This window comes from Uloborus diversus, chromosome 8 (assembly GCF_026930045.1).
Source record: "Uloborus diversus isolate 005 chromosome 8, Udiv.v.3.1, whole genome shotgun sequence".
Lineage (NCBI taxonomy): Eukaryota > Metazoa > Arthropoda > Arachnida > Araneae > Uloboridae > Uloborus > Uloborus diversus.
The window spans coordinates 129450376-129522464 of record NC_072738.1 but is presented as its reverse complement, the minus strand read 5'-3'; the positions used below and the strand labels follow the sequence as shown (position 1 = coordinate 129522464).

At 32.4% G+C, this 72089-nt stretch overlaps 3 protein-coding genes across 3 annotated transcripts in view; 1 reads left to right on the top strand and 2 right to left on the bottom strand.

The window, feature by feature from the left end:
• LOC129227303 (peptidyl-prolyl cis-trans isomerase-like 4) overlaps window positions 1–13280 on the bottom strand; it is a 19542-nt gene extending 6262 nt beyond the window's left edge. The window contains exon 1 of the mRNA XM_054861843.1: window positions 13229–13280. The gene's annotated coding sequence lies outside the window, so the exon portion shown is untranslated. The remainder of the gene's footprint in view (window positions 1–13228) is intronic.
• Window positions 13281–13512: 232 nt separating this feature from the next.
• LOC129227792 (leucine-rich repeat-containing protein 69-like) lies at window positions 13513–24682 on the top strand. Its single transcript, XM_054862401.1, is given in 6 exon segments — window positions 13513–13729; window positions 16002–16119; window positions 17442–17530; window positions 17532–17540; window positions 21451–21967; window positions 24295–24682. Coding segments are annotated over 6 exon segments (1086 nt in total). The 5' UTR covers window positions 13513–13612; the 3' UTR covers window positions 24531–24682.
• Window positions 24683–27955: 3273 nt separating this feature from the next.
• Window positions 27956–61275, bottom strand: LOC129227332 (thyroid receptor-interacting protein 11-like). Its single transcript, XM_054861876.1, has 12 exons — window positions 61058–61275; window positions 58131–58270; window positions 52845–55358; window positions 48712–48783; window positions 47178–47299; window positions 45238–45401; window positions 43593–43696; window positions 41078–41177; window positions 39683–39764; window positions 37907–38021; window positions 37016–37135; window positions 27956–31964 (listed from the first exon to the last, which is right to left on the bottom strand). The coding sequence occupies exons 1-12, from the start codon at window positions 61155–61157 to the stop codon at window positions 31695–31697; spliced, it is 3903 nt and encodes a 1300-aa protein (XP_054717851.1). The 5' UTR covers window positions 61158–61275; the 3' UTR covers window positions 27956–31694.
• Window positions 61276–72089: the final 10814 nt, after the last annotated feature.

The following is a 72089-nucleotide window of genomic DNA, read 5'->3' as shown; positions in this document are numbered from 1 at the left end:
TCATATTTCTGTAACAAATTATTTGAGATAAATTTTTGAGACTCACATGTTTCATATCTTGCTATTTAATTAATCCCCGAATGCTTTGGAAATTCTTTTGTAGTGCTTGCTTTTTGTCTTACATCTAAGATCTAAAAAAAAAACAAAACAAAAAAAAAAAAAAAAAAAAAAAAAAAAAAACACAGTACCTCTATTTCTTTTCGTTTTTGCGCAACTTGTAAGTTGTAACAGAAAAAAAATATTGTATTGAGAAATCTATAGTTTATTTTTCTTTTGAACTCAAAATAGCTGTTTCCTGCAAAGTTAGAACAATACTGTAAAACTATACAATCAAGCACTAAAAAGTCAGAGCCTGGAAAGTGCAAAAGACTAAATTTAACTGTTTTAGAGTCCTTCGGAAATAATTTGATAACGTCTTTTTGAAACTCCTATAACAATTTTATTTCTTATCAAGTATTATGAATTGTTCAAATGGGCAGTATCTTACTCTCCTGGTACCTATTTTCTAAATCTGTACACAGTTCTTTTAAAGTATTTTTTAGTATTGAACATTTTGTGTTTAATTTATTGTTGTATTTGAGGGTGGGTTGAAGTGGTGATCGAAAACTAATTGCGCTAAAAGCCGATGTGAGCAAGTAACAATGCATTATCTTTTCTCCTTCCTCGCTTTTTCTCTCTGTCGACTGCTATCATCGATTTGTCGACCCAAAAAGTCTTTACTGTGTATCATCTTAATTTGCAAAAGAGTATATAACTTTAAGAAAAGTTTTGTTTGCCTACTTTTCCCCCAATATTTTTGTAATTCCAATTATCCCCTTATAAAGGCTTCAAAATGCAGAATTTTAGATAGATTTTCGAAAATTTCTCCCCCGGCCCCCCCCCTAAAATTGGGGATATTTTGTATCCCACTTAAAAGGTAGCCCGGCATCATTCTCCTGAGGCCATTTCCCCTTTTTAAGTCAATCCAAAAAGGGCAGCAGCAAACACATTATAAAAACGTAAAGCATGACTTTACGTATCACAGAAAAAAGGGAAAAACACACATGGGGGGGGGGGGGCTTAAAAATTGGCCTCTTCCTCCACTGACAGAAAAGTTGATCGCGGGCCAGACCATGTATAAAGTTTCAAAACATTTAAAAAATTTCCAAATATCAAGGGAAAATAGAGAAAAGGAAAGAAAATTAAAAGTCAACGAGTGTTGTTATTATTACCGTGCTTCTTTTGTTAAATGCATCTGTTTTACAGAATCTAATTTTTGAATATTTGGCTCTAAATTTAACATTGTCATAAATCGTGGCTTTTGATTTGTAACATTAAACAAAATAACGGGCCACATGAACTAGCTTCGCGGGCCGTAGGTTGGGCGCCATTGCTTTGAGTGAAGTGTACTATCAGATTTGGTTAAAGATAAAACGCCGATGATTTAAATATAAACTACCGTAATAAATAGGGGAAAAAAGGGCAGAGTCAAATTATATTGAAAAATAAAGAACGAAATTAAAAAATAACTTAAAATTTCGTTGTATATCTTAATTTAAGGATAAAAAGAAAAAGGAAGAGAAAAAACATCTGAGAAGAAGTACATAAATCTTGAAAAATGGAACAAGATGTAGTGCTCAAGACAAAATGAAGCACCAAGAAGCAAAGAGTATCTCAACAGTTTCGCCGACACAAAATCCCCCCCCCCCCCTCTTCCCTGTTTTTCAATTTCAATAATACCTTATGATATAGTAGAGCGGAGGAAAACATGGGCACCCATATATGGAGGGGGGCGCAAGTGGGGGCTCAAGCCCCACCCCCCTTAGCAGTTACAATTTCCTTGCGCAAAATATTTTTTTTCTTTGAAAACATGTAAAAACATTTCTTCTCCAGCCATTAACGAATAGATTATTAAAAATGTCAAATTTTAAAAACTCTAATCTGTATTAAAATTGGTTTCCATGAGGAAAATATTCTACTAAACCATAGGGAAAATATCGCCTCCCTTAAAATTTTGCATATGGGCTCCCATGGATGAAAAGCAAAGTGGTACAAATGTAACGGCCAAAAATAAAAATTCGAAGATACAGTAGAAATGGGATGAGAAATTCATGGATATGGCACTAATAGCCATGGCAAACGCTGATTTACAGCTTCATTTAGAAAAAACTTCTCAATAGAAACTTACAGTCAGTTTGTACTTATGTTTTAGTCAAAGTTTTACTTCGTCACTTACATCCCTTTGCTTCTCCCAGCCTCAAACAAGAGAGAGAGGAGCGGGGGGGGGGGGGGGGGGGGAATAATCTCCTGCACAAAAAATGGAAAGAGAAGTTTCGAATTGTAATAACAATTAACAACCATCAATACAACATTTTGCCATAATGATAGACGAATAATATAAGAACCAGCTATTGAATTGTTTGATTTCTTTTATCCTGAGACGGATTTCTACAATCAGCAATGTCCTTTGAAGGAAATGCTGAATTATTGAGCACAGATGTAAGGTTTCGACGATTGGACTCAAACCATAAAGCAAATGGAAACAGAATAAGCAATATAAAGCTTTGATATTGATCTTTATCATAAATATAAAATGATTTCTGGAAACGAGCAATGCAAAGGATCTTAAATTGAATTTGGAAAAGTTTACTATAAGTTTTTTTAAAAATCATGTATACATGATTTTGAATTAGTATGTCTATCTTTTTAATTCTAGGAAGAGGAGTTAACCACTGTGATAAACGAAATGCTTTGAAGTAGGACATTTTCAAACTGAACTCAAGGGCACCCGATGGGAGGTCACTGCGACCTCCCAAACAATTCTGCAAATTCGGATATTTAATTGCAATATTGCAACTTTTAAATGCCCGAATGTCCCTTTTCATTAGGTGTACTTATGGGCGCATATACCTATTTTATCACTCGGAAAAATTTGGAGTTTCATTCGGAAAAATAGGAATTTCTGCCCTCTTAAAAATTTAAGTACGGGGCGCCCCTAACTGAACTTTATAGCAAAAACAAAGTATCAATTATATAGAAAAATAAGCTTTTCCTTTTCTCTCAAACACATACATACATATAAATTAGTGTTTACATGTAGTAGCAATAACTTCTACATTTCTTGGAAGAAGTTTCAAACATCGCATTTCAACAATCAACTAGCTATACCCGCACGGTGATGCCCACGCTAAAAAGAAGTCCTTAACTTAAAAGAATCCCTCCTTCACTTTCGAAAAAAAAAAGGAATGGAAGTTAAATATTCAGTACAATTAAAACAAAGCGCCCGCCTCCCTAAATCTGGAGAAAGGAAAGTAATACACAAAATTACAAATAACAAAAATTTAGATCCCCACAAGAAGAAGAGAAAAGAATTTACGATTAGGACGAAATGAAAATCTCCTCCCCCCCCCCTCCCCGTGAGGAAAAAATAACCTGAAACCATACATACTCGTGCATAATTCAACTTTTTAACTTTCAGAGAAAAAATTTGCACCCGAGTCGATCATTGACCCCTATTTTCGTCAATGCTTCACCATGTTTTTCGGAAATAAACCTTTTAAAATTAAGGAAAATAAAACACAATGAACATGATCAGACTTCATTTTTGTGAAGGGTTTTTCTTCATCATAACGATGTTAGTTCATTATTGTTTTCTTTCTGAATTAAGATTAATGAAATATTGTCTTCTTTGAGAAACTCGTATAATAATGTTTTGTGAGATTTATAAGTAGAAAAAAATATAGTTTTATTGATTTTAATATGCAATTATCAGAAAACATGTGTTTTATTTATCAAACATTCAGTTATAATTTTACCGCCATTTTTCTTTTATAATAGGAGGGTCCCCCCAAAAACTAAGGCTGCTGCCGATTTCCACTATAGTTGGGGCAAACCTTACCTCACAGCATTGTGAAAGCTAAATAGAACCTATCACAGCCTTATGAAGCTGCCAGGTCAGGTTTGCCCTAAATATAGTTCTGTGGACAAATCCCATGTTTATTACCAAAGGCAGATCCAGGTTCCCGTTTTGGAGGGTTCCATTATCAGAAAGATACGGAGGTGTCAAAGTACAATGTTTGGGAACAAATACAAGGTCTAAGGTGATTTTTTGGAAAAATGAATTGTGAAAATGCAGTTTTAGGTCTCCTTTATATAATTATAAAAACTAATTTTCAAGAAATAAAGAGAAATTTTACAAAATTGTTCTGAAGTACCCTGAAACAATGTTTATCTCCACACTGAGTTACAAAACTCTATAGTGGAACATTTTATAAATGCAGATAAATGTCAAAACATACTTCAGTACCAGAGGAGTAAAATTTTTTTGCGACATCCCAGCGCTTCATAAAAACCTACATTTAAAAAAATGGTGGTTCCAATTTAGAAAGTTTTTGACTATTCAAGGGATGAAAATATATTATAAATATTTTCTAAATATTTGTTGTCATTTGATTGAAATATTTGAAAATGTTTCACATTCAACAGATTGTTCATCTTGAAAATGTTTCATGTGCAACAAGTTGTTCATCATATTCAACAAATGTTTCATACACCTTTAAAACTCATTGAGTTTTAACATGAGACTGGAAATCGTCTGTCAAAGTATGACGGGCGAAAATTGCTTTTACATTTGAACGAAGCCATTGCCTGTTTGGTGATATTTTGATAGTTGAAATTAGAACCCTAACTCCAGTGGATTAATCCTAAACTTCAGTAGGAAGCATTCATTGTTGACCATTTTTTCATTTTATCATTCCTCTGAAATGACACAGTCACCAGTAAAACTGTTAAGTTGCCGGATCGAGTTTAGCCTTGTCACAATAAAACCTTTCCCAACATGTTAAAAATTACCAAAATATATTATCAAATTATCATGCCGTGGAGCTCTAGTTTCATTGTTGAAACACGTGCCTTACTCGATCATTGGCTATTATATATATATATATATATATATATATATATATATATATATATATATATATATATATATATATATATATATATGAGGATAATTAACAAGACCTATTTACAGACAAATTGGGGGAAAGCAGATCAACAATGAGATTTCGAGTATTTTACCACTTTGAAACAAATGAATAAAAACATAAATAACATGCAAGTTTTCCATTCTCCATGAATAGATATTTATAAAAATAATATTTAAGTCTGAATTATCTACCCGGCTTAAAAGTTACTTAATGGTTTTTGACATTGAATGACGGTTACAAAAATGAACTAAACGTATAAGTATAGTACATGCAGTTCTACGCCACGGACAGCCCTGTTATGTCATCCAGAGACAAGATTTTCGTTCTTGTCATGGACTCATCAATCTGGAACAGGCACACAGCAGGAGGCAGATGTCATCTCATTGAAACTGAAAGTGCCAACAAACTGGTATCTAAAGCAGGGGTGGATACAGAAATAGGTTTTGAAGGGGGTGCAAGAAATTGAAAATTCCCCTTCCTGCATTTCAATTTTTCATAGCGAAGGTTTTTATTTTCAAATGTGTTTTTTTCGACTTTTTTTTCAGTATTCCTTAAGACCTATTAATGTACTTTTAAATATATAAATACTATGCACTTTTCTACTTTGAATGTGGAAGCAGATGCCTTTAACATTTCGAGCCAATTAAACACTAAACACTATAATTTCACCGAGATGTTGAAAAATAAGCGATTTTAATTAGAAACATATTCACAATGATTATGACACAAGGACAGTGTTATTAAATAAACCCATACCCCATCTGAGTTTCTTAAATGAATTTATATTTTTACTAGAAAATATTTTGTAAATAAGAAAATTATAGCTGCTTTAGGTTTTATTAAATTCAGAAGCTAGTTCTTTGCAAATTTCAAAGCAGTTGCTGATTTGTTCTTAAAAATTTAAATACTACATGCAGTTTCAATTAATATTATGGTTTTTCAAAGAAACTATCATGCAATTTACTTCATTTTTCATTTTTCATAAGTTGAAAAATAAATCTATTATTTTGCGAATAGCTTCCTGGATTAAAATGACTTTTCCAGGCACATTTTCATATTTTTAAAAAAATGTCAATTACTGATTCAATCAAAGAAGAATTAAAAGACGAATGGCGGTATTACGTTCTTTTGAGTTCGAAACCAGTAAAGTTAAATTACCGCTCTGCTCTCTGACTTTTGTCACTTTTTTTACTGGTTTCCAACTCCAGTAATACTTCTTTAACAAACAAAAATGCTTTTAAATTCAAATAAGATTTGTGTCTTTAGTGTTCTTTTAAACAACTGTAAACATATTTCTTCATGTTATATAGGGTCATTCTCAGAAAAATCAGGAATTTGTTTCTGGTTTTTACTATAAGGAATAAAAATTTAGAAAATAATTCAAGTGAATAAAACACTGCAAAACAACTGATGGAATATATTGAAGTTGCTAAATGAGAAAAAAATATTTTATTTATTGTTTAAATTTTGGCCACAAAATGTGATTTACCACATCCGTGAACTATAACCACTTATCTTTTTTTGTTTCCATATTTTATAATTCATGCACCAAACAAGAAATTAGCTATTTAAGCTATATTTTCGATCAAGTACACATTTAGTACACACTTCTCAAAAATTTAAAGTTAAACTTAATTTTCATGCTTATTTAATTGCAAGTTCAATGCTTGTAACTAGAGAAATAGTCACATCTGTGGACAGAAAAGAAAGTGCCAATAGATTCTTCCAGGTTGCAGCACCAAACTGTATTGGTTGAAGGATCAACTTTCAAGAAGTCATTTTGTTTAATGGGACAGAAACAGAAGCATGCTTTGAGATTTCTGTGACTTTATTTAAAGTTTTTGTCCTTGATTTATAAAAAGTATAGATCAATTCATCACATCTGTGGCTCATACAGATTTAAAATAACCGAATAAGACAACACAATAATTTAATGAATTGATAATATTAAATGTAAAATATTTGTTTTTCAACTTTTAAGTCAAAACTTCATAAGCACATGTTCTTAAATGGAAAAAATGGTTGTTTTATCACATCCGTGGACATCACATCTGTGGTCAAAGTTTGTCTATGGATCTGGCACATAGAGATGTAAAATTTCTGGAAATTTTGAAGTGGTGGAAAAAAACCATTTTTTTACCGTTTTTTTTTCAGGAAAAATTGGAAAATTTGATTTCTTTATGAATAAAATTTATGTTTCTTAATAGCTCTGTGTTTCTTGTAACATATAAAGGGTTAAGCATTAAAAATATATGCTATCCACACATCTTCCTTTTCTGCTTGACAGAAATACATATAAAGGTAATATTAATTAGAACAAAAAACCTTTTTGTTTTATAACTGAGTAGAGGGCTTTCATGGTCAAACCCAGAAATAAGTCAAGTCATCACTCAACCAATAATATTGGGTAATGTGTGTCTAATCATAACAATTACATTTTCTATTTTAATTTCCTTTGAAACTTCTGAAATTTTCGACTTTCAAACATGATTGATTTTTTTTTTTGGAAGAAAAATAATATAATGTTACTGTCTGAAAATGAAAGCTATTGAGTTTTGATTTTTTCCAATCCAGTCCAAATCAAAACTAAACTGGTTTTTCTTAATCTGAACCAAAATTAAACTGGAGTTCAAGTTTACTCATACGGCCGTGCTAAGCACAGTAGTAAAAGTAGTCATACCAGCCCTTTTGAACAAATCTGAGTTATTATAACCAAGTTGTTCTCTGTTTCGTATTTTACTTAATAAATAAAATGTTTTAGGGTCATTTGATCATGAGCTATTGTTTTGAAAAATTATTAAAAAAAAAAAAAGACATCTGAATCAAATATATGGAAGAGCCACACTTTAAAATACAATATCTCAGCTTGAGCCCAACTGCAAAGTCACCTTTTTTGCTTAGCACGGCAGTATACAGGATGCGGTAAAAAAAATATCGGACAAAAATTGTATCATCGAATGGAAGAAGGGTAATTTCATTTTAATGAGTACCTAATTTATTTTTGTTTCTCACTTTATTAGGAAATAATTTACACTATATTATCTAGTTTATATATTGTTTTTCAGTTTTCTTACAATTTTAAGCGAAATAACTGCGATTTTAAGTTGTTTAACCAAGTAGAACGACAGTTCGTTTGCTTGTTGTGTCTCGACAAACAGTATTTGAAACGGCATGCCATTTCAAGTGGCTTCGAAATGATAGTCGATGTCCGGAAAGTGTACAAAAATGAAGAGTGAACATTTCAGTTAATCGTCAGGTCATCCAAAAGTGAGTTCAATAAAATCTTCGAGTTTCCACCAGAGCAGTCGTTTGTGGGAATTTGTGACCGATAAGTGCGACTAAGGGAAAAAACAGCTCAAACAGAAGTTTTGCAAGTTCCAAAAATTCAGGCATTCGTATGACTCTAAAGATGTCAGAAGTGTTTGAGATGGGCCCGCAAGTCCACGCTGGAAGAGACACCTTGCAACCGATACCTTTCAAGATTTACCGTTCAACCGGTTCATATCCCCCAGAACGATAGGATTTGGTCTGCAGACACCATAGGTTCCCATATAGGGGGAAAGTGGGGGCTCAAGCCCCCTTTTGTAAATGAGAACTTCCTTCCTCTTAATACTTTTTTCTTTGTAAAAATGTAAAAACATTTCTTCTCCAGCCATTAATGAATTAGTTACCAAAAATATTAACTTTTATTAGCTCTAATCTGTACTAAAGTCGGTTTCCATGGGGAAAATATCCTGCTAAACCATTAGGAAAATGTCAGAGACCCCCCCCCCTTAAAATTTTGCACATGGGCGCCCTTGGTAGACACTCCAAGCACCTTAGAAAGTGTTAGATATCGCCAAAATCCGAAGTCAAGTTTAGTCTGAGATGGAATCAGGAGAAGCGATAAAAGATCTCTAGTTTTTTGTGGATGAGGGCCGTAAAATGAATCAAAAACTGAACCAGAGGACATTTTAGAAGTTATTGTACTTCTGTGGGCCTAAGAGCACTTCAGCATTGTAGACTGGACATTTTCCTTTAACTCCACACCAATTCATATCCATTCAAAAAGACAAGAGTGGTGCAAAGCGCATTGTTTTTGACAAGATATCATCTTTTGAGTGGACGATCTACTCGCTTGACCTCAATCCCATCATAAAATTGAATTTTCTAAACCAATTGCTTTTTATAGGGAATAGGATTGAAAAAAAGGACTTGCCGCCCTTGAATGAAAATTTCAATAAGCAGTTGCATCTCTGTATTACTGCAAAAGGCTGCTAGTTCGAAACCAATTAAATTTAATGATTGCTACAGGTCTTCTCATATTATTATTTTTTAGTTTATTTATTTTTAATAAAGTTTTTTAGAAAATTGCTTGCCCGGGTTTGTTTTTTGTCGCACTCTGTACATTTGGTTCACAGTCAGCATAAACATAGTTTTGTGATTCAAGTTATGCTTGTTTGTTTTATGAAGAAGGAAAATAAATTCTTCACTAAGGTTATTGGTTTAAGCTTTTTTGTAAAAAGTATTAAACATTTTTTGATCTATATGCAAATTATATTGTCATACAACAACTTGCATTACTGTTAGATAGTATTTTAACATAAAACGGGAGGGGGGAGGAAATTGCATCAGAATTAAGTGTGAAAAATTTCTAATCACTTTTTGCTGAAAATTTCAACTAAAACCCTGAAAAGTTGAAAAAATTCTTTTTTTTTTCAATTTTTCCGAAGTGGAAATTTATTCCTTTGGAAAAAAACGTTTTTTTTTCTGTTTTTTCGGAAATTTTCAGTTTTTTTCTCCACTGTTTTCATCTTTAGGCACTAACAATGTAATTTAGAAGACTTAAAATATTTGCTCGCTTGATCTGAACCACTATAACAGCATATAATTACTTTAGGATAGATCTAACTTAATCTTAAGCATTTAACATAATAGGAGAAATTTTATTTTTTAAAAATCAGCAGCAAAATTCCTGCTTCTTATGAGAATGACCCTATAAAGAAGTGAATTAAAAAAAAAAATGAAATAGTTAAATTAATTTTTCCTTATCGGGGGTGCCTGGACCCCCCAGGCTTCCCTAAAATTTGCTACTACTCTAAAGATCTAAAGTAAATTCAGCGCACCAGCGAGAGTTCACAGCAATGATATGGCTCAATTTGACAATTGAAGACAAAGATTGGGTATTAAGCAGTAAGTTCTGCCCTTAAGGGGGTATTCTAGTCCAGAAACTCGATTTTGAAACGATTTTGCTGGTGTAGTAAAAAAAAAAAACCTACCCATTTTTCTATCAATTTTTTATCAGTTTTTTTAATTCATACTTGAGAAGTATAAAAAGGTATAATAGTAGGGGGGGGGGGAATAAAAATTGAAATCACTAGAGGCCGGCAAAGTGGGGATTGAGAAAAAAAAGTGTCTACTGCTTGACAAGATTCCAATCCTCCTGTTGATCTGAAACATGAAATTAAGGTAGAATCTTAGGACATAGCCGATTTAAAAAAAAAAAAAAAAAAGCACAAATGGCGTCTTTTTGAAAAAAAAAAAGTCATTTTTAGTAATTTTTTAAAAATAGCAAAAAAAAAAAAAAAAATACAGAAACCCCTATGTGGAGAAAATTTTGATAGTATTAAGAAAGTCTGTGCCAAATTTCAAATAAATCGGTGCATTAGAACTTGAGATATCTTGTCAACCATACATGGGAAAAGTAGTTTAGAGAGAAACACGTTTAAATTTTGCTGTCGCATTTTGGGCAATCTGAGTGCTTTGATGGTACACTATACACTTATATTTTTTTGAACAGTCATCCCTGCCCATATACATCATCTCTTCATATACTTCAAAAGCTACATTTTTGGCAGATCTTTCAGCCATAAGAGCAGTTCTGCTTTCTTTTGAAGTTTTGGAAGCTCGTAACTCAGAGCGTTTGTCATACTGGTGATCTCTGCTGTCCTTTTCTTCATCTTAACAAAGTTAACTATAACTCCAAAAATAATTCAAATTTCCGTAAATCCTCTTAGAGGTTTATTCTTAAAGGTCAAAACTTTAAAAATATGAAAAGAAAAAAAAATCTACTTTTTTTGAATTTCTAGATTAGACAGACATGTGATCCAAACAGGATAAAAAATACTGAAATTGCATGGCTGTGTGAACTAACACAACACTGTTAGTATATTGTTCTACACATGAAAGCTCTCCCATGTATTTTTGTGTCTATATAGCAGACTATTTTCATTAGATGCATGAAATTAACTGGAACAGGTTGAATTTAGCTTCCAATCCCCTTTCTTTTTTTTTGCATACAGTATTTTACTTTCTCAAAAAATACTGAAGTCAGTAAAAATACTGAAAAATCACATGTCTGATTAGAGTTCTTAGTTCCTTAAGCAACCCATCTGAGTCAAAAAATTGGTTGCAGTCTCTGGATAGCATAACAAAGCTGTTGGTATATTGCATGCCCCAAAGCAGAATACTACCAAATTTGCAATGTACCTCACAGAACTGATGCCTGAGTTGCAGAACAATTCTGTTCAAATGCAAGAAGAAACCTCAGACAAATATTCTGCAGAAATTCTACAGATTTTAGTGAAATTTCTGCAGACAATCTGCAGATTTTCTGCAGAATATCTTCCAACTCAAGATAAAATTTTGCACAAATTCTACAGATTTCTTTAAATTAGAAGAAAATCTAAAATCCTCGGAAATTATAATAATTCTGTGTAAAGATCGCAAAAAATGTTGAACTTGATAAATTACTTGCAGGAATTTTAGATTTACTTTGAACTTAAAGAAATCTGCAGAATTTGTGCAAAATTTTATCTTGGGTTGGAAGATATTTGTAGAAAATCGGCAGTTTCTGGAGAAATTTCATATTCTAAACCTGAAAAGATTCTGATTTTTCTAGCATTTTTGGTTCCCCTTTTCCTTATTTATCCCAGTCAATCTTCATCCACTGCAATTTCCTTCATAAACATATGTTTTGAAAACATGCCAATTTGCCAACATTGAAATATGTCTATTGCCTAAAATTGCATGTCTTTGAGATTTCAATCTTTTTGCACCCTGAAAATATTTTAATTATTTAGAAAGTTTTGAAGTGTCTCATTATGTGCTACCCTAACTCGACTCATTTTTTTACTATTTTAGTAATTTATTAATATTATTTTAATTGTTCCTTCATTCCATGTAAGACTAACCCAAAAAAAAATGTGGTTAGACATCTAGGTTCGTATTTTTTTTAAATAAAATTTTGTATTTTTGCTCTTTTTAGGCATTTTAGAAAGCACATAAAATATTTTTGGCGAACCTCAATCGGTTTAGATTTCACAGAAGTGCATAGCAACAGTAAAACTTTAAAAACTGAAAAAAAAAAAAAGCTTGTATGAAACAATTTCATTTAGGGCTCATATGGGATTTGTAGAAAAAGGCAAGTTGGTTGCTTAAGTATACAATGCTTGAAGTACTTGCAGAACAATTTCGGTCAAATGATTTTATGTAGCAGAACATCGTCAAGTATTCTGCTTTGGGGATGGAATGTAGTTCTTTAGTCCAGGCTTCAGGACACTAACTTATTGCTTTATGCCCAAGCTTTGCCTTCAATTGATGAGTTAAATCATACCATTGCTGCAGAAACTTGCTGGAGTGCCGAATTTATTTTAGTTACCCGCTTTTGACACTCTCAGCTTTAATGAAATCTCATCTCTGCCTCCAGCTCGGTTATTGTCTATTTGAGACTTACCAGTCCGTAAAAAGGACGAAACTGTTGTCACTGGATGGCATAGATGGGCTATGGTATATTGCACGTAGTTCTGCTTTAGCCTGGCAAAAGGGTAGTAACTTACAGCTTAAGTCAGTTGTAGTTCAATTATTTTCAGAGAATTATGATCACCACAGTTAAACTTGATGCAGAAACAATAATTTCAGTCATCATTAGTAAGCATGATTACAAGTAGATAACTACAATTCAGAATTATGATTGACAGCTTCGGAAAAAAGAAAAATAGAATACAATAGTGAACATTATTTTGCTGGTGAAAAAAAAAAACCCTTTAATATTAATAATAAAAATAAGAGACAAATTAAATTCATAGAAAATTTCAATACAATTTTCTCGAAAACAAAAAGAGCATTTATAAATTTAGTAAATAATAATTACAAAAAGAAGAGTTTTAAGAAGGGCTTAAAGGGAATCCCCAAATTCGTACGGGAACTGAAACGATTCTGCATTTTTGTTAAAGGATTGTTACGAAACCAGTTTAATGTACAGAATAATAAAGAATTTTTACCTATATAAGATCTAAACGAGCTTCTTTTCACCCAATTTTACGAAAAAACCGCAGCAGCAAAAAGCAGAAAGCCAAAACAAACAGTAGAAGTAGCAGTGTTTAGTTTGACGAAAGAATCTTTTGTTTTTTTAAAAAAACTGCTCATGTGTACGATTTTAACATTTTTCTGCATACTCGTACCAAATTATTTTTAATAACACGTGTTAATAAAGAAAAGGAAAGAGTAAACTTTCGTTCTTTCAAGTATCATAAAGTTAAAAGGTTCACAGGACGGCAAAGAAACTCTACTTTTACTTTTAATTTATTGAAGAAAGATGCCTACGGCTGTTGAAATTTGTTTTCTCTATTTTGTTGGAGGAGTGTGATGTAATATGGAATTTAATAATGGTTAACATTTTCCATTGCTACGAATTTTTGCTATTAAGGAAACTAGATAACGATCTTGATTTCTGGAATAAAATCAAAGGAAGTGTACTGAAGGAAAATGATTATTCCTTTAAGGTAAATTAAGAAAAAAATGTTTGTAATTTTATTAATCACACTGACGATATTTAAATGTGATAGTTTTTTTCTTTCTTTTGCATTTGGAATGTCGTAGTTGATGGTATACGTTTCTGGTTATGAGATGGAGCATTTTTGACAAGTGAAAAATTTTCGTCAAGTGAACTATTGTATGCAAACACACTACTTCTCTTACACCCATTCACTGATATTGTAAAGTTTGCATGATGACAATTAATGTTGTTTGAAGGATCTGATCTGATGTATTTCGGCCTTAGTGCTGGCTTTAGGGCGGTAACTTACTGAAATTTTTTAATATGAATTTGTTTGAGAAGCGCAGGACCTGAAAATTTCATTCGAACAATATTATTCAATAAGTTAAGCTATGTAATATTGCTCACTAGATAACCTACTTTCTTGAAATTAGAAAAAGAAACAACTTATTATATGTGTGTACACTAATAGGTTATTAACCTTGTTCTTGATGCAGAGCTAAATTTCTTGATATTGAAGTCAATCTTATAAGTAGGGAAAGGTGGGGCATCTTGGGATACTTTTTAGAAATTTTATTTTCAAACCAATTTTTACAAAACTTAGCTGACATGCAATTTAGACACTTTTGCTTCAATTTAAATTTATTTTACACCATTATTTCATCAAATTAATTTTCATTAAAAAAACCTAAAAGTCTTTACAACGTCCCAACCTGCCCCACTAGATGGGACACCAGCAATGATCCTGATAATTGTCATCTAAATAATTGAAATCTTATGACTAATAACATTTTCTGCTGCTGTTTCAACAACAAGCGCATCAACAGCTGGGAACTTCCTATTTTTTTTTCTAGATCTCACCATTTCTGTTATTTTAATATTTAATACCTTACCTAGAAAGAAAAATCAATTTTCTGTTAAACAGTATCTATTTTCTCAATTTTAGTTCATTTAAACTCATCAGATTTATTAGAACAACAAAATATGCTTATCAATACTGTACATTGGTGGAGCATCTTGGACAGTGTCCCCAACCTGCTCCACATAGATTGTTACTTTGTATCAACTTTTTAAAAGTTAGTCTTAGCAGCACAATATTAATAATTTTAATGATAAATTTTATCTAATATTGTGACTAATTTTTGTCCTTTTGTGCTTAGCATGAAAAAATTGATCAATGTAACATATTAAAATATAAAATTGACTAACTTCTACTTTTGCACGATTTATGCTTAGATTATTTACATTTTCTCTAGAATCAGCACAACTTGGGCAACTGCTCTGTTACTAGTACTATACTATTTATTTTCTTATTCTTCTAAAAGTTCTGCTTTTTGTGGTTGTTACCTAAAACTGGACCAATGTACCTGAATTCAATCTTGCATTTTGACCTTAAGAAATGTTGTTGTATTTTTTTTCTTTATGACAAAAAATTAACAAACTACAAATAATTATGAAATAGCGAACCTACTTGAAGAGACACGGTTAATTTATTTCTCAATTCTTCATGAAAACTATTTAAAAAATAAAGTTGCTGAATTATGAAAATTACTCAGCACTAGAAAAAATAACAATAAAAAATTTGTTTCTGAAATAAAATGTGTTCAATATACACATCAGATGTATCATGTAATTTTGTTATAGAATTTGTAGGACTATAGGTGCTATTGGTCTTAAATTAAATTAAAAAATATTAATAGTATGAAAATTATTGAGATTTATCCAGGGAACCACATCTTCCCCTCCCCTGCATTTGATAAGCATAATTTGATACTTATAATAATTAACACATGGAATGCAGATCTATTCTGTCATGAACTTGCGGGTGTTAGCTGTAAAAATCTATCAAATATGTACTTTTACTTAATTCTTGCTCCAGTGAGTCTTCAAAAAAACCTTGGAGTATGTTTTCCTTGTGCAATGTATTAATAATGTTTCAAAGGTGCACAGTTTATCAAACTATCAGAAGAAAGGAAAGAAAAACACTGAAATATTTCATTTTCCCCTAAATATACAATAGGATATTGTAAGTGAAACATAATTTCAAATTACATGTTTATTTATAGTTTGTTGAACGTTAGCTTTTCAGATTGTATTGTTCCTTTTACATTTGCACAAAACATTTCTTCGCAAAACTGCTTGTTTCACTTTTTTTAAAGGAAAGCAATTTCATTTTTGGTCATATGTTTGTTTGACTGACTTAAAATATACTTATTAAAAATATGCATTCCCTAGTTTTTATTTCTGCTTAATAAAATGCTTAATCTAATCTTTTGTAGACTGTTCCTCCTGAGCTGTGGTTTGTAGCTGTCACTATATCTGAGACCAGAGATCGGTTTCCTTCCTTCCTAAGAAAAACTGTTCTGAAGAACCCTTATTACCTACCTAGTCGAGCAGGTAACTGAAGCATTTTTTTGCAAATTAAAAAGAAAAAAAAAATGCTCAATAAAACAAAATATCGTTGTATAGTTGTTTTTTGTTTAGTTATTAAATGATTTTTTTTTTTGTATTTATGCAACTTAAATATTTGCTTATTCATACATTGTTTAAGGAAAAAATGCATGTGTGATAATAAATAGTTATCAAAGAACAGAAAAATTAAAAAACGTTTTTAAGTGTACTATCCAAAAACATGTATTTTCCAAATGTTACTTTTTTTTCATGTAATAATATTTAGTTTTTAAAAAAAAAATTTTTTAGAACAACATTAGAGTAATAACTATTTTTTTATTTATTTAAGTCAGAACATAGTTGAAATTTCTAAAAATAAAATATTTAACTAAAATGATTACATTTATTATACTTAGCAACAATAAAAAATCACACATAGGAGTTTAAATGAAGCAATATCAAAAAAGAAAACTAAAGTGAGTCAAATCTATTATCTTTGCATGCCAAGGTAGAAAAGGGTTCCGTGTCTAATATTTCTTCAATTCTGTTTGCTCGTTCTCTGCAAAGAGAGAATATTTTTACTTCTAAATGTAGTGTTTCCCTCTCATGAAAAAAAGGAGCAAGGTAGGCCCAGATCTATGAATTTTGGGCCCCCTTGCAACGAAATCTGTACCCCAGAGGCCAGTACCATATATTTGCAACGGTAATAAGTTTTAGAGCTAGTTTTTTTGAATTTCTCGGGCCGTTGGACCCTTTAAGGAGTAAGGACCTACCCCCCCCCCCCCCCCCCCCCCGCACTGTGGATACGCAGATCTGGGTCTGTTCTAAAAGGCACTTTCTCCAAAAGAATTTTGTTGTAGAAAAAAATGCTTTTTTTATTCATTCTCTTTTCGTACTCTATACTTACAAAGCAAAAGTATTTCAATAGTAATTTTCTGAAGTAATAAAATCTGTTCAGTGTTTAGCTTTAAAATAATACAAAGAACTGGTATTGAATCTTTTTATTCCCGTGGACAAGGAAAACATGGGAATTATGTTTCAAAGCTAAGCTTGCATGAATACTTTTTGGAAAATAAGACTTGCTTTTGGGATCAAGTTTTTTTCTAACTTCAAAGATACAAGGAGGTCTCATTGAGAAGTGCAAAAAGAGGGCAGGGCACCATCTGAAATATGTCTAGGGGGAACACTTATGTACTAATTGTTGTGAGGTAAATAGTTGTTTGATATATTGTTCTTTAATTTTACATTTCAATTTTTTTTTTTCAATCACATAAAGTTCAATCATATCAAATAATGGAAAGTCATTAATTTCACTTTATTATTTTCAGACTGCATTCTTAGCAGATACTTGCACTATCATGACTTTGTTGAAATGCACCTGGATAGCATATTCAAGTATGGGGAAAACTGTATCTTGGCCCAAAGAGGTATTTTTTTACCCGTCTTAAACTCTTTTCAGCATTATGATAATTAGCAGCATTGTTACTTTATGTAATTGATTACTCTTTCATTTTCTTATTATTTTTTCCCTCTATCCTTTTCTTTACTTTAAAATGAAAATTAAAGGTTTGATGACTATTATTAAGAGCTCAACTCTTAGGCTTTTAAATAACTAGAGCCTCTTCTGTGAAGTTTAAGAAAGGTAAAAATTCTTATTTTCTATGAAAATATATCTGCTATAAACTTATTTTTAATCTCCTCCAATTAGCAAAGGGAAAACCCCTTTAACGGACACTCCCAAATAATGGATATCTTTGTGAATCCTAGTCCCGCAATATAGGTCGTCCATTTCCATGTAATTCACTTAAAACAGCAAACACTTCAAATAATGGACAGTTATCTGAACATTTTTTTTTTTTTTTTTTGTATTTTAAGGCTTTGACAAAATTTTCTTTTTGAGTCAGTGTCAGAGAAGAAATTAGGCAAATGATGATCATATAAGTGAATATTCATAGTTTTATTTCTAGAAGCACAGTTAAACTATTGATGATGAGCATGAAATGTCTGTGAATGGAATGATTCCTGAAAAATTTAGCAATTTTTCAAACATCATTGCATTAAAAATTTAGCAATTTTTCAGAACATATGCACAGTGAGAGGTGGATTTTTGAGGATAGGAGATTATGAGACAGAGAGATGCATGCAAGAATTTCAACATTTCTGCATGGAGAAATGTATTTTCAATTATTAAAAGAAAAAAGATGGCAAAATCTTTTGAATTAATGTTTTAGTTTTTTTTATATTAGTTCCTACGTAGTGTGCATCATCTTGATGTTATTCAAGATAAAATAATAACTAGCTGAACTCTGAAAGTGAGATAATAGTAAATAATACAAAATTATGTTAAAACTGTTGAGCGATATGATAATAGTACTATTTTTATTAATATTTAAAGGTTTTTTGAATTGCTATACGTTTATAAAAGCAAAATCTTAAAAGTAATATTCCCTAATAGTGGACACCTCCCAATAATGGACAAAACTTCCAGTCACAGGGCTGTCCGCTATTCAGAGGCACTACTGTATTATATTAGAAATTAATAATTTTTTGTTTAAAATATGTAAGGAATATCCCTATTATATAACAGACTTTTAACGCATGTAGCATATTGCTTTCCTAAGTAACGAGCCCAGTAGCAGAAATAATGCAACACTGCAAACACCCATTGCAAAGTAGCAAGGGAATCTTCTATTTCCTCAATTGGAAAAAAAATCAATTCCGGAATCCTCAGTGGGCTGAGGGGTCAAAAGTACTTAATCCTGGCGCCTAGCTGTGCCTCAGTTTTCCATTTCATTTTGAGGTTTTTTTAGTCTAGGTTTTGCTTATAATTTTTAAATTTAGAATTTTACGATTAATTTAATGCAATTTTGCAATTTTTGTGCTTTAAAATGTTGATTAATTGATTATTTTAATATGCTGGTTTACCTTACAGACTATTATTGGGTTTTTAATCTGTGCTACTGACTGCTGAAAAACTTATACTAGGGTAACAAGTACGTGTAATATGAGATGTTTGAAGGGGTGCAAGTGGACGCCAGTAAAGTGTTCTGACAACAGTGTGAAATTTTCGAAAGCTCGCCCCCCCCCCTTCTCCCCGTTAAAACTTCAAATTTGCATACAAAAATCACTGAAAAGGAAAACCATTTCAAAAGTTTTTTTTTATGTACAGTAAAACCACATCAACGGGACGAATTTTTTTGTCTTCAATAGAGGGGTGTGCACAAGACAGGAGTTTAATAATGTTATTTGCCTTGGAATCGGGGGAAATTAAAAATTGCTTGCATAAGAGGGGTGTCCGTTAGAAGGGGTTTTACTGTATAATAACTTTTCAGTTTTAGAATGTTTCCAGACCAAAATTTTTGGAAACAACAACTCAAAATTTTCAAAAATGTCGGAAATTTCGGATCAGAAACAGCACTGAATTTTTGATGGCATTCACCCTTCCCCTTTTCAATTATCAGATTATTTATAAATTTCTGCATAGAGCTGCATTTTTTTTTTTGTGCATAATTTTTTCTTGAACTATAGGTAATTTATTAATGTTCTCTTTTTATGTTAAAAGGCAGAGATATTTAAAACAAAATAATGTGATAATACATAGCAAATGATCAAATAAAAATGATCTGAAAGTTTTGATCTTACAAGCTACTATTTCTGCTACTGCTTTGACATGTTTTCTTTTGACTTGACAAAAGTATATGTGGCAGCTGAATATTACTAAATCATGTTGAACCACATAGCTCAAGATTTATCAAATAGCTCACAACTATGTAAGAACGGAGATGGCACATGGTTCTGGGTAGAATGCATATGTAGCATATTTAAAATTCCTAGAGAGAAACAAACTAATATGTTGTGGCAATCACGAAACTTTCTTCTATATCTTTCTTATAATTCTGATCCCACCCCATGCTTAACGAGGAAGCAATATTCATAACAAAAACAAAATTACACACGCCATAACTTGACGACCATCACAATTCCCGATTTATCTCAAAAGCAAAGCAAAGAATGAAAATTGAAAATTATTTTTAAAGCCTTGCTTAAAATAATTACAAACATTTATTTGTTAGCAAACATAAGTTCACAAGTTTAGATCATCACAATTTTCTGGTCATTTTCGAACAATTAAAATCACGCGAAATACGCAGACGACAGTCTATTCCCCCCCCCCCCCCCCATGGAGTGATTGGCGACAAAATTGAACCAACACCTGTTAACATATGGATTCACATTTATTCCAAATTTTATGCAGAACATAGCATTACTTCTTGAGGTATATCACTCACAATGGAAAAAAAAAAGATAATTCGATTGTGCCACCCCCCTTTCAGCTGTTGAAGTCAAAATAAAATCATTTCTTATACCCTCTAAGGGCTACTTCTCAATAAATTTTTGTTTGATTCCGTTCATTATTTCTTGAGATAAGCAGTCACAATTGACGACAAAAAACATTCCATAGCTCAACCCCCCCCTTTGAGCTATTGACACCAAAATTGAATCAGCACCTGCACTTGTTAAAGGTAACGTATGGACCAAATTTTGTTTGATTCCGCCAGTTACTTCTTGGGGAATAGCAGGCACACATAACTCAAAAAACGTCCCATTGCTCCACCCCCTTTTAGGAATTCGGGCCAAAAACCAATGGGCACAAGTTCACATAGGGGCATATATGTGTACCAAATTTCGTTCGATTTCATGCTGTAGTTTTTGCTGTAGAACGGCCACAAAAAACTGGTCACACACATACGTGGCACACACACAGACAGACATTTCCCAAAAATGGACTTGGCACACCTCAAAACGTTCAAATCCGTCAAAATTCGAAAATTTGCACGAACCTAATACTAGAAGAAAGTAAAAAGCAAATTCCAGAGCTTAGGAGGTTATTGAGAGTTTATTGCGAGAGCAATAATTATGATGTTTCAGCACTGAATCTAGTAAAGTGATATCGATGATTTGTTGTCATTCCATAGTTCTCTGAAGAAGTTTTATTTGTAGCTACAAGCCATAGAAAAATAACTCTTTCTTTTGAAACTTTATTCAACTTGATATTAATGTTATCTTTTAAAGTGCAGCTATTTCAAATCTAATGGTTTACATGCATCATGTATTATTTCTGGACTAAATTTAAATAATAAAAAATCAACATTTTTGATACACAAAATAAAACTATGATTCAAAAATAATGTATAGTTTTTTAATTAAAAAAATAGATAAGCATATTATTTATATGATTTCAATCATGGTATGATGGTTTGTGTTATTATTTCACTTCATAAATCTGTTCATATGTTGTTGATTTTGTACTAAAATCCTTTATGTTTGTTTTTGAAGCTCTTTAGGTGTCCTAACCTGAGGGTTTTATCTCTGAAGTGTAACTTCTTGGAGCAGCTGCCCCCTGATATTGGAAAACTGCAAAAGCTTGAATATTTGGCTCTGACAAACAACAAACTTCAAAATTCAGCTTTACCATACAGTTTATCATTTTGCTCATCACTAAGGATATTAATGCTTGACAATAATTGGCTCGATGCTTTACCTGGATTTCTGTTAGTTATGCCTAATTTAAGCAAAGTTCATCGTCATGGCAACCACAATTACTTCAAAGCAACATTTATGTGGTATCATACAGATGTCAATGAAAGAATTCTTCCAATTCCTGGTTGCTCACCATGCACGAGAGAATTACAGACACTGAAGATGTTGTCAGCAACAGCAATTATTGCCAACAAGATAAACTTTTTTGCTGGTTCCATGGTTCCTCCTGTACTTGTTGATTATTTATGTGGCATTTACTTTAATTTTAACTTGTGTTATAAGTGCTGTTCTGCAAATCTCAAGTCAAAATCAGGTATTAAGAATTTTTATGTTAAAAATTATTTCCTTAGAATTATAATTGTTATTAGTACTTTTACCTTTTCCAAATTAATATACTGTTTTGTGAAAAGTAGTACATAATTCAGTCATTAGTAAAATGGGTTTATACAATTCCTTGTTTTTAGCACACTTAATTTACTGATGCAAAAATGTTATGTTATTTCTCACTAAAACATTTAGCATATTTTTTTTTTTTTAAATAACTTTGGTTTGGGGGGGGGGGGGGGGAGAATATGCATTGTATCTAGATCTGTAATTCCGAACCTTTTTTACCCATGGCTGCTCCTCATATACAGATGAATCTCACGGGTTAGAATGCATATAAAGTGTCAAGTTTTTTTTTGGATAGCATGAAAATGGCAGAGAATTAGAAACCGAAAATTGCTGTCTCAATTACTTAGAAAAGTTTGCATCTGTTGGCATAAACCAATGTCTGAATATTTGGCTAGAAATTTGTAGTATTTTGACTTATTGCCTAATGTATCTAGTAAACCAAAATAAAGGAAAGAAAAAGATAAGTAGAGAAGTGCTGAACTGTCTAAGACAGTTTTGCAGTTGCCATGAGAAGTTCCAGAAAGTGGTTTATTGATTCGCGACATTGAGTGGAACAATGTGCCACACGGGTCTGCTTTGCAGGTCACATATAGCCCATAGGTTGGGTACCACTGATCTACATTGACATGTACATGCTCTGGAACAAAAAAAAAAAAAAAAAAAACAGAATTTCTGCCATTTCAAGCAAGGCTTTGCTGTCCTTTTTAGTTGGTGTGAATTGTTTCACATTTTACTCACTTCCAACAGTGAAGCACAGAAAGAAACATGTTAACTTCTAGAAGCCAATCTGAATTGGAGGAATTCTGACTATTTATGCATAAAAATGAGTTTCAAAGATCAAAGGGCTCCTGCACTTCTTTCAATAAAAATTAAGCACTGGGTAAAGTGAATGATGTATTAACCAATCCCTACTTAACTTTTGGATGCAGGGCCATAGCCAGAGGGGTCAGGTCGGGCAATGCCCGTTCTGGAATTTTTCTTTACCCATATTGTATTTGTTTCCTTTTAATTTCCAATCGGAAAAATGCATTTTTCTCTAATACATTAGAGAGCAACATCTCTCTGTTACTAGTATATTGGTTTTGTCAGTAGAAAGATGTCTTGCGTACACTAATTAGATGTGTAAAAAAGTTTTTTTCTTGACAATTCTTTAAATGAAAAATTAAATTCGTGTGTTAAACTATTGAAACAAAAATGTATTATACTAAATAAAAATGTACATAATGTCCTTGTTTTTGCAGCATTGCTGTATATATGTTAAAGCTCTGCCATTCAGTTATTTTAAACAAAGAAACAGTATTACAATGCCTTTAAAAATAACTTTTTTCCACATTGATTATAAAGATAAAAATAGTTAACAGATTTAAGAGCTAAGAGTCTTTCTTGTCTTGCCCCTCATATAAAATCCCTGGTCTATAGTTGGGGCAAACCTAACCTGACAGTGTCGTAATTCTGTGATTAGGATGTGCGTAGTCTTCGCAATGCTGCCAGGTTAGGTTTGCCCTTACTATAGTTATGGGTCTGTTCGGATATGAGTACATCGATTCTGCTGTTTCTTGGAGGTAGCTCAGAGTTGAGCATTTCCTTAGAAACCATCATCTAGGACCATTGCCGGATTTAAGGGAAGGCAGGCGGGGCTACTGCCCTGGGGCCTCCACAACAAAACTTTTATAAAATATCCTAACTTTCACGGGTCGAAAATATCGGATATATACATATATATCAAAATATTCAGATATATATCAACGTATCAGATTTTTTCAAAAGTATGATGATCTTTTCGAACCCTGATTAGGGGCCTACACACTTCCAAATCCGGCCCTGTCTAGGACTTCTAACACAAAGAAAATATTTTAACTTTTATTGCTAAACTAGAAAGTCGTTCATCAAGGTATGACTGGTGAAAATTGCTTTTACTCTTCAACATTTGAACGAAGCAATTGCCTGTTTGGTAATATTTTGATAGTTGACATTTTAACCCTAACTCCAGTGGATTAACCCTAAACTCCAGAGGATAGCGTTAATTTTCATCCACTTTTTTGATTCTTCATTTCCCTAAAATGACTTTCTTACCAGTAAAACAGTTAAGTTCAAGTTCAGCATTGTCACAATAAAGCCTTTCCCTGCATGTTAAACATTACCAAAACATATTATCAAATTTTCATGCCGTGGTCATTGTTGAAATTCACAGGTAACTCGATCATTAGCTATTATAATTATTTATATGAGGATGATGTTTTTTTTCAGGCTATAAAGTCTATACTTTCAAGAATCCTTACTTGGGAAATCACTGCGTGCCTTTTCAGCATTGGGCATGCAGCATCAAATGTGCTGAAGATATAGAAGTTCCTGCCAGAGAAGAACAGATACTTGCTTCCATGGAACAGGACAGAAAATATCTCCAGCACGTGCAGGAGGCACTCGACTCGACGATGTACCAAGATAAAAGTGGCATTATAAATCTCAATTGTTGTATACTGTGATCTCATGTATGTGTTGTGCATAAACGTGAAATTATTTAAGAACTGTTATGATGTACCAAAGGATATTGTTGTCGAAATTTTAAATTTGTAAATTAGAATTTTATATGTGCTGGAATATCACATGAAATAAAAATTTAGCTATATCTTTAAAACTGTTTGTTCTTTGATCACCTCTCTAAAGTTGAAAATAGTCTAAGGTGGCCAAACTCCAAAAAGTTTTATCACTTTCACCCAAATAAAATTCAGACCACATTAGCATGGCTGCCAACTTTTACTAATTTTTTTTTTTGCATTTTTATGTTCATTGTTCACCTTTTACAATTTTATAGTGCTTGTTTTAGAAATTTCTCTTATTTTTTAAAATCAGTTTTTTTTTTTTTTGCAGTTTAATTGATGATCTAACAATTTTTCATAAAATTAGCAATTCATCAATGTTTGATGACTAAATTGTTTCTACTTTAGCGATAATGATACCAGAGTTTGATGTTCATTTCTGAATTATTTAAATTTTGTAATGACTTGATTACTTAGAAATAAATTTATCTAGGTGTTATTTATATGCATACAAAATAGATTTTACTCTGCACCCCCCCCCCCCCCGAATTTTTGTGCAAATAAAGATTCAAAGGTATCAACTGGTTGACAGCAATTGATGCCGCTCTTAAGAAGAAAATGTACGCATGCCAACTCTCCTACTTTAGTGTTCAATCTCTGGCCTCCTGCCACCAGAGAAATGTCTCCTGCTTTTCATGCATTGAAAAATTATTGAACTTTGTAGCTGTCAAGAATCTTTTTACTTTGGCATTAATTTCAATAGAATTTAGAGAACCTAATGACTGTTAAAGCAAAGGAATTGGATGTTTGTTGCACCAAAAATTTGGACACTTTATGGAAAAAGATTAGGCAATTAAGATAGCAACCAGCATTAAAGCTGTTGTCAAATTTTGTTTTTAAGAGGTTATTATTGGCTGCTATTTTATAAAAAAAATTTCTTTTAGTAATTCTATTTTTCATTGCAATTAAAGTTTTCCTCTATAATGGACTAAATAATGCTGTGAATACATTTAAAAAATAACTGTATAAATCAGTGTTTAAATTTTAATTTTCAAATTACAAGGGCTGTTTTCAAAGTAAGTATTGTTTTGTATTGTTTTGAAATATAAAGAACAAGTACAGATAGAGCAAAGAAATTCATTGCACAAAAATCTACCACCCTTACACAATTTTTCAACATTGCTCCTGTGATTTTCCAAGCATTTATCACTGCACGGTACAAGTTTTTGTATACCTATTCGTAGAAGTTGCCGCCTGTGTAGTCAACCATGAGGACTCTTACAGGGCTTTGACTGGGACGTTTTTGAACTTTCTTCGAACTGCCCCAACCTCGCTCGCAGAAACTTTCATTTATTTTGGCATCTGAAGTCTTTTCTTAGCAGTCGATAGCACAACATCAAAGATGAGCTCAGAGAACATGTTACCCCATGGTTGACTACACAGGCGGCAACTTTCTACAAATAGGTATACAAAAACCTGTACCACTCTAGGACAAATGCTTGGAAAATCATGAGAGCAATGTCAAAAAATAGAGTAAGGGTGGTAGATTTTTGTGCAATAAATTTCTTTGCTCTATCTGTACTCGTTCTTTTTTATTTCAAAATGGTACTTACTTTTAAAACATCCCTCGTATTTTTAAAAACTTACAGAAAAACTAATCCTTAAAATACATATTAAAATTTGTCTTAATAAATGAAAGCTATCAATTTTGCATTAGCATTCATCTGGTTCCAAGGTACAATTCTACTTATGATATTACCATTTTCAATTTCAATCTTTCTTTTGTAATTCACAAAAACTACAGGATTTACAGTATTAATGCAAAAAAAATTCCGGAATTCCCACCTATCGCCTTAAATACATTATAGTGAAAATAAAACAGATTAATTCACAATTTCATATTTGATGATGATTTTAGAAAATGAAGTTTACCAGAAAATACCTGAGTTCCAGTATTCTCAAAGTTGGAAATACTGGACAATTACCCCTGAAACTATAAAAATTAAGTATTTCATAAACAAGCAACAAACAATAATGCTTTATGAAGAAAACTAGTTTCGACAATGCTTGATTTTAGCAACATTGGTTTCTCTTGTTTTCGATTGGTTTTGAACTAAATGAATCTGAAGACTAAGGCCAACAATTGTGAGGTTGGGCCATATGATTTTTTTTCAACTTGTAAGGTATGTGTCCTATTACTTGAAAAAAAAAAAAAAAAAACCTTCACTTTGCATCCTTATTAATGAAGCTAAAATTTATTCCTTTTTATTTTCTCAGAAGAGAGATATGAGTAATTTATAATTCAAAGACTAGCATTGTTTGAATTTTTGTGCATCTTTGAGTGTATATCAATTATAAACCAGAATTTCTTTAAAAAAATATTTTGTATCAATCAAAAAAAAAAAAAAAACATAAGCCATCCTTTTTTTACATAGTCTCATTCCTCTGGTGCACCTCTGGTGTTTTCTATCAAATTGCCAATCCTTGATCCCAAGGTGATAGAAAGAAGGCGGACATATGAAGAGCGAATTGCGCACAAACTCCTCTATACAATTGCATCATTATCAAATTTTTGTCCTCTTAGGTCTTTTGTGAGTGTTTCGAACAAATGGCAGTCACAAGGTGATGAATCTGGACTATACCGAGGGATTTCAGAGGTGTCCGATGATATTTCTAAAGTTTTTTAACTTTAAAGTTGCGGTATGGGGTCTTGCATTTTCATAGGGAAAAATGATATTAGTATCACTTGGTGTCCTTGTGTGCTGCGATATGCAGCTTCTGCTTCATCTAAAAGACGACACTAATAGCCTGCATTAGTTGTTCTTCGTCAATAATGTTAGCAATGTTGTCCATAGTGATTCTTATCCGTGGTCTCCTTCCATCATTTTCCCTTTCGACAGCTTCTCTTACTGCTAAATATTTTTTATCCTACTCATACAACGAGTGTGCAAAGTGTTTCTTCCACAAACTGTGCATGAAGCTGTCTCAAAATTTCAGAGGGTTTGGTTCTATCTTTGGCAAGAAATTTAATAATGATGCATTGCACAACAGACCTGTGCACTTCTTGCTCATTCATGGGCGTACTGAAGCAGGACAGATCTCCAAAGTGTGTGCAAACACAAGAAACCTTCTTCAGACATCCCCACCAACATATTGGCAAAATGCCACCCCAGATTTGTTACTAACAACAGCGCTTGAGTTAAATTCTGGTTTATATTAGATCTATCCTTGTATTTTAAGACCTGAAGCTCTACATGCATTGATTATTTATTTTTATACAGAAGTTTTGTTATGCGGGGTCTGAATAGATGGGATTGTCATCACAAAATAAAAGTTTTCTTTTTCAATGCAGATCAAAACAAAAACATACTTTAAAAACTGGCTTTTATTATCAGCATTATTAAATAAATTTATTATATTACAAATACTACATAATTTATCAGTAAAAATTGCTAGCATTGATTTTTTTCTAACTTAAAAAAAAATCTATATATGTACATATATTAGCAAAACTTTTAACAAATATATATCTTTTTAAACAAACTACACAATAATCTGATAATTCTCAATTTCATTTATGCTGTGAGAAAAATTTCTATGCTTAAAAATAGTCTTTAGAAACATTTGGTAAGAAAAACTTAACGTGGAGGAAACCCCCTAAGTTAAATTTTATACCTAACTTTAAATTATCAAAGTGTTGAAAATCAAAAAAATAAAATTTGTTGAAGCAAGAAAAAAAAAAAAAAATGAACCTTAGCAATATTGCTTATACAGTCATTTTTTTTTATAGTTATGTATGAGTGAAGTTGAAAAATTACACAGAATCAGACTTTATTCAAAGAAAATTTCTTGTTTTCCCACATTTGAATACCACTTAAGTCAATATTAAATACTTGGTACAAAAAAAAAAAAAAAAAAAAAAAGACTATAATATACATTTTTTTTTTGTCTTCTAGTGAATATTTCAATCTAATCATTTAGAAAATTTTTTGTTAAAACATACAAAAGTGTTATGACTAATAACAGGAAAGGCAATGTCATTCAATGACATCAGTATGAGACAAACATATGGCAGCTTGCCAGCAATATGTAGTCAACAAATGAATATATTGGGTTACATGAAATACACCGCCAGCTCAGTCATTTCCAGCCGAGGACAGCAGTTTCGTGCTTATTGGCGGTGTATTTTATGTATTTCTGCTTTAGCCCTGGCTATTGGGCAGTAATTTACTGAATATTGGGTTAGATTTTTTTTAAATGTTTCAAGTTTTCAGTTTGTTTATAAATTTAAATATACTTTTATTAAGCAATAGTTAGTGGTTTCTTTTCTTAAGAGGGACTACAGCCTTATACAGGCTAGCAACCACAATAAATCTCCATTTTTCAAGGGCGGTTCCAGAAATGTTTCAATGGAGGAATTATTGAATTTTTTTTAATGCCCTTTACTACCTATTCTGATTTGCAAATGTTTCGGATTTCAATTATAAAACATTTCATGGGGTGAGCCCCAAACCTCTCTCCACCTAACTTTGACCTTATCAAAAATCATTTAAAACTTCATAAATTTACCAGTGGCGAGTCCCTTAAGGGTGGGGAGCCTCTCCCTTGTATCTGCCCTTGCCCCCCACTGCAAAGCCAGTCTTTTCCAATTAGTAATCTTTATTTGTGTCAAATCCTTCCCACATTATCAGTCCACCTTTCCCTGGGTCTTCCTTCTCTTTCTGCTCTTGAAAAATGTAACTATTGTTATACTTTCATCATCACTCCTTTATTTCATCACTCCACTGAACATTACCGAGCCAGTGAATTCTTTGTGACTAGATGAGTCTCACAATGTTGTAATTTTTTATCAATACATTTAGTGGTGCATAATTTCGTTTATAACCACCAGTTATCGAGTTCAGTGGATTGTATATCGTGATCTTTTAATTTCAATTGGGGAAAGTTTAGTTGTAAAAGTCTGGTGCATTTTTATGTCTTGGTCCCAAAATTTCCATTCTTTCTATGGTGTCTTAAAAAGGAAAATTTAGGACATGGGTAAAGGCATTTTGAGGTTCTCTATCAAAAATTTTGTAAAGTTGAATCGTTTTAAAAATGCTATTTCAGGATATTTTTGAATGACTTAATGAGGAAAGAAAGAGCTTGGAGTATCTCTCTGGAAAATCTTTTGGAACTGATAAAGCCGTAAAAACTCAATTTTGGACTTCCTTTGGTGACTTCAAAGGTAAGTGCATAGGACTAGTTTCTTAATTAGTCTTAAAAACACATTTTTGCATATTTTTACTGATTTTAGGATGAAAAAGGTTCTCTTTCTAAAAAAACTCCGAAGTTAGAATCTTAATAGCACAAATTCAGACTGTCAGTTAGAGTTACCAGAATGAGGGAGCGTATGTGCGGGTGCTCTCCTGGAAATTTTTCGAATTCGAAATCTAAAAATTTTAATTTTAAGCTATCGTATGTAATGTTATTGTTCGAGCGATCTCCCCAGATTTTTTTTTCAAATTACAATCTCAAAAACGTTCAGGTGATCTTTGATGATGAAAAAGTGTGGAGGCAGTCGCCTCCCCTCTTGCCCCGAGTCACTGCCACTGTACAGAATGTACTGAACACACTGTACTAAATGGCTGTCCAGATTAAGCGAAGTTTGGTTTAATGAGGTTTGGATTAATGAGGGCTTACTGTAATAACAAACAATGTAAGGAAAAAAAGCTTTTGGTATTACAAGGAATCCATCTTTCCATGCAAAAGATGTGAGTTTATGAATGAGAAAACATTTTAGTCCTACAAAATAAGTATTAAAAATTTGCTCATAACGTTTTTTAAAAAACTTAACAGATGCTATAAAAATGACAGGCACTTGGAAAATTATTCTTACAAATGCAACTTTATAAATTCAATGCATTTTGGATTTATTGACACAGCTGATTTGCACCTGTCAGCAATTTTGCCAAGTCAAAGTTGAAACATACCAATCAGCTGACGGCAAAAGATTTTTTGTTTGAAAAAAAAGTCTTTTTTTCCATTTCTTTTTGAGTAGGAATACACATTTTAAAGTTTACTGGTACCACCAGAAAAAAAAGGCATAAAGTCTGGTAGGTTCAATGTATCATACAGCTGGAAAAAGAAAAAAAAAAGATGCACTTGATATACACTTGATTTATGCATTTCACCAACACAGCTAGAATTTACCTTTTGTGTGTGTGTGGAGGGGGGGGGGGGGGAATCATAAGTCTTTTGATGTGAAAAACTACAATATTAGGATTGGCAATATGTGCCAAAAACCAAAAGTTTTCACAATTCTAGGGAATTGTGACCCCCAAGTGGGTTTTAGAACCTCCCCCCCTGAGAGGGTTAGGCAAGGATTGCCCTCAACCCCCTTGTTGCAGCCCTGATGCAGTTCTCTAATGACTAGTTCATAACAATCTGTCTTGAAAGGTTTAAAGTATTTAACTGCTTGAATTTCTCCAATAAACTGTCGCATGAAATGAAACAATTTTGTGCAAAGATGCTAATGTTTTCATAACAGTACAGCACTTTTCTACAGATATGATTTCAATTTCATCAGTGATTAAATTAAATAGATAAACATAACTGATAAAAGGAGACAATATTAAAGAATTTTTAAAAGAAATATTTCAATTATTTGGCATTAATTTTTGCTGAAAGCAATCAGGGGAAAATATTCAAAATCTTCAATGAAATTGCTTTTTAATTATATTATGCAACTAAAATTAGGACCAATCTGTGAAATTTCCTATTTAACAGCAATTTGATAGTGAGCAATGACTGAAAATATAGAAGGGAAAGAAAAGTTGGCAACTGTCTTTTTAGTTTTTCAACTATATTATTTTTGCTAAACATATATATAAACTAAAATTCAATCTTAAAAATATAATCCAATTTCAAGCACTTTTGTCTCACTGATTTTGATTTTCTAGATCAATTTTCATCTCACACATTCACGTTGCTTTCCAAATTATAAAATCTTACAAGAACATTCTCGTTTTCTCTGAAACTAGGATATAAAATGGCTCAGCCAAAAATGGAATGTGTTCTGGACATACAATTCTTCCAACACATATTAAAATCAATACATATTTTAAATAAAATTTAGGATTTTTCTAATACTTCTCTTAATAGAGAGGGAGATTGTGAATACTCAATAGCAGGGACAGGAGTGAAAGTAGGAAATGCAGAATCTATATCGAGGAGGAGAGGACTACTTTTCTTTGGTGACATTTTCTCTGAAGATGAATGTTTTTTATTCGGATTTGCTTTCAGTGACAGTTGCTGGGCCATTTGTTCAGCGGGGAAAGGCATAGGAACAATGGGTTGAGATTCGTTCTCCAAAAATTGTACAAATAATGTTGTAAATGACTTCTGAAAAAAAAAAAAAAATTCAAATGAATATGATCACAATTCAGATTAAAGCAATATTGCATTACAGTTATACAGGTAGTTATCAAAATAATGGGAACACTTGAGATTTATAAAGAATTCTTTATTTGTATGGTGTAGGACCACCTTTGGCGTGTAATTAAGGTTGGATTCACCGATAAATCGATTCATACAAAAGTTGAATAATGTTCAGCAGAATTTTTACCACTCTTCATGGAGATATTGTGAAAGCATTGGGAGAGATGCTGGGGGAGGATATCGATTCCTAATCGATTGCTCGAAAATAGGCCATAACGATTCAATTATAATAAGTTCAGGCGACAGTGCTGGCAAAGGAAGATGTTTAACTTCATCCTCGTGTTCATCAAACCATGATTGGTCAAGTCCCGCTGCATGGATAGGTGCAGTATCATCTTGTAAAATTCCATATCCTCCAGGAAACAAAGTTTGCATCATAGGATGGATCTGATTAGCTAAAATGTCTCTATACTTCTTCCCAGTGATCCTTCCTTTTAGGGTTATGACATGTCCAGCGAAAACCCACGACTTGACAGCCCATATCATGACAGATCCTCTTCCATGCTTGACAGTTGGAAGGAGAGAATCACGATCATACGCTTTTGCTGGTATCCTCCAAACGTGTACTCGTCCTGTAGTAGGGAAAAGTGTCAAAGACGATTCGTCAGACCATATTACTCTCTTCCACTAATTAATCAACCAGGATTTTTAAGCGTAGCACCACTATAGACGACGGCTAGCATTAAAATCTGTGTCAAAGATTTTGGGAATCGCTATTCTTCCATAAATGTTCTCTTTATAAAGGTGCCTTCTGCCTGTAATCACTCACACTGGTGAATCCAGATGGTGATTGAGTTCTGTGGTCACTTTTGCTGCTGTTGTGCGCTTTTTGGACCTTACAATCCACTTCAATACCCGCCAACCTCTTTCACTGAGCTTCTCTTTCCGTCCACTATTTTGCTTAACCAAGCTTGTCTTACCGCGCTATGTGAATGCTGTCATGATTTCAGATACTGTGCCTCTAGAAACGCCAAAAAGTTGAGATGTTTCAGTTACACTTGCTCCAGCTAGACGCGCTTTAACAATTTGGTTTCTTTTAAAATTTGAGAGGTCCAACATTTCACACGCTTGAAAAAAATCCAAGACTGCTAGAACTTCAATTAAGCCATCACATACTACCAGAATATATACATTGCTCTTCATAAAAAAATCAGACACCTAGTTTTATTCTTTATTGCTTACAAAGCGCATTGAAAACTGTCACTTTAATTCACAGGTGTTTCCATTATTTTACCTGTACATTGCTTTTCGAATATAAACTTAAAGAAGTAAAACAATTGAAGCAGTGAGAAGCAAAGGGATGTAAGTGCTAAAACTAAAAATTTCAAGATGACTTGTATAAATGTTAGGAGATCCTCTTCTCTGTTATGGGGCAAGAGGTGGTACTCGTAATTCCGGTAGGTGCTGCTGTACAGCAAGATTTAGAAAAAGATTTCAATAAAAGCCAACCTAGGATCTAAACTTTAAATGGGTTTTACTCAGAACTTTAAAAAGTCTACTTACACCCCTTTGCTTTTCACTGCCTCAATTTACCTTTGTACAGAAAAATAAATGATAATATCAATATTAAGGAAAAAGCACTTATTTTTGCAAGGCTTTAATTTTTAATTTATATTTTCAATTTTATAACTTAAGCCTCTCAAAATATTTTTCTGTGGGGGATTTTTCAACCTTTGGTTCTGTGTCTATAAATTCGTGAAATTTTCAATTTGCAAAACCACCACTATTTTCATTTTTGAGAAAATTACGGCTTGCGAAAGTAAGTGCTTTTACAGTATTAAAAGGTGAAACTATTACTGTATAAATATATTTTTTGGGGTTACAAACAACCAGTTTTTCCAATGTAGAGAAAGTTTCAAGCTTCTGATGTAAAGCAGCAATCTAAATGAAGTTTTCCAATATTTAATCCGCCTCTATATTTTTGAAAATTGGTGCTTTAATGCTTCTGATTTTACAACTTATAAATTTGGAGTTTCAGATGAATATATGAATTTTAAATTCCAAATTGTAGCTAAAATTGCATGAATATTCAGTGGTGCAACTATAAGTTTTTGTGGGGATAAGAGGAGGAAAAAGTTAGGAAAGAAAAAATTCCTACATGTATACTATATGTCACCATACTATAATTGACAGCATAGTATGAGGACCACCAGTGTTCTGGGGGTGAGGTTGATCATATAGAGTCACCTTTCATTACACATATATAGTCAACATATTTGCATGCTTGTGCTCTGTATTTTACAAATTTGATATTAGTTAGTATATGTTATTAATAAAAATTCTTTCTCATAATGATAGCAGAAGCCTGAAACTAAATTAACTTATCTGAAATAGTTTATACATGTCATGATGCGCGCGATAAATTTTGCAAAGTTATTCGAAAACCAAAAAGATAACGATTTTAGGCCGTGGAAGTGGAAGCATCGCAGCCGCGCATAACCTCAGATCAACGACTGCCTTGAATGCCAAAGAACAAAATTTAAAAGACTTACCCAGGGGTTGTGTGTTTGTAGACGATAGTAAGAACAAAATTCATTACCGTACATTCTTTATTCTATGTTAACTTCAGAGCAGACACGAAGACAGGAATTTTTCATGGTGATCACCAGAACATTTCTCACTTGGTAAAAAAAAAACACTAATGCGAGGAATACAGACTTAAGAGTTCAAAAAAAAGCGGAGCTGGCGTATGCTAAGTTCGTTAAAGATCAAAAAACGGAGAGTTCACTCGGAGGGTGGTGAAATATTCAAATTGAAATGGACGGAGGACGGACAGTTCACTGTGAAGATGGTGGGGTGTAATTCAGGAATGGATCAAGATCAAAGATGTCCGTTGCAGACCAGTGTACATTGAAAAAAATGGCTCGTAGATTGGTAATCTCCTGGCGACCATGTTGAGATCATCACACCATTAAAAGTGGATCCGGGTAATTTCGGGGTAATCGCGGCTCATTGTCGTCACCCCATGCTATGTTGATCATGAAAAAGGGGTAGTTACTTAGGAGCACGATTCCGGTGCATTCAACGTGCCGCCATCGGACGCCATCTTACAAACAGGGGATGCATCTCCTATGCTCTCATCTTCGGCTGCGACGAAGTATAACAATCTTGATTATTATGTTTACAAACACATATAAAAATAAGAAAAATTTTCACCTCATTTTGAGGTCTTAACCATATCGCGGAGAGCAACGGCCGTCCCATGATGCCGCGCACTGATGCTTCATCATCGCCATCGTTGGATAAAAACAGGAGCCGCAAAAATTGCGACCGAGCGGACAGAGATCAGCAAGCAGAGTGAAGTGGGGTGGAAAAATGAATCAGCAAATGAGCGATCAGATCCGGGTACGCGGCGATGCGCAGGAACCAATGAGTGCGTTTGGTGCCCAAACAACGAAGGGAAGGGGATGCTACGCCATTTTAATGGCCGACAAGAAGATGCAAAAAATCGGACCGAGGCTTAAAAAAATGTCAAAAAGCAAAACGATGGGAAAAGTGAATAAGTCGCATATTTGATATCGTAAAGTGCGCGAAATTTACGGGGAAAACGTGGAATGCACAAGAAAATAAAAAAACAACAAAATGGGGGAAGAAAACGATTAAAATGACCGAAAACATGGGAAAAATGTAAATGGGTAAAAAATGTGATATGCATTATCACAATACACTAAGCAAAATTTAAATACAAACCAATGTTTTAATTGCATTAGTTAAAAGAGAATGTTAAAACAATCATTTTCAATATTTATGAATACTTATGAACAAAAAAGCAAATAAATTAGCACTATTAATAATGTTTCGGGTTACAATGTTATCCTTTCAATGCTTTTATTGAAAAGGTTGGTTACCCTTTTAAATGCAAAAAGATATTAGTTTAAAGATGTAAAAACATCCAACTCTTCTGACGAACGCCTTTAGCAAAATTTTCTTTGATTTATTTATAAAACATTAGAGAATATTTAACAAAAAACTACATTCAGATTTGTGAATGATTTCTGATAGCCACATATGAATAAGGAAAAAAAAAAAAAGTAAAGGGTGATTTTCTAAGAACCTGACATTTTCTAATTACAAATTTATTTAAAATAAGTACGCTTTAAAATTTTGTACAAAAAATATATTGAATCTTTATGAGGAGATATTCAAGATAAAAATTAATTTTAACTATATTATATTTTAGCTATGTTGTCCTGCTAGGGCAAAAGGAGAGTGACATTTTGTTTACACAGAGCCTGTCACCAAGGCCCAGAACTATTTTTAAGGTTAAAAATGTTATTTTTTTAAAATTCTTATTGCTTAACTAAGTTAAGAGATAATAACAGGAAAAATCGAAAAATCTTTTACATAAAACAAAAATGTTGTCCAGGAGAGTGACAGCAAAAGAAGCTGCATATCTCAGTTTTGAACTTCAAAATCATAATAAAACCATCAGGCAAATCAATGCTGCAAAATACTCGAGGAATCTAACAAATGGCAAGAATAAAGTGTTGCTTTTAAGCAGATTCAAAACTCCCTCTATAATAATTGAAATCATTTCTGGGTCAGGATAATGACATTAAAACCTTACGACAAACTTTGAAGCAATGTACCTTGATTATTTAAATAATTAAACAGATTAAAATAATAGTTCACACCTTTAAGCATGAATAATTGAATACTACAAATTAAATTTATGGAATGTTGGTATAAATTTTAAAATTATTTATGCACATTTGAGAAAAGTGTTCAGACAAGCCAGAAGAGTGACTTTTTGGTTATTCAAAAATTTTCTTGGGTAATTGGTCAATAAATGAGTAATTGTTTTCATATGAATGGAAAACAATTGAGAAAATTATTTCTAGCAATTAATAAACAAAACAAAATGAAGACTTTGTGGGTCAAGCAATTTTTGTGCTCCCAGACAGGATATTGTTAAAATTTTGGACAATCACAATAGAAGTCATAGTTTAACTCACCTGTGAAGAATGCGGACTCTGCTCAGTGGAAGTGATAGTTGGTAACCGGTTGAATATAGAAGAAAATAGACCCTGTTTTGGTTCAACTCTGCTTGGGCTTCGACCAACAGCTAGACCCGCCTAATTGAATAAAATTTGCAGAATGAGATTCAACAAAAATGAACACAAAATACAAGCCAAAGTAGACGGCTAGTTTTATAATAAAACTTGTATTGAAATTTATATCTTTTTGTCAGTAAATGTGTACTTTCAAAAAAATAAAATAAAGTGGAAAATTTTCACTTCGCACCATGTATGGCACCAGTTGAAAAATAAAATATTTTTCTGGGTGAAAAACTTTTTATTTAATAATAAAAATATTTTTCGTAAAATGAATGATTCAAAAACGAATGAACGAATAAATGAGTAAGTAATGAAACAATAAAAAATAAATAATAAACATATCGGAATAAATAAATGGGTGGATATAATAGAGAACAAATCAGAGAATAAGTGAATGAATGAATAAAAAAGTGATTTAATAAATGCAGGAATTTAAATGAATTAATTGATGAGTAAGTGCTTTCATACATGAATGATTAAGTAAATGAAATGAACAGTTTGACTTTGTCTTGCATTCGCCTGACAAATTTTATTTAACAATTAAAGCCAAAGCATGGCTTATATTAACTAAATAAGTACTGCACTAGATATCACCAGATCTCAATTAATGCTTCCAACTTTAGCATTTAATAATAGTAAAAATTATTAGTGATAAACCACAAAATATTTCAAATGACTACAATGTGTTACACGTGTATCAAATCTTGAAAATGACTTTAGCTATGATTTTCCTTGATCTTAAGAGCTATTTATTTTTTTGATAGGAAAACATACTATATCACAACATACCTTTTCCATTTCTTCCTGATTGAAATCCAAAACTCTCGCTAAAAGCCGAATCACTTCAGATTTTTGATTTGCAGGAGTTGAAAAATAACCCAACACTAAGCTCTTCATTACCATTCTAAAAAACAAGCGAAAAATACAAATGAAGAAAGTGCTTACACTTTTATAAAAATACATTAATCAAAGTTTCAAAAAAAAGAACATTAAATGCTTTTCCTACAAATTTCAGTCTTTGATTAATGGACTGTTGATGCAAATGGCTACTAGCAGACACTTAGGAAAAAGGAAAGGGGAGTCAGAAGGGAGGGGGGGGGAGGGGCGATCATTTGAAGTAATTTTTAACAAAGTAAGCAGAATGTCTACAGGGATTCAATGTTCCCCTACTCCATATTAATCTGAACACCTGATAAAAGAAATGACATTCAGAACAGAATGGTAAAAATAAATTCAGAGGAGGTTTCAAATATGTTAAGATATGTATGTAAAGAGCAACTTTTAACTGCCATATGGAGAAACTTGGAACAAAGAAACGTGTCTTCTTTATCAGATATATAAGTTCAAATTAAAATTGTTTTGGAGGAAGAAAGAAACAAATCTTTCTCATTGAAGGAAGTTACATTCTTTGCTTCCTGTTAGCATACTGAAATTTGAAACAAATCTGTAAGATTTCCAGATTGAATCCAAGCTTGAATGTTCTAGGCTTTTTAACATAAAATTCTAAAAACATTTGAAGGTATTTTTAAAATGAAAAATCATAATACTCAGAGGGAAACTACTTTAAGGGAGGAAAAGATCTGGAAAAATTAATTAATTAACTAATTTCCTAAGTGCAAGCAAAACATTCGAAATACTTTGTTTTTGAATACACAATTACATTAAGTAAATATAACAGTAGATTAAAAGGAGCAACAATTTGCTGCCAATGCGTGACTTTAAAGAAAGTAAAAAAAAAGCTGATCAACATATCAATATACAGTATTAGATATAGAACTTGATAGAATAATTAAAAATAAAAGCAATATTAACACTAGAAAGACAGAGGAGGCCTGTGTGACCTCTCTTGTTATTTTACCAAAAGGCAAATAACAAAAACAAACACAATAAAAAGTCATATGTTCAGTTGAATACTATTAAATAACTCAAATAGCAATTAATCCAATGTAAAGTTACTTCATGTCTTTTTACAGTATGACCCAACTTAAGTACTTATTACAGCATTTATGGATTAACATCACAGCTACGTAAATATAGGAGCCCCTAAAGTATTTTGCAATAGAAACAGAAACTTCTTGCTTTTCAAAAGTGGCATTCAGTTTAGTTTGAGATGACCTTTCTATTTTTACACTCTCAGTTTGAGTTTCAAGTTTTAAACATTGATGACAGTCAGACACCTAAACAATAATGGTTTTGCTTAGGAAAAGGAAATACATTTTCAATTTTGATGCGTCAAGATGTTTGCCGATGCCTTTAGGAAAGATTTTTGAAATATTCACACTCAAAAAATTCGAAATTGCCAGTGTGGCTTCTTTCGACTATCTAGGTATGCAACATTTTTTAGTTCTTCTAGTGTTAATTAGTCATACAGTTTTGTTAAAATAATGCTGCAATGAATGGTTTTTATTTTATTTTTATCTATATGAAGTACTTCCAAAATGTTTAAAATAAGACCAATAATAATAATAACAATAATAATAATGACAATAATAATAATAACAACAACAATAATAATAATAATAATAAATGTCAGATAAAGATTACTAAAAAATTCTTATACTGTACCTGTCAACTTTACCTTCTGTATTACTTTTGATACAGTCAATTTCTTTTGCAGTTGATTTTACCTTATTTTCTACTTTTGCCACTGAAAGAGTATTAATTATTTAATACTATTATTTAATACTATAACTTTAATACATACTATCGTATGAATCAATATCCAATATCCTACTTAACAATTAGAGAAATTTATTCATAGGAGCATGTAAATATTTCTAGCAAAGGCACTGAGACTAATAATTCATTTTAAAGATAAAAAGAATTTAAGGATAAGAAGAATTGCTCCTTTCTAAAAGGAGCAAATTGCTGCTAGGATCATTTAATTCCCCAGTAGTCAGAATTCTTTTATTTCCTCGTTTCAGTCACAATAACTATTCAACTATAATATTATCTAACAAAATAACTATATAATTTTCACATCTGATGCTGCTTTTTAAATTGCAATGACTACTATAGATTCAGCTCGAAGAACTGATAAGAGGAGCCTTGGGCATTTGAAAAACTAAAAAGGCTGGAATCTGAGCTTTGCTATTAAATGCCGATCATAAAAATAGTATACTGCAAGCCCATAGCTGCTATTGAATTAGCAAATGTCCACTTAAGATTAGTTTACCTGAATGAAGAGAAAAAGTAAAACTTTGATGGACAACAGACTGATGGACTTGATGGACAATGACAGTATGATATTATAAAAATGGCTGTGATTTTGATCTTCTGCAATGTAAAAATTTCATTCATTTTCTGTGTTAAATGATGCCTACTAACTTTTATTCAATTCAACATGTAGTTAAAATTCATGAATCATCACTACTACTACAGTTTAAACTATCATAGACAAATTTAAAAGTTTTATTGACAAGAATTATTTTTCTAAAAATAAATTTGCAGAATGATGTTAAGATGAAAAGGCAACACAAAATTTGTAATTGGAGAAAGTAAAAAATTAAATGCAAAAATTACAGAAAATATTTTTCTCAGGAAAAATTATAGCAAATTTTAAACATAACTTAATTCAGTAAATAATACTCCCCCACCCCAAACATTCAAAGAGACTGAAAATTGAAAAATGTTTTCCCTTTATTTTGCCATTCAACTATTTTATGGATACTAATATTTTCAGATGAAAATGTTTTTTTAAATTAACAAATGTATTAGTTATCATTATTCACAAGTTTATTTCTAAATAATAAACCTATTTTATTCAAGTTTCCTCGGTCACAAAAACTAAGATGGGTACAGTAGTCCTTGGTCCCTATGGGCTCTGTGCCACTGAGTTTAGTTTTGAGAAAATTCAAATTTCTGTGAAATAAAATGAGATGTTTCGTCTCACTAAATGCCCCTAGTACATTTTTTTAGGCCAAATGCCACAATACTTTTCTACATAAAAGCATAACTTACATTCACTTTTGAGATTAGCTATTATTTCTTCTTTGGCATCTAATTGCTCACTTAATCTTGTTGCAGCTTCTAAAGCTTCTGAGCTCTCTTCCAATTGCATCTTAAAAATAATGACACAATTTGTTTTCTAAGACAAACTTTATAGTGAAACAAATGCCAAACTTAAACTAGATACAAAACTTAATTTCAGGGAGTAAAAAAATTCATTATTTTTCAAAAATAAAAACAAAGTTCTCATGTAAAATTTGCATATCACTTTTTATTTAAATAGGATGTTTTACTATATTAAGATACTTTAAGAGCACCAGTCATAATTTAACTTAAGTTTGTAAATATAAGTAGTATACTTGAATTTTATACATTTAAAAATGTAGAAAAAACATATTTTAAGGATTATAATTTTTTTAAAATTTATGATGCAAAATGCATTTACTAAAGGGGTTCTTTCCTTCAGTCAAAAGTTCTACTTTTGGTCACTTATACAATAAGCAAAAAAAAAAAAAAAAAAGGGAGCGAGGAAAAAAACTTTCATTTTCCCAAAGTTAAATTTTTAATTAATTTTTTAAAATGTCGGGTTTTGAAAATAAGTCATGGTCTTTATGATGTCACAAATGATGTTGTAAAAAACTCGGTTAAAATTGGTGAGACATAATGTAAAAAATTTGAAATAAAATGTTAAACTTGGATATTCCATTTGTTTACCATTTAACTTCATATTATTATCATTTGCGTTGTGAAGGTGACTACAAAATGATTGATAAATGTGTAACGAGCCATTTATTATAAATATTAAAAAAAAACAATAAAATATCATAAAATGATAATTATTAACCTTCATTTAAAACACAATTTTAATGAAGGATAATATCTTAAAACTCTAGACTAAATATAATTTCATAAAATATAAATCAATTACCATCAGTGAGCACATATTGACCGATAAACAGTTCCACCAATGTAGAGATGAATTTAAACTGAAAAAATACGAAGTGATGCGACGATCCCAACGTAATGAGCAATAAATTTCACTAAATTTCCTTTTTTATTATTACCCTAATGGGTTTTTACTTTGAGAAGATCAACGCTCCACTGACATGTAGGCTCGCTGGTAGAACCAACGTATTTCTCTGTGACAGTCGGTTCACGATTCGGTCGGAGATTATTCACAGGCACATCCAACACATTTTGCTGGGGCGATCGGTTTATAGTTGATCATCTCACTAGGAGCGTCCAACACAATTTCTCTGGGGCGGTCGGTTCGCAGTTGATCATCTCACTAGGAGCTTTCCACACATTTCGCTGGGGCGGTCGGTTTGCAGTTGATTGTCACATACAATTCAGGTAAAAGGATGACCCTTCCAAAGGATGACATTTCGTCTCACGTTTTCTCATGATGGCATTTGAAAAAAAATAATTGACTGATGGTTTTCTGGGTTATAATATACGATAATCACAATATTAAATTTGTTTCTAATTCTTTACCATTTTCAGATGTAAAGGGATATATGCTTTTTTTACGTTTTTTTTCTAAAGGGCAAAAATAGCCCGCCAACTAACTCGCATCGACACATCATTGCAGCTTGAAGAGCACACACCAACTCACAAGATAAATCACGAAACGAAGATTGCAAAATGGCAAAGGACACTGTCCTCTTTTGACGAATCATAATCCCGGGATTTAAACTTGACGTTTACCACGCCTTTGCATTTGAAGTCATTATGTAACAGGCTCGGAAAAACTTTCGTCGAATATAAGTAATGCCAGCTGGTGCTGCCCTCTTGCGTGTGATCATGTTGTTAAAGTGAATAAAAAATACAATTCAACAATGAACTTTAACAGATGTACTTTGGTGCATATGTCAACCGCGTTTCTACGTTATGATAATCAAGAAGCAATTAAATATTGCGCTCTACATTTGCTATCATTCATATTGTTGCCATTACACGTGAGTCAAGATGCGAATTAAATATTGCGCTCTGCGAATGGCAACAATGAATGGCATTTCATCATTTGTGACATCATCGGCAGAAACGTAAACAATAAAAGAGCACTGATTAAAATATTTTTTTAAAAATATTAAACTTTGTCAAATTATTTAAAAAATGGTCAGATCCTATGTTTTTAAGCATGCTCTTTCAGAAAAAATACTTTTAAAAATTTGAAAACAACCCTATTGAAGTCTATTTTAATATAGAAGCTGTAGCAATGTACTATAAGTACAGAAAAATGATGGTAAATAAACAAACTGCCCAGTTACATAAGAAAAATCATATGATAGTTGAATGGAAAACTAGATTTTAATTTAAATCAGATTTTTTTTTTGCCAACACACACACAATTAGATTTTTTTTTAAAAATCAATTTTTAAACACAGGTTTTACAATTTTGTATGTACTAAGTTTTGTATGGACTAATTGTTGGTAAAAATCTAAACAAAAAATAAACAACCTAACAAAAAATTAGACTATTTTTAAAGGTGGAAATAGCTATTTTAGAAAAAAAAAGTTATGATACCTGCTTGGATCGCAATTTATTTTCAATTTCTTTTGTAAGCTCTTTTTGAGTTTCTAGTTGCATAAGATATTTCTTTTCAACTTCTTTAATTTTTCTTTCATGACCTATACGAAAAGAAAATGAACATCTATTAAGCATTTAAAATTTAAAATTTATTTAAAACTGCACACAAGAAAGTCACCACGAAGGAACACAACTCAGTCACTTTCAATCTGAATAAGATGAAAAGTGAGTATTAAAAAAAATTGGCTTCCTAAAAATTCTTTGGAAGGTAGTCTGATTTTATTACACAACACATCACAGTAAATTTTACACTTATTTTCAACATTTTTCCATGATAATATTATGTTGTTAAAGAAACAGAGCAATTTTGGAAAGATGATAGCAAGTAAACTTTGCAATGTTTCTTAGCATTTACAATTTGAGAACTATTTAACACCATGGAGCATGGGATAAAAGAAGCAAAAAAAAAAAAAAAAAAACCGAAATGTTTGTGACATCTTGTAGTAAAATTATTTAAATTAATGAAAATTTAGAAAAATATTCCTTTTCCTGTACCTGAAAATCTCTTTTTTAGCCCTCATAATTTTGTTTCTCCAAGCTGCTCAATTAAACATTTTTTTAAAACCAAATGAGCCAGTGAGAAGGAAAGGGACGTAAGTGCCAAAATTAAAAAAAAAAGTTAGAGACAACCAATGCAAATAATAGGGGGAACATTCTCTTTGTTTTAGGGCAAGAGATAGTACTAGTAGCCTTGGTAGGTGCTGAAACACGGCATTATTTAAAAAAAAAGTTTCAAAAGCCTACCTAGGATCTAAACCTTAAATGCTTCTTACTCAAAATTTTAAAAAGTCTGCATACATCTCCTTGCTTCTCACTGCCTCATATATTAAGGTGACTAGCGGTACCTGCATGGCTTTACCCATAGTAGAAAATAAAAGGGTCATTTGGTTCACCCGTATATTTTCAGTTAACTTTTACTATGCGTTAAGTTTTTTTTTTCAAGATCTCGGCACATTTTTTGAAAGATTTAAAAACTCAGCATGTAGCTTAACAGAAACCAGCAGAAGCCTTAGAAATATTTTAAAAGAGGAAGGAAGTTTCCCTTCCTGGCTTAAAGCGCAAAATGAAACATTTTTTAAAAATCAAGTACTACAGAAAGAACCAATATTTTAATAGTTTACTGAGCATAATTCCATAAAAACTGAGAAAATAAAAGCAGACAACTTTTTCTTAACCGTTAAAATATTTAAATTTAAATGCTTTTTGAAAAAAGAAAACTATTTGGATAGCAAAAATGAGTACGTTTTTAAAACAGAAAATTCCAAGCTTTTGAATGATCTAAAATTTAAAATTGTGAATGAAATATTTCTCCCACATATTATCAAATTCATCTGAAAAATGGGCTTAAAATTGGTATAAAATATGAACATACTCGAATGTTCAAAAAATTGCTTTGAGGTGCACATCCCTATCCTATAAACTAATTTTGTGCTGAATTTCATGAAAATCTGTTGAACAGGCTAGGCGTTATACGCATCAAAGAGATCCAGACATCCTGGCAGGGATAGAGACATCCAGACAAACTTTTAGCTTTATTATTAGTAAAGACTATTTTAACATTTTTGACATCCTCAAAACTCACCTCTTTGCTTTTGTTCAAGTACAAGTTGCAATTTACTGACTGCAGCTGAATGTTGTTGTACTTTGTCTTCAAGGGATGAAACTTGAGCTAATGCCTGATCTCGCTGATTTGCAATCATAGATAGTTGCTCTTGAAGACTTGCAATCTGAATACTAGCTCGCTGACTAAAAAAGTAAAATATATTTATGTATAAAATATAATCAAAAAACAAAGTTTGAGCAATTAGTTAAAAACAAGAGGTCAAACCAACACAGAAATATTTTATGAAATCTTTGATGATAACACAAATCATTTATGTTTCCTTCAAGAGTCAAAATGAAATACTCAAACAGTTTAAAAAAAATAAAAAAAATCTTAGTTATTTTTAAAACATAAGAAGCATAGCATCTACAAAGATATATTTCTGAAACGATTTGGAATCTGAAAAGAAGTAAATGGTCATTAAGAAGTTATATGCTAACAAGAAAGAAGAGTATGTTTCATAGGGGTGTTGGGGGAACGCAAACATACATATCGCTGCCTCAGAGCAACAGTAAGATATCTAATCCCAGAAATAACACTAAGATATCTTACTGTTGCTCTGAGGTGACAATGTGTTTATGTTCACACACACACAGGTGACTGCCGAGCCCCAGGTCTTTTATTGCCGGGCCACCTTCCCATAACATTACTTTCTTTAATCTACTTTATTCCAAATCAAATTTTCAGTTGAATGTACAATATGTAGACAGACATACATATTTAACATAACAATATTTTTTAAAAACTTATCTCGGGAAAGATACAAAGCTTGGGGCTCCATGAGTAATAAAATAAATCACAAATATCAATTGCAGTTCTTTTAAAGTGACTTCATATTCATTAGTGAACAAAATGCCAGAACACTAATACAAACAGAGAAAACAAAAGATGAAGATATTTGGCAACCATTTTTTGGATAGAAAAGTCATTTTTTTTGTTGGTTTTAAAATAAGTCACATTTAACTTGATAAAAAACAAAGTTAATTAACCCTTAATAGGGGAGGTGTGGTCTTACAGACCGCTCAAAAGTTCATCCGGTCACCCCTATTTCATTTTCAGTTTGAATGTCATTGCATTCCTTAAAATCAGTCTGTGAGACCGCAACTCCCCTTCAGTGTTGCAATTTTCGGCAGTAGTAGACATGGCTCTTAACCTTAGAACTGCAGATATAGGTTCATTTATCTTATCCGCGTTATGAAGTGTTGCAATTGCAAAATATTCTAGATGAGGTTGATATTTGTTTGAAATGTTCACAAACAGTACGCAATGATGTTCTAGGGACAATGAAGGCTGAATTATTCCTCGAAATACGACGCAAAATACTAAGTTATAAAGGGCAGCCAAAATTTTCTCATAGCGTGATATAATCAATTTTCTCGTATTAAAATATTATGCATATATTGAAAAACTAAATTGAAATCATTAATAAAAATAAGATTCCTTTCCCCCCCAGGAGTTAGTTATTTACTGCAGCATATGATTTTCTCGAAAAATTTTAAGACTCTAGCAAAATTTCCTCGGAAAAGACATATTTTAATTCAAAATTCAAAAATATTTTTTCCCCGTGCAAATAAAAGTTTAAAGAACATCTAGGGAAAATTACAGGAATGTATATTAATTACACAATTAAAAAAAAAAATTGTAAATAGAGCTGTCTCTGACACCTCATGTCGTCACCTACGTCCTCCTTTTTCACCTCCCACGTTACGGGTTAAACATAAAAATCCACAAACGTCTACAGTGCCTTCATTATCTGAAAGTTTGTGCGAGATTACAGTTAAAATTATTTTGAGGCGGACTTGCCTAAGAACAAGGGCCAACAATCCTGAGGTAGACTATAACCTTGTTTTAATGTACTTACAAAACAAAAAATGAAAACATTGCAACAGCTCAAAATTTGTTGATTATTTTGAAATTACTTGGTATCAACTATTGCAGTATTGGAAATTTCAGCTCTCCTCTTCACTTCAAGCAGTTCATCTCTAAGCTCTTTTTCCCTTTCTCCTGCTTTTAAGGCTTCATGGGTATAATTTTCTTCAATCTGGAAAAATATTCAAGGGTAAATGATTAGAACATTAACCATTTTAATTCATTTTCAAAAATACAAATGTATAGAGTTTTAAAATGAAATTAGAGGCTTGAATTAAGAAGGATCCTTTAAAACAAATGTGATGACCAGCAACAACCTCTGAGCCTAACTAGGCTGCTTCTAGTGAGTTTATTAGTCCCTAATGAAGATCAATGGCCCTCTTAAAGTTATCTACCCCCTTATTCATTACAGCCTCTTCCAGTAAGCAGTTCCAAGTGCCCACAACCCAACTAAAGAAATATTTTTTTCTAATTGCCAGGTTAGCATGAGATTTTTGAATAGCTTAAAACAATGACTCCTTGCCCTGCTTTCCATGCAAAAATGTAACCCATTAACATCTTTCATTTTGATAAACATGGTCGATTAATTTCTTTAAACCACAATCATTTTTAAGCGTTCAAAAACTGAAGTTAATGAAAATGCAGATTTTCCAAAAAAACTTTTTTGGAAGCAATATGCATTGCTCAGTAAATCTACATCTTTATTGTGCAACAAAAGGTTTTTTAATGGATTTTGTGGCAGAGAAAACTTGAGACTTTTATGATGGGATATTCATATCTATTTGAGAAGTTTCTTAGTATTAAAGAAAAATTTAAAAAGGCAACATTTTTTAAAAAAACTCTTTTTAAAACTTTTAAAAAATATTTTTTCTCTCAAACTTGGAGGGTTGGAGGCACTTGATTTTCTAGCATTTCTCTTCTTCAGGGGACAATAATCATAGACTTTTTCTAAGGAGCATCAACTAGTCAATTATTGTTATCCCAAACACAGGTTGTAGATAACTGAATTAACCATTTAAAGATGGCACCACCAGTCAAATAAACCTCCACAATCTAGACACAAGCTGGAAAAGGAGATAATTTTTTAACAGCATCCTGGACGCATGGTAACTGCTGAAGGAAAAACTGCAGGACTTTAGAGTTAACAGATTCAACAAGTACATGTACTTGGTACATGTACACCACATGTACTTGGTGATGATTTTATCCTCTCAGGTATCAAACCGGGGACTTTGGGATCCCAACTCTAATGCCTAAACATTAGGTTCTTCAAAACCTCACACTACTATACCTTAGTCATTTGATATGAAATATATTTTTTGAATAAAACTATATACATCAACGTAAAAAAAATATTTTTAAAAACAATGTCTCAACATTTTAATATGTTTGATATTGCCAATGTATTTGATCTACATTTATTGAACATGTGACTCATGGTAGTCAATTTTGAAACTACTATGGTAAACTAGAAAAAGGGGGTATAGGTAAATTTCTATTGAAATTTTTAAATGTCACATTATGTCATTTCAATTAATAACACACAGAGTACAAAAATGAAATAAATAACTTTATAATGCTCACTTCTAATAGATGCATTCTCAGTCTTTCCAATTCATTTTTAAGATGAATTTCACTGCTTTTCATTCTTTGAATCTGCAACAATATTTGAGAAGTTCTTTTTATGTGTTTTCAAGCTACACACAGGTACACACACATACATACATACATATATATATACAGTAGAAGACCATTATAACGCACACATTGGGACCAGAGCTTTTGCGTTATACAGGTTTTTGCGTTATATAGATCATTTCACAAATTTTGTAACTAATATTCAGAATATATCTAAATATTAGCACTTCAGAATGAGTTTTATCTGCAATGAGTATTAAAGCACTAATATTACAATTAGTTATTCACAAATAAATATGTTTCACAATCAAAATCCTGCACTTCTGCTAGCTTCATGGTTTGCATAACAGCTGCATTTTCAAGAGCCATCTGGTATTTTCTGTTTACTATGAGTACTAATTTAAAAGCTTTGAAATAAGATGGAAAGATAAAAAACTTTCAAAATTTAATTTGCCTAACAATTTTTATTTTTGCAAAGCAAAACAGATGTATTTTTTTAAACTTCAAAACCTATTGTTTACTTTTGAAAAGTAGTGCAGTTTATAGAGAATTGCGTTATACAGGTCGGCGTTATAACGGTCTTCTACTGTATCTATAATTATTTCAGAATATACATTGCATTCACTATGAAAAAAGTGCTATACCACAAAAATTTTTAAAACTGGGTAAGGACTAGATAATTTCTTTAATTTTCCAAGACAAACATGAGTTCTGAACCTAAAATAATTAAAACAGAATTTTATACATGCATTTGAATAAATTTAAAAGTAAAGTCATCATATGTATACATACGCTGAGTTTGAAAGTAAAATTTAAGAAAAAAGAGGTTGCAGACAAACATTGATAGTTAAAATTCATTTGCACTTTGTTTTGGCCATGTAAATTTCTCTCTGCAGAGAAACATTAGTACAAATACAAAAATTAGTACAAATCAATACCTTCTATTTCAATAAATATGAACAACTAAATTATATCCTTTCTGATTCGCCTTTACTTGCTATTGAATACAAGAATTCACGTCTTTTAAGTCTGGAATCACAATCTTATTTATAGTCATATATCGCTATATTATAATATTGTACAAAAAACTTAGGATCAAATTTTGAGTTGGGTGTGAATTCAAAAAAAAAAAAAAAAACCTATTGTGTGCAAAACAAATTGTTTCACTCAGAATATGATGAAACAAATGCTGTTTTTTTGGCAATTTACTTAGCACCATTTTTTTAACCCCGGACACAACAAGGGAAGGGGGTTATAAGTTTGACATGTATATTTGTATGTCTGTCTGTGGCACCATACTTCCTAAACGGAAGAATCGATTTTGATAATTCTTTTTTGTGCAAAATGCAACTTGATCAAGTGTTCTAAGCTAGGTCTCATGTTTGCAGGACTAATTACAGAAGATATTAACTAAAAACCACAAAAATTAGCATTCTTAGCAATATAAGTAGTGTAAAACTTATACGTGCATTTGAAATATTACTACACATTGAAAGAACAAATTTTTCAGTGTCTGATGAAATTTGTTTAGAACTTCCAAGTTACATTGAACTTGAATTTTGAGCTTTTTTTTAGCAGAATTCAAATACAATTCTAAGCCTTTATTAACACAACTGCTCAACTTCATTGTTGGCACACAAGGAGAGAAAGCCTCTATAGTTTTAAAATTTTTGTCTGTTGTCAATTTCTATAAGTTAAATAAAACACATGTAATTCATTACAGTATTTAAGAAAGGCTTTTAAAAAGACTTTCAATTTTCCCATAATTTTGTAACTAATAAATTTTAAGATTTGTGATTATAATTTCCTTTCCGCATTTCCAGACATCCTTCACACTACAGTCAACTGATTAAGCTCACCAGCTGCAACCATTCTTATCCCAATGAGTTAAACAACAATGTTTTAGTTCATTCAATTCATCAGGATCCAAGCGTTGGCCAGGCTCAGATAATATAAGTAAATACACAAACGCTGCAGACAGAAAATTTTCAGTTGGCAAACAATTTTGATAGATTTTTAACTTTTTTTTTTTTGATGACATGTTTTTTGCAATAGACAAATGTCAGTTATCAATTTTGAGGTGTCACCAATTAATGATTCTGAAAAACTAGTGCAATTATGATTGAAAGAAACATGCTGATAGCTTAGTGGTACTCTGCTCTCTTTATACTACTCATTTTTGCTGTTTGCCGCAATAAGAAATTATACAAGGAGCACAAAATTATTTTGCAGAAAATTTTAAAGAAATTTTTTGAGGCTGCAGACAGTTCGAAATTTCATCTAGGTCTGGCGTTGGCTCTACACATGAGTAAACTAGTTGAGTCAACTCAGTTCAATTCAGTTGCGGATACAAAGGGAGGGTCATGGCGGTCATGAATTCACTCCCCCCATAAACCATCCACAACAGTATCCGTCCACATTGTGTTCAAATACTTAATGTATAAAATGTAAACTATTACAGCATCTTTTCAATTCATTAATTATTTTTGAAAATAAATAATTAATGAATTGAAAAGTTGACTCAACTAGGTTGCATTGTGTGAATACAACGAAATACACTAGTCAACTAGTAACTTTTCCAAAAGTCAAATTAACTGAGTTGTCTTGTAGGCCTTAAAACATCTAAAAACGGATTGAGCTAACTTTGGTAATAAGTGCCTTAACTATATGAACAATATAGGGAAAAATGTTGCAAATTAGGGATAAATGTTGCAAATTAATTTCATCGCTTATGAAATTAATTTGCAACATTTATCCCTAATTAGGTGCTTAATTCCAGGCCAATTTGGTGTTTTTTGCTGACCTCCAAGCAGTTTCAGAATTTTTTCGTAACCCTAAGCTGTAGGTAGGTTCATGGGGGAAGGGGGGGGGGGTCATTCTTCAGCATGACCCACCTTAAAATGGTTTTCTGTATTCTTGCCTGGTTAAGTTTTAACAGCATTGTGGAGCAGCCGCTCGAATAAATTTGACTTATTAGGAGACGAGTTGGCTCAACTAAGTTGCCTTGTGTGAATACAAAGAAATACGCCAATCAACTAGTTGACAGGTAACTTTTCCAAAAGTTGAATTAACCGAGTTGCCTTGTAGGCCTTAAGACATCCAAAAACAGATTGAGCTAACTTTGGTAATAAATGCCTTAATTATAAGAACAAATACAGTGCAAGTGTATATGCAGAGTGACTCAAAAAACTGGAACTTTTTAACAATGCAATAAAACCATAAGTAATGGAAGAAAAGCATTTTATTCACAGTAACTGAAACCTTGAAACTTGTTATTTAAGAAACTCACAGAATTTATCATTTTTTTAAAACTTGTGTCCTTTAGATTGCATCCTCTTATAAGAATACATCTTTGAAATCTGCTGTTGAGATCCCTCATTGACCGCATTTCAGCAGTGATACTGAAAATTTCATCACGAGTCTTAAACAACCTAATTAAAACAGAATTCGAGATGAAATTCACAATAGTCCAGCTGAGATGTCTAAGCTGGATGAGGAATCTTTCCCCAGTAGCAGTTTCTAAGAACACATTCATACAAGAGGATGCCATCTAAATCAGTGGTGCACAACCTTTTTCTGCCCGAAAGCCGCACTTCCCATTAAAATGATTCTTGCAGGCCAGAGCTCATATAAAATTTCAAAATATTTCTTTTTTTTCTAATTATCATGGGAAAATATGGGAAAAAAAGAAAATTATGGATGAACAATTGTTATCATTACTTTGATGCTTATTTTGTTAAATGCATATTTTTCAGAAACCTATTATTGAATATTTGGCTCCAAACTTGTGACATTGTCATGTACATTCTGATTGGTAATATTGGACAAAACAATGGGTCACACAGATCAGCTTCCTGGCTAGTTGTAGGTTGGGCACCAGTGATCTAAAGGATGTAGTTTTTAAAAAAAGATACATTTTATGAAGTTCTTAAATGAAATATTTTAAGCTCACAATTACAACAAATAAAATATTTTTCCTCCATCAATCTTGGTTTTATTGGATTGTTAAAATGCTCCTGCTTATTCATGTCACTCTGTATCTTAATTAAAAAAAGAAAAAAAAAAAAAAGAAAACATACCTCATTCCTAAGGCTCTGGTTTTCTTGCCTACTTTGATTCAGAGCCAAAAGAGTTTCATCCCTTTCTCTGTATAAATTCTGAGCCTTACTGAACATTGATTCACTATCAGCTAAAATTTGATTTATATCCACAGTGCCCGACTTAGATGCATCACTGTTGATATACCGAGATAAGGAGGAAACCTTTTCAGTCATTGACTGCATAGCAAATTCTTTCTCTTTTAGAGCCATGTTTAACCTTTCATTCATTTCCTTCAGAAGAGAGGTCTCAGAATTTTTATCTTGAAATCGAAGATCAAAAGACTCTTTGTCACTTTGTAGCTTTTCTATTGTACTTTCATACTCTGCCAACTTATTATTTAAATCTGATAATTTCTTTTGGAGACCTGCAAATGTATGTTCTAAATTATCATATTCTGATTTTAATTTCTTGATTTGTTGAGACAAATCATGGATGATACAATCTTTCTCTTCTATCAGATGATCTTTTTCGTCATTAGCATGAGTTAGTTGCTCAATTCTGTTGTCCTTCGCACTCAGCTCGTCTTTCGTGATTTGAATGAAGGTCTCTGAATTCATTTTGTTTAAAAGTTCACTGTATTTTTCCTTGATGTCAACTTGCTGCTGTTCCAAATCGGTAACTCGTTGCTTTAAAGCAATCAATTCATTCTGCGTGTTAATTAAAGACTTTTGTTTCTCTTCATATTGTTGAGAAACAGAGCTATGCTCATGCTCCAAGACATCGAATTTCTCTTTCTGATTGGACAAAGCCAATTTTAACTTCTTTATTTCGCTGGCATACTGGCGACACTCTTTATCAAGATTATTATAACTCACCATTACCTTGTCCCGATCTGCCTTGAATACATTTATTTGTTTGCTCAAATTTTCTTTTTCTTCCATTAATGATTGCAAATGTTCTGGAACAGAAGACGCGTCCTGGATTAAAGTTGTCAGAGTTGAATTTTTTTGCTTCAAAGACTCAATTTCAAAATCTTTATCCCTTATTAATCTACTCAGTTTTTGAACTGCTTCTTTTGTGAGCTCTGGATCTGCATCTGCTTTCGACTGTCTCAATTCACAATTATCTTGCTGAAGTTTTAATAACGCTTGCTTTTCTGAAGCGACTATGTTAGTGAGCTTGTGAACTTCTGACTTTAAAGTACTACATTCCTGAGTTTTTTCATTCAATACACACAAAAGTTTGCTTTTCTCCAAATCCAGTAACTTTAGTTTTTCATTTAACAAAATTAATTCATTACTCGATATTGAATTATTCTGGTTGAAACCTGAATTTGAGTGTGCACATTTATTGCAAGTTTGTGTTACTATCTTTTTATTATTTTCTGCGGTATCAATGTCTTTTGCATAGTCATTATTCTTCTTATGATAGCTTAAATCATGAGTAAGGCTATTGATTTTGTTTTTAGCAATGCTAACTTCTGTTTCTAATGATTTGATGGCAGCCTCTTTGTTTTTAACCAGTACGTCTTTAGCCTCTAATTTATGATTTAATTCACTAATATTTTTTGTTGCATTTTTAATTGCATCAGAATAATCTTTTTCTTTTTCTTCCAAGATTTGCTTCATTGATGCAATTTCAGCCTCCATAGCTACACATCTACAAGAATAATCATTGTCTGTTTGAGTAGTCACAGAGATTAAATTTTCTTGAATAGAATCATAACTGCAAAGCTTTTCTATAAGGTCTGCTTTATCTTGCTCTAAAATTTGTATACTAACTTCTAGTTCTGCTATTAAAGAGTCTTTACTAGAATTGTCCTCCCCTTTTAGGCTAAAAGAATCAGTTTGGCAGTCCTTAGATATCACAGAATCATTGAATTCTTTTACGTTTGTTTGACATGAAATATCTAGTACAGAACTAACAGTTTGGGATGAAAAATCACTGGTAAGAGGATTTAAAAAAATAGTTTGTATACTGGAGTCATCAGTTTCTTTTCTGATATCAACTTGCACAGATTTTACTTCTGATGTAACACTTCTGGAAGATTCATTTTGAAGTGGCTCACAAGAATTCTCATTTCTCTTCATTGCACCATTTTCGGAAACCAGAAAATTTAAAACATCTGCAACTTCATTGATAGCAGACGTCAGGGAATTTTTATTCTCAGAAAGAGTTTCCAAAAATGATATGTAATAATTGATTTTATTACTGAGATTATCCTTTGAGTTTGAATCTTTTTCACTTAAACTGCTTTCTAAAACGTTTGCTTTTTGGTTTTCTAGCCATTGTAGCTGCTCCTGAATTTCCAGCTCAGTATTATACCTTTGAAAAGTTTTAAAAATTAAAAGTAAGTTTAATTTTTCATATAAGTCATCAGTTCCATCAGTTAGTTTTATTTCTGGATTTGAATTGTATAAAGTACAGTCAAAATGATTTTTCAACCTAGCATCAGTTCTCCCTTTTATTTCTGCAGCTGCAAGTTTAACTTTTAGTTCATTATTCTCCTTGACAGCTTGGTTTTTTAAAATCAACAGTTCATCAATAGCTTCCTGTAAAGAAAGAGAATTTCAGTAACTGAAGATACATACAACACATGCACAGAAAAATACACATAGTGAATAAATGTTTAGTACTCTGAAAAATTAAAATATGTATGAACTAAATAAACAGTAAGCTCATCAATAGTTTAAGAAATTTCAATCAAAAAAGGAAAAAAACCCTTTTTTTAATTAGCATGGAAGATGAGATGGAAATTGTTTCCCTCCACATCTATGTTTTTCTTTAGTTTTTGAAAAGATTTTTCCGACACTTGTATTTGGAAAAGAATTCCAATATAGATGTGCAACAGCCTTAGGTTTTATAATGCAATTTACTAAATTCACAATTTATCTTGCCCATTAACTTCTCTTATACTTATGTCTAGCTAGAAGTTAATATTTAAAACCCTAAAAGCATATCAAACTGTATGCTCCCCTCTCAGAGAATTACTACTAAACCATACATTTAATATTTTAATTACAAAAATATTCTCCAATTGAACTATGCTTTAAGAGGCAGAATAACCCATGAAAAAACACAAAGGAAGATTTTTTGTATGCAACTATTGTTGACCTTACAATTTTTTTTTAAACGCTAGCCAAACACTTGCAGAACATCTGCAATCGTTACTTACGTTCGACGAGCACTATCAGTAGCGACCGGTTGGTTAATCACGTGACAGCAATGACATCAGCGGTTACTAACCGGTTGTTCATGAACCAATGCTTCATCGAACGCTTTTGGTTGATCACCGGTTACTTGCACAGACATTATGTAGACGAATAACACGCAGGTGAAAAATACATATAATTGGTCAAAAATGTCACGCGGTTCCATCAACCAATCAACCAGCTAGAGTTGCAGTCGACCGGTAGATCAACCAGTGAGGCTTATAAAACAACATCGGAAGCAACCAGTTAACCAGTAGCTCTCAAGAATGCTGCGGTTAACAACCAGTTACTCACTGGTCAATCGGTGAGGTTCGTTGAACGCAAGCTAAGTGTCTTCTCCTCAGAGCTAAAAAAATATCTTGTAGACGATTAGGCAAACAGTTTGCACAGTGTCAGAAGCTTTGCGAGTTTCTGATGGTGCTACAACAACATGGTGGGTCTGGACACATGAGAGGAAAAAAAAAAAGGAATTGGAGGACTACTTTAAATTCTTACGAATTTTTTAAAGCTATTTAATGCACGTTGTAAAATTTATTTTGCAGATTATTTTAAATTTTGATGGAAGTTTTAACTATTTTTGTGGTTTAACTTCTTTATTTGGTGTAATTTTTATAACGTAATGGAATTTTTGTAATTTTATGAGGTGCCAAGATTTTTGAAAATTCACCACTACAACCTCATTACTATAGCTCTGTCAAAATTTTCTAATGTTGCCAAAACCCCCATAACCAAACCACCCTCAGTCATACCCATAAAATGGTGCTCTATGATGTTGATTTCAATTAGTGCATAGCTGATAGTTGACAAGTTAAGGCTCAGCCACCATATTTCTGGCACTAATTGTTTCGTTTTGGTTACATCAGCAAAGTTAAAAGACATGAACTTTTACTGCAGTTCATTTCCTACTTTCAGTAAAGCGCATTACAAAAAATGCAAACTTCAGACAACTGGCCGTAGTTACGCTCTTGAACTTTATCAATAGGCAAGTCAGCACTATAACGTAATTGCATTTGGCAAAGATTAAGCCTATTTTCAAGTTCTCTTCGATTCACTTGTCAGACTCAGACAACTATTTCCCTCATCAATATTTCTTTCAGATCTTCTTTCCTTTGTCTGAATAGAGCTTCAGTAACCCGGCATGCCCTTTTCAAACATTTCTACTTATAGTTTCAGCTCCATTAAGGAGTAAAGCAAAGGTTGAAAAAAAAAATTGCCTAAATTAATAAAATTCAGAATTTTTTAATAGCAGTTCGTTGACATTCAACTGTTGCTATTTTACACTAAATAATAAGCTTAAATCCTGTGCTACACATGTTGGCGTTTGGTTACTATAGATATTTTCTTCACACACAAATAAAATACAAATAATCAGAGTGAATAAAATGTAACCACATCTTAACATAGTACACATTAAATGTTGAATACAAAGTTTTTTAAGCACTTGAAAATCAAATAATATGCACCACAATGCTGCCGTGTACAAGTAAAGGGCAGTAACTGCAAAGTTTTAATTTTTTTGCATTTTATTCATCGATTGTGTACGTTATCTTTATTGTACAAGCTGGCTTATTTGATTTCATCTGAAAAAAAGGCACCAAAAAGACGTATAATTCTAATATTTTCCTATTGTTAGTATTGAATATAAAATTCGTTTCTTCAAATTATCTCGAAAATAATCGATCATTTCTGCAGATACTGCCGTTTACCTGCACTGGGCAGAATGGATATATTTTGAATGAATTTTCTTCGTGTTCTTATAATACTATCAATAATGTAGGAATTATATCCATTTTTACTTAATTCCTGAAGGAGAGAGTCTCTCTTCCACTCAAAGAGAGAGAAAATTCAAGAGTAATTTATGATTTAGTTTAACATAATTTGCCAAAGCAGCAAAAATTTTTGATTCCCCAGGCATTTTATTTTTTCAACATTCTCTGATTTTTTTTTTCCAACAGAGAATTCTGATTTTTTTTAGATGTTATGAAATTGACATCATGTTATTACTAAAGAATTTATAGACGTTATGAACTTGATGTCATTTTAATACTATAGATTTATTTTGTGCTTGAAAAAGATTGCTTTCTGAAACATTTTGTTCTTTTAAAGATATACCTGATGTTGTTGGTCAAGTTCATCAATGCTTCTTTCAAGCAATTCCTTCTCTTCTAACAACATTCGCAATTGAGCATCTTTTTCTTCACAAAGACGCAGAAGCTTTTCTTGGGGCAAGATTTCATTTTGATGTTCAATACCTATTTGAAGTTGAGAAATATTTAAATTATTAATTGAATCTAACCATAAATTTGAAGAAAACGATTAAAAAAAGAAAAAAAAACATAAGTTTACTAAACTTAAGTTTGAGAGTTTAATTCTCGCCTAAATGATGAATTTCAAGATGCAGAAAATCGCCAGCATCTACGCGATATCATTATGTCCCATAATAATAATCTAATTAGCAAGTACTATCTCAGCAATCAGGTACTATTAATTGGTTTGGATTCCAGGGCCGGATTTAGGGGAGGGCAAGCAGGGCTACTGCCCAGGGGCCTCCGCAACAAGGAGGCCCCCACACAAATTTTTTTACAAACTATCCTTTCAGGGGTTGAAAATATCGGAGATATAAATATGTATATCAAAATATTCGGATATATATCAAAGCATCAGATATTTTCGAAAATATGATGATCTTTTCGAACCCTGATTAGGGGCTTCCATTCCTTCGTTGCCCCGGGGCCTCCACACTTCAAAATCCAGCCCTGTTGAATTCACTCAGTTAAGTTAAATTCCTACTGCATTTTGCACATTAACAGGCCAGGTGCTTCCATCTAGTGGAAAACTGCCTCATAATTCTCAATAGGTAATTACCCGATTGCAGTACTGGTCTCTATGGAATGCACTGGGTCTAAGCAAACAGGGAAAAGTCAATTTATAGCCTGACTGGAAACAAAATTTATACATTGTTTACCGAATGTTATATCAATACCCTCAATCCATTTATTATGATTGCAATATGACCTTGGTGAACATTACCATAATTTCCTGAGTATTATCTGTTTGAAAATTGTAAAATTAATGAGGTGTGGATTATATGCGTGCCTTTTGTCCCTCAATGCCCAAGTATTGAATTTGAATTTATAGTAGGATTTACTCATAGAAAATGTTTCACTGCTTGTAGGGTACTCAATGAGACTCCCCGCCCTGCATTACCTGCAGGCATCTCAGGGACCAATTGATGTTAGGGAGTCTCTAGTCCAAAACAACAATTCTTACCACTTACGACTCTAGATGGCATAAATTCAGATATATAGGATTTGGTCCGGTGGCATCCATTGCCTACTCACGCTTCCACCTTATTAGCCACTGAACAGATACAGATCTGAACAAACATCCGTAAAAGGTAATAGGTTTACGTGAGCGGATGCTAGTTCACTAACCTTCCTCATTTACTCTGGTTTGGGACCGGCATAGAGACGAGACAAACTCATCATATGACAGAGTTTTGCTTAGGGTCATTTATTTTATGTAGACTGAATTTCCTTTTTACACGATTCAGGATTAATAAAATAACAAAACCTACAGACAAAGAAGAAGCAGTCTCCTTTTGCACTAACTATTTGCAAATTACTGATTTAGTGCCATGGTCTTTACCCTCTGTATTATCAAAGAACCTGATACTACGCTAAAATAACTTTATAAATTGAAAATGTAAAATAACTTTATATTAATTGAAAAGGTGCACTTATTCAATATCAAATTTGAAAATATCTGTTAATTATATGGAAGAAAGTTTTTCAACAAAGATAAAATTTATGGTATTTTGAAATTATTTTAACAAATTTATTTTCCCGTCAATTATTAGTCTCAATCATGATGGGTCAGGAAAGAAAAGCTTTGATGCAACCCGAAACTTCAGGTGCTAAATTTTTGTACCTAGGTTTGCAAATCTAGGTATCAAGTTATAATTTTTAGTTTTAAAATGTTGATAACGACCACGTTTTCTAACACTGATTGACAGATCAGAGTTATAGAATCATACAGCCAGTGCTAGATCTATAATATTTTTGAGCTGAAGCAAATCATGAAATTGCTGCCCCACCCATCTTCCTTCAAGTTTGAACAAAAAAACACACAATGTGAAATTGACGCCCAGGAAAGGAAACACAACCAAAAGATATAGTTTAAGACTGCTGCCTGCAATTTTCAATATAATATAGCGGGAGATTGGGGATATTTCGATAATTGGGAATCTGGCGATCTTTCTTCATTGGCGTCAATTTTTGGCTCCAGCGCCTGCACGTGAGGTATTTTTCTCCCCAAATCTAAACAAAGAGATTGGAAACATCTATTAACATAGGGTTACTATAAATCAACAGGGTTACCAAAATAAAATTATTTCCGCCAAAAATGAGACGGCCGCGCCAGATTCCCGATTATCGAAATATCCCCGGGAGATTTTATGAACAGCTTGTTTATGCCTGAATTTTACACTTATGACCCATTCTTCCAGCTCCTTCAAATTTCGGTTCACCTTTCCAATGAGAATTCCTTCTGAAACCCGATTCTGGATCCGCCCACAGGTAGGTTAAATCCAGGTAGGACTACACCAAGAAGATAAGGTAGGTTAGAAACTGACTCTACGTAGGAAAAATTCAGGGTGCATAAATGGCTTGATTTTATGACTGAAATACATCTGTCTTGTTAGAAGTCAGAAGGTAACAAGAATATTCTTACAAACATCATTGAGCAACTGAACAGAGTAATATAAAGAATAGACATTTAATGACTCTGACATTTGACAACTATTACAAATTGACCCCTTAATTGATGCAGTTTCGAATAATAAGCAATTTAGCTGTGGGTGAAAGTAAAGTTAGAACGAGGATACAATACATGACTGCGAAAATGAATAAGATTTTGTCGACTACAGAAAATTAGTGAAGAATTTCTTTATTACTATACTTAATCAAAATTTATCTAGCTAGAAATAATTAAATTGATGTTTCAAGTTAAAAAAAAACATAATAAAAGTTATAACATACTGTCTGCCAAAGCATGTTCTTGATTTTCATTTAAAACATCTTTAGTAAGAGCACTCAATTTTTCAGTAAATGAACTGTAATGTTCTCCCAACCAAGACATTTTTATAGTGCTAAGAGTACATATTTACACACATACACACACTTTTTTAAGCATGTTATAAAAATTTAATATATGTCAATGTCAACAACACGACGATAACATTTTTACATATTTTAATTGCAATTGCCAACGCATGCTCATAAATAAATTAGTAAACAAAGAGACACGTCTGCTATGATCGCGTCTTAAGCAGAAATCCTCCATGATTTTGAACTCGGGAATAATAGCCCCAAATTTGGGATTTTTGTATCACGACATATCTAGGGACTCTTGCATTATCCAACCTCTCAGGCCCATGGAGGTAGGATCAGGCCCATCCATGTTCAGGCCTTGATAGAGAACATTTGTGATAATGTTGAAGTTCCAGAGAATCCTTTGGAAGACACGGACTACCGTGTCCTCCAAATATTTCTTGAGGCTAGTTTTATTTATTTATTTATTTTCAGAGTCAATACAATTAAATCATTTGCATTGAGATACAATTTGAACACAGTTGTTATGGTAAAAGTCCTGTTCAGAGTATTACTATTTATTTTCAGGCATCGTTTATATAAATCAATCATTTTTACAGTATGATAAAAAATTAGTTGAAGTTACATTGCAAAAGAAACGGTTGGTGAGGAGTAGACCAAGCAGATGATCGGAACTTTCAGTTAGAATGGCATTGTAATTGTGGCTTTTTGAGTGATTGACAGGTTCTTGTACAAAGGCGGATATACGGGGGTGCCAGGGGGTGCGCCGCACCCCCAACGATTTTGGTTGGATTTTCAAAGAAACTTTAAATGAAATATATTTTATCAGGAGAAAATATATATGTCTCCTCAAGAATTTTGTAAAACAACTTATATTTTTCTACAGCTAAATGCAAGTTAATTTACTTGAAAGCAAAACCAAAAATACAATAATAGGCAGCTTATAGTGGGACCCGATCACCACACATGGCCAGTGCGAGAGAAATTGTGCTACACAAATTAAAAAGAAGTATTTCTCCATTTAAAAAAGAAAGATGATAAATAATTACTTAAATCAAATAAAAACATTCCTTTAACTATTTTTCAGCGTTGTATTATATAATAACTTTATACTCTGTAATTTGGTATGTATTGGTATAACATTACAATTTTCTTTTTCTTTGGAACAACCATGCTAATAAAGTCAAACAATATGGCTATTGTGATATACTTCTTCAAAAACAATATAAAGTCCTTACACACTGAAATTAACTGAAAACCAACATTTCCACTATAAAATTTCAAAATTTTATGAAGGGGGCGGGGCAGTGCTATCACTGAGTTCCGCTACTAAAATTAGTTGCTTTTGTTGCCTTTAATATGAATAATAGTCTCCAAAATAGTTACCAGATACAGAAAATAATGTCTAAATTAGTCTCCAATTTAAAAAAAAAATAAGCATTTATATCATTATAATACCATGAAGTGGGACAGACCTACGTGGGGTAAATTTTCTCCAAACAACATTTAAAAAAGAAAACTTTTAAAAATATTTTCCAAATTTTAGCCCAACCCAAATAAACACTAGAAGAGAGAAACCAGCACTGACAGATTCTAGTATATTTTTCTCACTGTCTAACTGTTAATTAAAGTCAACAGTAAAATACTGACTGTATAAAAAGAGCTCGAAGCGTCACATTCATATTTCCTATCGAAAGAAAACTAGCTCTTGTTTTAAAAAAAATGAATGTATACTACGAATAAAAGAAATTAAAAACCAAAAAACAGTAAAAAAAAAAAGAAATGGTTGAGAAACAGAAATCGCGATTGCAAAAACTAATCCTTTACAAAAATCGCACTCACAAAAACGATACCGTTACGAAAATTGCGATCTTTTACGATCGCGACGAAACTTTACGACACTTTTTTTATACAAAAATATAAACTTCACATTTTTTCTGGTCGTGAATGTTTTATTACATTTCATTTTCCCACTTTTTAAAACAATTGTTTTCAAAAATTAAACGCGGTAAAACTTTTCCTTTTTTTTCCGTGGTAACTAGAGGGTAAACTTAAAAGTGATATTTTACTTTTTTTTTCTTCTAAGAGTAAAAAAAACTAGCTTTTTTACGAATTTTAGTCACACTTACTAAATAAGTCGCTGTATTTTACAACTTACTGCTAAATACTCGTTTTTGTCATCAAAATAGTCGCCTTTGCCGTCAAAATAGCAGCTTTAGTCGCCATTTGCAGTGCTGTATTCCCCCCACCCATCCCCTGTATTGCAATGGCGTAGCTACAGTTTCTGTCGCCCGGGGCGGTTCCTTTGCCAATTTTTCATTGAGACGTATCTAACACATTATAATGCATTGAAAATTATCGCTCAAAATAGAACACACGGTAGCAAAGGGAAACTAATTTAATCCGTATTTTTCCTACAAAAATGAAGGGGGCTGGGTCAGGCGCCTATCTTGTAGAAATATTCTGAATTTACATCAAAAATTGCAGTTAAAAGTAACTTTTGGGGGAATGGGGTTCTCTACCGAGTCTTTATCAAAACTGAACTTTTACAGAAATATATTTGATATTTATATACAGAAACAGAAAAAAAATTTGATATTACATATTTGAATATTTTCCGAAATTTAAGTTTTAAAAATACAATTTAAGTGTTGAATTACAATTTAAGGACTTATAATTTAAAGACATTAAGTGAATGAGGAAGGTTCAAGGGCTCACGACGGAAATATTTCATCTTTGAACACTGAAATGACCGTTCAGTCGTACCAAAACCTTACATTTCAAAGGGTTTTTTTTTCTCTCTTTTGACTCCAGTATTATATTTAAAGTATGATTCCCTTATTTGTTTTTTTTTTTTTTTCACATCAAAAGTGCTAAATCGCCGCCCCGGGCGGACCACCCTCTCCGCCTCTCCCTAGCTATGCCACTGCTATATTGTTGCACCCCCAGAATTCACAGCCTAAATTCGCCTATGTTCTTGTAATGTGCACTGAATTGCACTGAATCGGTGTTTAGCAATTGCATAAATTCCCCGGAGAAGGTCTGGACGAAATATCAATGTCAATATGTTAAAGCTCTTTTGTTGTTCTGAAACTCGAAATGTGCTTCGTTTACGTCTCCATAACCATACAAGTTGCTCCAAAGACCATGATCAATCCTTCAATGAAGGAAAACTTCAGTGTGTTCTTTCTGTTAGGAACTGGTCTTGGATGCTTAAGGCAGATTTTGGGGAAAATCGTGAAAGGTTGTTTGATCTCGCTCCTAGGGGTGCACGTATGATAAGTTGTAAAGAGGGCACAAGTCCTAGGAGTAGTTTTTAGATTTTGAAATCTGTCAACCACACTGACAATGGATTTGGTATCTTATGTTAGACGCAATTTCAAAAGACGCATTTTTTTTATGAAGACACAATTTCAGGATAACTTTGAAAGTAATTAAGGGAGGGCGAGGGTTTGCGGACCCTGTGGCGAAAACTTTCCAAATGAAATCCCTAAAAACTTACTTAGAGCCCTTAAATGTTTCTACTTTGAAGCTTAAAAAACACAATTTTATGTCTTACATTGAGATATTAATAAGAAAGGAGTTGGGATTTTCTTTATAAAATTCCACATTTTACGTCGGATCGTTACCAAATTTGCACATACGTCCTTTGATGCTCAGGAGTTCCCATAGCATAGGGGAGTTTTTCGCCCCCATGAGTGTGAAAATTATCTTTTGAAACGGACAGTTTACGCCGAGACTGAATTTTTGGAATTTTAGAAAAATTAAAGAGGTCTACATTTAAATTTTGAGTCATAAAATGACTCTTTTCTATAAGTTGATTGGAAAATTTGCTATCTTTTATTAATTAGTAGGGGGAATTAAACTAACTTTTTCCTTTATTTAAGCCTGATTGTTGAACATGCGTAACGAACCGAACTTTTGTTTTCGAGGTAGATCGTGCAACGCCGGACAACACAGCTAGTAAGACTCTGAAATCAATTCTACACATATTTTTTTATGTGTTAAGGAAAGGAGATGGAGATTTGGGAGTTCTCTCTTAAAAATCCATCTTAACGCTATCTTTGCCAATGTTTTATAAGGGGGGGGGGAGGTCCTTACAGAAAAGTGTTGGTATTGAAGCCCCATAAGCATCCATTTAGATCATGTTAGATCAAGTTTGGAGAGAAAATGTGACTGGTCAGGCGCAGCTGTTCTCCAATAAATTTTCGTAGTCAAAATTCAAAAAAATGCAGCATTAAGTTATCTTTAGTAGCATTAGGATAGATTGTGGTGATCGGGTACTCTCACATAGAAATCTTTCAAGATTGAGGGCCCAAAGACAAAATATTTGGCTCCCTTTGGTCGAACCAAGGGAATTATCACCCTCTTTGAAGTCGTTGTATGAGACACCAGACGTGAAATTATTGACCATAGACGATGCTGTCCGAGGCATAGGTCCTGGTTTGCACCCCCTCCGCCTCCCCCCTCAAGTGCCAGCACTGGATATCGGATTCATTTCAGCATGCAACGAAAGTTGTGCTCGCTGTATAATGAATTACTTTTCAAAAAGAGTTTCTAAATTTTAGGAACACATATAAAAAAAAAGCCACCCTTTTTTATGGCTCGTGTGAAGTATGAGAGTTTTTACTTGAATTAAATTTTAAAAAGGGTTCAGACCTCAACTAAAATTACGTGCCGACCCCTGAATCTATGAATGTTTAAATGCAGTAAAACGAAAAGGTTTTAGGAGGTAAGGCGTTTGTACGCAATTCTACATGTGTGCGAAGCTGATTAGCTTCATAACGAAAAGATTTGAGTTTGCATCTGTTTTTCTATCAACTCACTAGTAGTACTAGGGGTGCCCACCTAGGGGGGCGGGAGTGGTCATGGCGCAGACTGCGCCATTGAAATTTTAAAGGGGGTTGTTTTGAGGGGTATTTTTTACTTTGTGAGGGGGGCTTGTTTTGAGGGGGATCTTCGCGAAATTAGGGGGGGGGGTGCTTCCATGCTCTTAGGGGGGGGGCGCACTCCTGAGTAGTACAACTGACTATTAATACAAATTTGATCTCTTCTCTTCAGTAGAGGCTTTGTTGTATAATAAGAGGATAGAATCTCTTTTTTCCCTAATCACGTTAACCAGTTTAATCCATAATCAAGAATTCGCTAAGTCCCAAAACACACGATGGATACGGTTCTTCAAGCAAAAGTAGTGCTCTACAAATTTAAGGGTGTCGCGATTTAAAATTTCAATAATGGAATAATTCTGCAGATTTTCTGCAGGTATATTCAAATTAATGATGGAATTTTGCAGAAATCTGCAAAATTGTTATAGTTTTCCTATAACCTTTTTCATGCGAAACTCTCAAGTATCGAGCCAAATAAGCGTCCTTTGCGGCAAATTTGGATCTACTTCTAATTAAAAAAAACCTGCAGAAAATTTTCAGATTCCCTCAAAATTTGAAAATATCTGCGGAACATCTGCAGAATTATTATTTATGTATAACTAATGAGGAAACTCGATGAGAGTAGTTCAATCTAATCTAAGCCGGATCTTAGACCATAATCAGAAGAAGGTCTGACCACGACAAGCAAAACGTGAACCAAAACAATAAGGACGCTGTCTCTTTAATTTCTCAATAGAGCTGCGGAACACGGTACTGGAGAAGAAATAACGCCGAAGTGTCAAGTTCAAATTCTTTTCCTTTCTTCCTTTTTCGTTTTGACCCCGAAAACATGTGTTTATAAGCTTGATTTAAAAAAGTAGGGAATGAAATCATAATTTAATTTTTAAATATAAATTGTTAATAAATATCTGATAAGAATAATTAAGAACTGATTAGTATTTCGTTAATGACATTGCACAGTTATCAATTCCCCCGACTCGTTCGAAAGATCCTAAATTTTTATACTTTCAACCAAATTCTCTAATGGAGTAAATGTTTCCTGAATTTTCATCAAAACAACGAAATTCCTAGAAAAGGATTTTTCGGGATTAGTAAAAAAAAAAAAAAAACCTACAGAGTGAAGCAATTGCGACAGCAAAAACAAAACCTTTTCATACAAGAGTATGAAACTTGTTTTGTCCGACATTTTTGAAACAATAGAAAACCGCCTGGCAAGAAATGACGCGTGAAAATTGCTTTTACACTTGAACGAAGCAATTGCCTGTTTGATGAGATTTTAATAGTTGAAATTTTAACCCTAACTCCAGTGGATTAACCCTAAACTCCAGCAGATAGCGTTCATTATTGATCACTTTTTCGTTTCTTCATTCCCTTGAAATGAGTCTTACCAGTAACAGTTCAGCTACCAGATCGAGTTCAGCTTCGTCACAATAAATCCTGTCCCTGCATTTTACACTTTACCAAAACATATTACCAAATTATCATGCCTTGACGCGAGTTTTATTGTTGATGATGTAAAGAGCGTAACTCGATCATTGGTTGTTATATACATGAGGATTTACAATCCACTTTCCTTCTTGTTGAAAACTTTTATCTCCCAAAAATGAGACAAAAAGTTTCCGTTTTTTGTCACAACTTTTTAAAATTTTACATATTGCAAGGAATGGGTTTCTTATCACTTGCGAAAACGAACTTGTACCTGTTTTAGAGCATTCTCCGCCTCCCTAAAAGTTCCAGATTTCGGGTCCTAATCAGGATTAGTTTACGAAATTCCTACTTAAATATTAAAAATCTCTTTTACCCTCAGTCTTTTTTCACAAATTGTATTCATGCAAAGTCTCCCTAATTTTATATATCCATAAGTCTCCCTAATTTTCATCTTTCAATGTTGACAGCTATATGGATCATGAAAGTTTTTTGATATTCTTAAAATCTAAAAAACGTCTTTTGTCCAATAGCAAATCCTGAACTGTAGAAAACTCGATTTAACATCAACTTTTGCTATTAAAAGTAAATTAAACGATACTCATTTAAGGGATTATATTTCAATTTTCTCTTTTTCTACTGTTAAAATGTCCAACATTTGCTTCAAAGTATAGAAGTCAACACAAATTTAAAAAAAAAAAGGAAAAAAAAAAAAAAACCTTATAAAATAAATAATATCGTTCAAAAAAAATATTTACTTAAAAATCTAAATAATGAATAATGGGGGGGGGGGGGGGAAACCCTTATAAAGCAAAAATTGGCCCAAAAAAAAAAAAAAAAAAAAAAAGCATTTATATTACATCTAACCATACCGACGTGTTTGCAACTTTTTAGTTTTTGATTTTATGACGGTGTTGCAGTGTTAACATGTTGAACTTAGAACTGAATTACAATTAAACCTTGATGAAGTTTAATATCAATGCATAATTATTTGAATATGTATTTAATGCATATTATTTGAATTGAACTAAATTGTTTAGTTTAATTTCATTTTAAAGTACAATTTGTTAACTCTGCAATCGTCATAAAGTAAAAAATTAAAAATGTACTCTTTTGACGGTATTGAATTGGATGTACGTTATCATCAACACCCTAACCCTTAATGATATATTTCTCAGAAGTTAAAAATGGCTTTATATGATATTACTGAATTCCACGATAATATCAACCTGCAGGTCAAAATTTCAAACTCAATCAATAATTATGTGTTATACATAATTTTAGAGATAACATTCTTAATTTTCGAATCTCGTAAAAGGTTTTTCAAGATGGATGCCGTGCGTAGAATAATTACTGCTTGAAGATCTTCAATAACAACATGTAAATTTTAATTATTCAAGAAAAGAGGCCTATAATTTTTTAAGCATACACTCGATAGAATTTTTTTTCTTTTTTCAGTTATTGCTTACATTTTGAGATTTCAATTTCTGTAATTTCTTTCATTGAATTTTAATTTTTTCCTCGTTGAGCCTAATTTGAATTTTGTGTTAAACGGCCTGTTACGGTCGTCCCAAAACGTAGTATTTTCCCTTTCACACTTTTTATAGGACTACTAGTGGTATCCGCACGGCTTTGCCCGTAATAGAAAAATTAAAAGGTCTTTTGGTTCGCCTGCATATTTACAAATAATGTATGGTGAATTTTCTCGCCAATTGACTTGTTCCACGTTATGATAATTTCGTATCTCGCCAATTGGCTTGTGTCCATGTTACGGTTCCACGTCATGATAATTTCGTAATTTACTCGTCCATCTTATGATAATTTTGTTCTTAAAACTGGAATAGAAAAAGAACCACATCGAATTTTCGAAAAATTGCTTCGAGGTGCACACCCCCATGCTACAAACTAACATTGTGCCAAGTTTCATGAAAATCGGCCGAACGGTCTAGGCGCTATGCACGTCTCAGAGATCCAGACATCCTCCGGACATCCAGACAGAGAGACTTTCAGCTTTATTATTAGTAAAGATTAAGATAAAAGGAAAAACTTTGCTTTGTTCTCCTCCCAAGAGCTTCCTAGTAGTATGCATTTAAAATGTTGAATTTTTTAAAAATTATTTACACAATTAGCTATCAGCGTGACGAATGTAACATATTGACTGTGACGAACGTAATCGCTTGAAACAAACACTGCATCTTTCGAACGTTTAGTTCTATAAAAAATAAATGAAATGTATATTTTGAAATAGTTGTTTTTTTAATGTTACTGTATACTGTTTTGTAATTTTTGCAACAATTAACTCGATTTTCAACACATATTTGTGGAATTTTCTTGGGTTACATTTTATGGAAAAATCGGCAGCTCACAAAAAGAGCTAATAAAATAGAGAGCGAGAGAGAGATAAAGCAGAGCAAGAATGCCAGATAAACAAGAAGAAAATGTCAAGAAAAAAAGCAGCAGAGCGTATGCAAATATTGCGGGGAAAAAAAAAGAAAACGACAACGATTAAAGAAAAAAAAAAAAAAAAAAATTGAAGAAGACCGAGGAATCAAAGATGAGAAGTTAGGACATGAGAATCAATTGTAGAGAAGCTAATAAGCTAGCTTTGTATAGCGTTGTAAACCAATGCAACTTCGCCTTTCTTAACATGCTAAGTTTACTGAAAGATTCAAAAAGCACGCTCTTCCATGTAGTTCCAGGAAAAAACAGGCTTTTATGTGTTACCTTGATAAATAATAATAATAATATTGGAATTATTGTGGCAGAAATGAAAGTCAAAAAGCTCTTGGAAGAAGCTTTCTTGAAAAAACAATCCTTAGAATGGATATTGTTTTCGTAAAGAAGATTACATTTCTCGATAGCTTTCTGGGGGAAAAAAAGTTCCGCTTGTGTGCGATTAAAAAAAAAGTGTGTTGTAACGACCCAAGACGGAAGAAAAACTTTTATATTTTCTTCTTTATTACATTCTAAACTGCCATTTCACCCGTACCTTTTCTATCACTCCAAGCTCTTTTTCTTTTTGTGTCTGAACTTAGGCATATTCACAACATGATTGTATATTTTAATGAAGAAAATAAATTATAAACAGCGAGAAAACTAAAAATTACTCGAAATCTGCCTTTTAGCTGTTGCCAAAAACAATAAAAAATAATAGTAATAATAAAGTTAATTTGGATAATAAAAGTTAACAAACTAAATACAAGGCTAAACCTTAGCAATGTGGATTACGCTCTTGAACTTGAATCAAAGAAATCCTCGAACATCTACATTATTTGAAACGTTTAAAGTGACTAAAATCCACAAATATATGCTTACTTAAGCCTTGAACTTAAATTGTTAATTTTATTAACAAAATTAAATTTAAACGCCATCATTTTTCATTTTTTTCTAGAAACAATTCAAAAACAACTACGTCAATTCCGTCACACTAAAATGTTGGGGATCAGAAAAGCAAAGCTCTCTCATAAAAAATTTCACTTCAAAACAGAGGAGGGGAAAAAAAACATTGCACACAGCCAATAAGAAAGCATTGATTTAATCCATGTTGAAACTAGTATGTTGTGGCCATCACGAAACTTTCTTCTATATATATATATATATATATATATATATATATATATATATTTTTTTTTTTCTGATCCCTCCCCATGCTTGACGAGGAAGCAATATTCCCAACAAAAACAAAATGACACATGCAAAAACTTGACGACTATCCCAATGTCTGAATTATTGCAAAAGCAAAGCAAAGAGCGAAAATTGAAAGTTATTTTAAAAGCCTTGCTTGAATTAATTACAAATATTTTATTTGTTAACAAACATAAGATGGCAACAGTTAAAAATTTTAAATCATTGAGATAATATTTCCTATCATTTCCATACAATTAAAATCACGAGAAATACGCAGACGACAATCTATTACGATTTATCTTTCTTATTGTTGCATTAATAAAAATATTTTTTTATTCGCAAAAAAAAAAATAAATAAAAAAAAAATAAAAATCAACACCTTTTGGAGCGATCGGCGTCAAAATTGAACCAAAGCCTGTTTACATATGGATTCACATATATTCCAAATTTCAACCAGAACGTAGCATTACTTCTTGAGATAGGGCACTCAAAATGGAAAAAAAGAACGGGTGATTGCGCTACCCCCTTTTTAGCTGTTGACACAAAAATAAAATCAGCTCTTATACCCACTAAGGGCTACTTGCCGATAAATTTTTCTTTCATTCCGTTCATTATTTCTTGAGATGCAGCAGTCACAATTGACGACAAAAAACGTTCTATAGCTCAACCCCCGTTTGAGTTATTGACACCAAAATTGAATCAGCACCTGTTCCTGTTAATACCAACATATGGACCAAATTTTGTTTGATTCCGCCAGTTACTTCCTGAGGAATAGCAAGCACGCGTAACTCGAAAAACGTCCCATTGCTCCACCCCCCTCGGAGGAATTCGCGCCAAAAACTAATGGGCACAAGTTCACATAGGGGCACATATGTGTACTAAATTTCGTTCGATTTCATGCGGTAGTTTTTGTTGTAGAGCGGCCACAAAAAACTGGTCACACACAGACGTGACACACACACACACACACATACACACACACACAGACAGACAGACAGACATTTTCCAAAAATGGTCGAAAT

Bases quoted from the DNA above. Each gene is read 5' to 3' on its own strand.
- LOC129227332 (XM_054861876.1), bottom strand. From the start codon at position 61,157: ATGTCTTGGTTGGGAGAACATTACAGTTCATTTACTGAAAAATTGAGT. The intron at 41,178-43,592 runs GTATCATAACTT...ATTATTTTTAAG, and splicing joins ATAAATTGCGATCCAAGCAG to ATGCAATTGGAAGAGAGCTC. The intron at 37,136-37,906 runs GTATGTTGTGAT...TTATTCAATTAG, and splicing joins ATCAGGAAGAAATGGAAAAG to GCGGGTCTAGCTGTTGGTCG.